This window comes from Phocoena phocoena, chromosome 3 (assembly GCF_963924675.1).
Source record: "Phocoena phocoena chromosome 3, mPhoPho1.1, whole genome shotgun sequence".
NCBI classification, from domain to species: Eukaryota; Metazoa; Chordata; class Mammalia; order Artiodactyla; family Phocoenidae; genus Phocoena; species Phocoena phocoena.
Genome location: NC_089221.1, coordinates 140,357,241 through 140,416,224, shown reverse-complemented (window position 1 = coordinate 140,416,224; position 58,984 = coordinate 140,357,241). Strand labels below are relative to the sequence as shown.

General features: G+C 36.8%; 3 protein-coding genes across 6 annotated transcripts in view; 1 reads left to right on the top strand and 2 right to left on the bottom strand.

Moving 5' to 3' along the window:
• Positions 1-13,321: 13,321 nt before the first annotated feature.
• Positions 13,322-42,154, bottom strand: HMMR (hyaluronan mediated motility receptor). Its single transcript, XM_065873416.1, has 18 exons — positions 42,109-42,154; positions 38,781-38,879; positions 38,260-38,339; positions 36,069-36,116; positions 32,887-33,075; positions 31,766-31,852; positions 31,575-31,675; positions 29,579-29,653; positions 29,266-29,444; positions 28,647-28,795; positions 26,940-27,154; positions 23,937-24,053; positions 19,101-19,247; positions 18,702-18,854; positions 18,516-18,615; positions 17,000-17,176; positions 14,121-14,283; positions 13,322-13,341 (listed from the first exon to the last, which is right to left on the bottom strand). The coding sequence occupies exons 1-18, from the start codon at positions 42,152-42,154 to the stop codon at positions 13,322-13,324; spliced, it is 2,145 nt and encodes a 714-aa protein (XP_065729488.1).
• A 453-nt stretch (positions 42,155-42,607) lies between these two features.
• On the top strand, positions 42,608-48,894 carry NUDCD2 (NudC domain containing 2). Its single transcript, XM_065875002.1, has 4 exons — positions 42,608-43,010; positions 45,789-45,837; positions 46,054-46,205; positions 48,398-48,894. Exons 1-4 carry the CDS (start codon positions 42,822-42,824, stop codon positions 48,479-48,481), a joined length of 474 nt encoding a protein of 157 aa, XP_065731074.1. The 5' UTR covers positions 42,608-42,821; the 3' UTR covers positions 48,482-48,894.
• Positions 48,895-54,479: 5,585 nt separating this feature from the next.
• The window catches only part of CCNG1 (cyclin G1), a 6,771-nt gene continuing 2,266 nt past the window's right edge, over positions 54,480-58,984 (bottom strand). Inside the window, exons 2-7 of one of the 4 annotated variants that reach the window (XM_065873266.1) lie at positions 57,828-58,081; positions 57,167-57,245; positions 56,988-57,086; positions 56,638-56,762; positions 56,568-56,588; positions 55,674-55,740 (exon numbers count right to left, since the gene is read on the bottom strand). In XM_065873266.1, coding sequence (XP_065729338.1) covers positions 55,674-55,740; positions 56,568-56,588; positions 56,638-56,762; positions 56,988-57,086; positions 57,167-57,245; positions 57,828-58,081 — 645 coding nt within the window. Of the gene's footprint in view, positions 55,741-56,567; positions 56,763-56,987; positions 57,087-57,166; positions 57,246-57,827; positions 58,082-58,984 lie in introns of those variants that run through there. The other 3 variants (XM_065873267.1, XM_065873268.1, XM_065873269.1) reach the window with 3 other exon arrangements.

Sequence of the window (58,984 nt, the reverse complement as noted above, 5' to 3'; positions counted from 1 at the left end):
GCCAACGTGCTCCACCTTCCTTGGTATTGTATACACATGCAGACCCCCTCCCCCAGATGAGGAGTGGATCGGGCCCATGCCACTTAAAGGTCAAAGGGTCTTTCCACATAACTTGTGCATATTGATTTTTAGTTTCTTGATGCCAAAGACGATCGGCGGCAGATCTACCATTAATATCTAATTGTAAAAAATTAATAACAAATAGGGCATGACTAAGAATATTTTTTGGGGAATTTTTTGTAGCAGTTAAATCATTATTTTTAAGTTTGGAAATGGTATTTTTAAGAGTTTGATGGGCTCTTTCTACTATGCCTTGACCCTGGGGGTTATAGGGAATTCCCGTAAGATGTTTTATTTGAAACCGGGTGCAAAAATCTTGGAAAGCCTGGGAAGTATACCCAGGCCCATTATCTGTTTTAATTATTTGAGGCTTGCCTAAAACTGTAAAACATTGGAGCACATGTGAAATAATGTTTCTTGTGGCTTCTCCTCCCTGGAGGGAGGCATATATAAAGCCGCTAAAAGTGTCAATGGACACATGAATAAATTTTAATTTTCCAAATTCAGCAAGATGGGTGACATCCATTTGCCAAATTTCATTAGGTAATAAACCTCTTGGGTTTACTCCAAGATGTGGAAGAGGTAAAAGTGTAACGCACTCTGGACAATTTTTTACAATTTGTCTTGCCTGCTCTCGAGTGAGCTTGAACAACAAGCGAAGAGTATGTGCATTAACATGATGTAGCTGATGAAATTGAGTAGCTTGAGAAATAGGATCAGAGGTTATGGTGCACATTAGGCGGGCATTTTTATCAGCTAAATCATTGCCCTGAGAAAGGGGTCCAGGGAGATCTGTATGAGCCCTAAGATGATCAATAAAAAAAGGCACTTGTCTCCGGAGTATAAGACCCTGAAGCTGTTGAAAAAGGGGAACAGCATTGGAAGAGGGTTTAATATATGGAACAGTTTCTAAAAGGGGGACGGACAAGGCTATATATGAGCTATCCGTATATAAATTAAAGGGGGTTTCTTGTAATATTTCAAAAACCTGAAGAATGGCAAAAAGCTCAACAAGCTGTGCTGACAAAAAGGGGGATTGTACCCTATAGGACTGATTGTTTATAACATATACAGCAACACCGGATGATGATCCATCAGTAAATACTAAGGCAGCATCTACCAAAGGAACAGCAGAAGTAATTTTGGGAAATATAAAGAGATGTTTTCTAGCAAACTGAAGGAGCTTATCAGGAGGATAATGATTATCAATATTACCCTGAAAGGAGGATAAGGAAACAAGCCATTTATCATCAGTTTGCAGTAACCAATTAAGTTCTTCTTTGGTATAGGGGAGAATCAAATGATCAGGATCTCTGCCAAAAAATTGACGGCTTTTTTCCCTGCCTAAAGTAAGAACCTTTGCTACTAAGGAAGGGTAGGTCTTAAGCACTTTGTTAGGAGAAACGGACAAATGTATCCTATATAGCAAGTTTTTTGTTGTTTGTCTAGGGCGGATGTGTCTTTAATAAAATCTTTTAGGGCGGCTCCTATTGCAAGACCAACAGAATGGGAGGGACCAATTCCGGAACACAATTTAATATAATCAGCAAGGCTACCACCACGATGAGCCCGAAGGGCAGCCTGGCAGGCTGGATTAGCATTTTCATAAGCTAAATGTTTAACAAAGGCGTTATCAGTTTCACTATCGCCCACCAGACGTTCGGTGGCGTCCGTGAGGCGGCTAATAAACTCACAATAAGGCTCTTTTGGTCCCTGGCGAATTTTCGCCAAAGAAGTTGTGGCCGAACCCTTAGGCGGAAGGCGGCGCCAGGCCTTAAGGCCAGCATTTTGTATTTGAGCCAACAGACCAGGGGGAAAAGCAGCCTGAGCCTCATTGGAATCATAGGGGCTGCTTTAAGAATTGTTTCTCCGGTCTCAACAACCTTTTGGATATCGGGGTCAAAAAAATGACCCATAAGAATCTCTCTAATTAAATTCCAATATGAAAATGCAGTCACAGGTACTTTAGAAGGCCCAAAAGCCTTATAATAATCATTTAAACAATCTCCTACACGATTCCAACATTTTTTATCTATCGTCCCTTCTTGTGGGAACCATGGGCAAACATCAGACAAAAATATAAAAAAAATCACGCAAATCTTTTTTTCTAGCCTTAATCTTTCGCATCTTGAGGGAATCCTCGATCCCCTGAAGAAAGAGTTCGTGGGAACTCAATTCCTGTCCCATTTTTAAGCTCCACTTACCTTACTCTCTACCGGTCACAACTGCCGAAGGGCGGCTAGTCCTCCGGGGACCTAATCGAGCCGCACTTTCGAGTTCACTCTCGCGGCGGCTCAGTGGGTGCCTGGCCAGGCCTTCGTAAGCGTGCTACCTCCGTTAGGATCCGTTCCTCGAGCCCCACGTTGGGCGCCAATTGTGCTCGGCCCCGGGCGTCCCCGGGAGTCCCGACCAGCAGGACAAATCCTTGTGAGTCCGAGGAGGAACCTGTAGGGGTTGAAAAGAGAAGAAGGGGCAGGAGACGCGAAAGAATGGAGGCAAGACAAAATCCTGATCAAGCCTCAAACTTTTATTGCTGCAGTAGCTGTATTTATACAGTACAGAGAAAGGGGGGCGGGATCCAGAATAAGGGAAGTACTTGGCAAATTATCATTGGTGCTGCGTGCGCGGGCTTTCGTTTTAGGCGCGGGCTTTTGTTTTTAGGCGCGGGCTTTTATCTCATTAAGCAGGAAGAGAAGCAGGATGTCGGCCATCTTCTAATGGCGAAAACTTCTTGGCTCCCAACAACAGTGGTTAAGAATCCACCTGCCAATGAAGGAGTCATGGGTTCGAGCCCTGGTCCGGGAAGATCCCACATGCCATGAAGCAACTAAGCCTGTGCACCACAACTACTGAGCCTGCGCTCTAGAGCCTGTGTGCCACAACTACTGAAGCCCTCAAGCCTAGAGCCCATGCTCCACAACAAGAGAAGCCACTGCAATGAGAAGCCCACGCACTGCAACGAAGAGTGGCCCCCACTCATCACAACTAGAGAAAGCCCACACGAAGCAACAAAGACCCAGTGCAGCCAAAAATAAATGAATAAATCAGTTAATTTTAAAAAACGATGATTTTTATGATTAAGTTGTATGCTATGCCATTTCCTCCTACCTTCACCTTAGTGTGTCATCAAAGTTTTGATCATTGTTAATCTGATATGGAAAGATTAACATTTCATCTTACTTTGCATAACTTGGATGATGAGTAAGATTATCTTCTCAAAAATAAAAAGCATTTCTTCTTTTAAGTTACATCTGTATGGATCTGGTTTACTTATTGATTTAAAAAAGCCTCTAATCAGAGGAAATTTGCATTGCATGACTTTGTGTTTGTCATTTTATTATGGAATTTTTCTACATCCAGATTCTTTTACTTTTTAAGAAATCACAGCTATCTTTTCTGGCTTCATAATCTTCTTTAGAAAGCCTCTCCATTTTGAAATTATAAAGACATTCTCCCACATTATCTTGTAATAGTTTTCTAGTTTTTTTTTTTTGTTTTTTTTTTTTTTTCTTTTTTTTTGTTTTTTTTTTAAAACATCTTTATTGGGGTACAATTGCTCCACAATGGTGTGTTAGCTTCTGCTCTACAACAAAGTGAATCAGCCACACACATACACATGCTCCCACATGTCTTCCCTCTTGCGCCTCCCTCCCTCCCACTCTCCCCATCCCACCCTTCCAGGCTGTCACAAAGCACCGAGCTAATATCCCTGTGCCTTGCGGCTGCTTCCCCCCAGCTATCTACCTTACTACGTTTGTTAGTGTGTATATGTCCATGACTCTCTCTCGCCCTGTCAAAACTCACCCTTCCCCCTCCCCATATCCTCAAGTCCGTTCTCCAGTAGGTCTGCGTCTTTATTCCTATCTTACCCCTAGGTTCTTCATGACATTTTTTTCCCTTAAATTCCATATATATGTGTTAGCATACGGTATTTGTCTTTTTCTTTCTGACTTACTTCACTCTGTATGACAGATTCTAGGTCTATCCATCTCATTACAAATAGCTCAATTTCATTTCTTTTTAAGGCTGAGTAATATTCCATTGTGTATATGTGCCACATCTTCTTTATCCATTCATCCGATGATGGGCGCTTAGGTTGTTTCCATGTCCTGGCTATTGTAAATAGAGCTGCAATGAACATTTTGGTACATGACTCTCTTTGAATTTTGGTTTTCTCAGGGTATATGCCAAGTAGTGGGATTGCTGGGTCATATGGTAATTCTATTTGTAGTTTTTTAAGGAACCTCCATACTGTTCTCCACAGTGGCTGAACCAATTCACATTCCCACCAGCAGTGCAAGAGTGTCCCCTTTTCTCCACACCCTCTCCAGCATTTATTGTTTCTAGATTTTTTGATGATGGCCATTCTGACTGGTGTGAGATGATATCTCATTGTAGTTTTGATTTGCATTTCTCTAATGATTAATGATGTTGAGCATTCTTTCATGTGTTTGTTGGCATTCTGTATATCTTCTTTGGAGAAATGTCTATTTAGGTCTTCTGCCCATTTTTGGATGGGGTTGTTTGTTTTTTTGTTATTGAGCTGCATGAGCTGCTTGTAAATTTTGGAGATTAATCCTTTGTCAGTTGCTTCATTTGCAAATGTTTTCTCCCATTCTGAGGGTTGTCTTTTGGTCTTGGTTATGGTTTCCTTTGCTGTGCAAAAGCTTTGAAGTTTCATTAGGTCCCATTTGTTTATTTTTGTTTTTATTTCCATTACTCTAGGAGGTGGGTCAGAAAGGATCTTGCTGTGATTTATGTCATAGAGTGTTTTATTAAAAAAATTTTTTATTAGAGTATAGTTGACTTACAATGTTTTGTTAGTTTCTGCTGTAGAGCAAAACAGAAATAGAGTCACAGATGTAGAAAACAAACTTATGGTTGTGGGGGGGTGGGGGGCGTGGGGGGTGGGGGTGGGGAAGCACAGCAGGGTGAGGAGGGATAAATTGGGAGACTGGGATTGACAAATACACACTACTATATATCAAATAGATAACTAACAAGGACCTACTGTATAGCACACGGAACTCTTCTCAATACACTGTGATGACCTATATGGGAAAAGAATCTAAAAGAGAGTGGATATATGTATATCATTTTGTTTTTATTTAATTTAAATCTGGAGTTTATTTTTGGTTTGAGAGTGAGGTAAAAGATGCAACTTCTTTCCAACATGCAGAAAGCCAGTTATCTCAAAATCATTTGTTGAATAATCTACATTTTTAGGAAATTCCACCATTGTTATTTTAATTTTCTTTGTGAAGTAATTTTCTTTGCTATCATCTGCTGAGGGGAGGTGTCTGAGGTTTGAGAAAAATGAAAAATGGGAAAGAAAAAGAAACAATAATGTTAGATGACATTAAGAGCCTAGTTAAGGTAGAAAGCAGACCTTGCCATGGCCACCAACTCTGAAATTAGATGATTTTCTTTAGTAGTGCTTGACGGCCTGGGTACAAAAGCAAAAGATACAGACATTTGAATCTGTGAAGTGTTGAGTTTAATAGGGAGGTGAGAGGAAAAAGAATGGAAAGATAGAGGGTAGAGTGATGGAACATTGAGTCTAAGATAAGTAGTAAAGGGAATTAAATAGAAGGTAGTCTGGTAACAACTCACTCTAAAACCTTGTGGCTTAAATGGCAGCATCTATTTTGTCCACAAATCTGTAATTTGGGTAGGGTTCAGCCCAGGCCATTCATTGTTGCTTCACACCTGGGGCAGCTAACTCCAAGGATGGGAATCAACTGAAGGTGAATGGCTTCCAAGAATGAGTATCCAAGAACACGAGGGAGACACTGTATCATCTTTGATGAATATAGTAGACAAGCTAATGACTCCACCACATATGCCCACATCCTAATCTCTGGAACCTGTTAATAGGTTACTTTACATGGCAAAAGGGACTTTGCAGATGTTACTAAATTAAAGACTTTGAGATTGGGGGATTATACTTGATTATCTATGTGGGTCCAGGGTAATCAAACGAGTCCCTATAAGAAGGAAACAGGAGGGTCAGAATCAGAAAAGATGTGACAGTGGAAGCAGAGATTTGAGTGATATGCTTTGAAGAGGGAGGAAGGGGCTATGGACCAAGGAATGCAGGTGACCACCAGAATCTGAGAAAGACAAGGAAACTGATTTGTCCCGGGAGCCTCCAGAAAGAATGCAGCCCTGCCAACACCTTGATTTCAGCCCCATAAGATGCATTTTAGACTTCTCACCTCCAGAATTTTTAGATAATAAATTTGTGATGTTTTAAACCACTAATTTTGGGGTCAATTTGTTACAGCAGCAATATGAAACTAATATAGATGACTTAGCGACTGAAGTTACATAGTGCCACTTCCACTATAGTTAATGGGCCTTCCCAATTCATGGGGTGGGGAGGAAACAGACCACTGTCTCACAATGGAAGAGAATGTCACTTCAAAGAAGAGCGTGTTGGTTAGGAGATATTATTGTGGCCATCTCTGGAAAATATTATCTGCAGTAGGAGGAAAATTGGGATCAACTTGATTAGTTAAGACCTATATGTTCAGAAGCCCAGTCTTCAGGAGCTGAGTACTTGTAAATCTTTATTAGGGCTTAACCATGAACACTTTCCAATATGTGGCTTTTCAAGATGGGGTGCTTCTCAGAAATTATAGGCACTCTGGAGTAGTGTTAGCCAAAATATGGGAATATATTTTGAAGCTGTTCCAAATATCTATTAAAACTGCTAATAAATGGAATTTAGTACTTTATATAATGAGATAAAGGGGCTGTCTACCATTTCATACTTGAAGGATTATATAATGCTGGGGATGAGAGGGGTTAGGTGGGGACAAGAAAATAAGGTTTGGGACTTGACATTCTCAATCTGAAACCATCATACATGTGGTACCAAAGATTCCTCCTAACAACTGTCCCATTTTCCTCATAATCTCAAAAGGGAAGAAATCATTAGCATCTACAAAAAAAGGGCATATTTTTTTCCCTTAAGGGATTTTCTTCTGTTAATAATTAAAAAACAAACACATTCTGAAACCCTCCCCCCAAAACAAAGCTCAAAATTTTCTAAGAATGAAAACTAATTTCCTTTGAACAAACCTTAACTAAAAATAATGCATGTAAAAATGAACAGGTCTTACTAGTCTGTCATACAGAGTGAAGTAAGTCAGAAAGAGAAAAACAAATACCTTATGCTAACACATATATATGGAATCTAAAAAGAAAAAAGGTTCTGATGGCAGGACATCAGACATAAAGATGCACACAGAGAATGGACTTGAGGACATGGGGAGGAGGAAAGGTAAGCTGGGACGAAGTGAGAGAGTAGCACTGACATATATACACTACCAAATGTAAATAGATAGCTAGTGGGAAGCAGCTGCATAGCACAGGGAGATCAGCTTAATGCTTTGTGACCACCTAGAGTGGTGGGATAGGGACGGTGGGAGGGAGACGCAAGAGGAAGGGGATATGGGTATACGTACAGCTGATTCACTTTGTTATTCAGCAGAAACTAACACAACATTGTAAAGCAATTATACTCCAATAAAGATGTTAAAAAAAAGAATTAAACACACACACACACACACACACACACACAAATGAACAGGTCTTAGGTCAATAAAAAATCTAAAAAAAAAAATCCCCAAAGACCCCAAAAAGCTCTTCAGAAATAAAGCCATTTAAAACCAGTAGCCCAAAAGACAAGAATAATCGCAATATGAAAACTTTAGTTTCAGAATGAACTACTCTTTAAGAGCTAGCTTTACTGAAGTATAACTGACATAATAAACTGTATGTATTTAAAGTGTACAATTTGAACAATTTGGTATGTTTGATATACATACCCATAAAGTTGTCACCATAATCAAGATAGTGAATATATCCATCACACACAAAATAATGTCACCTTTCTTATTCCTGATATTGCTAGTTTATGTATTTTTATATTCTCTATCAGTCTAGCTAGATGTTTATCAATTTTATTGGCTTTTCTCAATGAATTATTTTCATTGATTTTTCTCTATTGTTTTTTCATTTTCTTGTTTACTGATTTCTGCTCTGACCTTTATTATTCCTTTTCCTCTACTTACTTTGGATTTAAGTTGCTCTTTTCTTTCTTATTTCTAAGGTAAAAGCTGAGGTCATTGATTTGAAACCTTTCTTTTTTTTGAAATATAGGCCATCAGTGAAGTAATTTTGTGCTAAATCTGCTTTAGCAGCATTTCACGTTTTGATATGTTGTGTCTTCACTTTCATTCTGTTCAAAATAGTTTCTAATTTCTCTTTTGATTTATTCTTTGACCAGTGGCTCACTTAAAAGTGTGATAATTGATTTCCAACCATTTATGGGTTTTCCAGAGATTTTTGCAATTGATTTCTAATTCAATTCTATTGTGGACAGAGAACATACTTGGTTTGACTGGAATCCATTTAAATTTACTGAGACTGTTTTCATGGTCCAGTGTATAACCAATCTTGGTAAATTTTGTGTGCTCACTTAAAAAGTATTCTGCTGGTGTTAGGTGATGTCTATAAATGTCAATTTGATCAAGTTGGTTCACAGTATTTTTTAAATCTTCTATGTTCTTTCTCATTTTCTATTTATTTGTTCTACAATTTAATGAGGGAGGCTATTGATATCTCTGACTATAATTACAGATTCTTCTATTTCTCCTTGTAAATCTATCAATTAAAAAAAATATGTATTTATTTTTGGCTGTGTTGGATCTTTGTTGCTGCGTAAGGGCTTTCTCTAGTTGTGGCGAGCAGGGGCTGCTCTTCTCTGCGGTGCGCGGGCTTCTCATTGCGGTGGCTTCTCTTGTTGCGGAGCATGGGCTCTAGGCGTGCGGGCTCAGTAGTTGTGGCACACAGGCTTAGTTGCTCCGTGGCATGTGGGATCTTCGCAGACCAGGGCTCAAATCCATGTCCCCTGCATTGGCAGGCAGATTCTTAACCACCGTGCAATCAGGGAAGCCCAAATCTAGCAATTTTTGATTCATGTATTTTGAGACCATGACTGGGTACATAAATGTTTAGGTTTTGGCCTCCTGATGAACTGACTCATTTATCATTATGAAATGAACTTCTTTATATTCCCAGTAATATTCTTTGCTCTGAAATCTATTTTGTCTGATATTAATACAGCTACTCTAGTTTTTGTTTTCAATTGGTTAACATTATCATGGCATATCCTTTTTTTTTTTCTTGTGGTAAGAATATTTAACAGATCTACCCTCTAGGAAAATTTTAAGTGTAAAATACAGTATTTTAATTATAGGCATGATGTTGTAGAGCAGATCTCTAGAACTTACCTTGCATAACTGAGATTTTATGCCTGTTGATTAGCAACTCCCCATTTCCCCTGCCACCCAGGCCCTGGCAACCACCATTGTATTCTCTGCTTCTATGATTCTATTTTAGATACCTCATTTAAGTGGAATCATGCAGTTTTTGTCCTTTGGTGATTAATTTAGTTTACTTGGCATAATGTCCTCAAGATTCATCCATTTCTTGCACATGGCAGGATTTCCTTCTTTTTAAAGGATGAATAATATTCCATTGCAGGTATGTATCACATTCTCCTTATCCATTCCCACATCTTGGCTATTGTGAATAACAATGCAATGAATGTGGAAGTGTAAATAACTCTTTGAAATCCCGATTTCAATTATTTAGGATAAATACCCATAAGTGGGATTGCTGGATCATATGGTAGTTCTATTTTTAATTTTTTGAGAAAGCTCCATCTTATTTTCCATAGCATCACACCATATTAAATTTCCACCAACAGTGCATAAGAGTTCTATTTTTTCTACACCCTTGCCAACATTTACTTTGCTTCTTTTGTCATGCAGAAAGTTTTTAGTTGCATCTAGTCCCACTTGTCCATTTTTGCTTTGCTTGACTGACCTTTTGGTATCATAACCAAGAAATTGTTGCCAAGACCAATGTCATTAAGTCTTTTCCATGTTTTGTTACAGTAGTTTTAGTTTAAGGTCTTATGTTTAAGCCTTTAATCCTTTTTGAGTTGACTTTTGTGTAGTGTAAGATAAGGTTCCAATTTCCTTCTTTCGCATTTGGATATCCAGTTTTCCCAACACTATTTGTTGGAGAGACTATTCTTTCCCCATTTCCAAATGGAATTTGTCTGTATTGCTGTTGAATCAGTGTGTTTGTGGGAGGAAGGAGGGCCCAGGTCTTCCTCTCCCTTCAGCATGGTGTACCTTTTAACACCCTTGTACTTTTCACCTGTTTTTGTCATTATATTTGAAGTGTATTTTTGTTGGCAGCATATAGTCAAGTCTTGCTTTTTAATCTAATTTGATCATTTCTGCATTTTAATTGAGGTATACAGACCATTTACATTTAATGTGACTATTGATATGGTTAAGTTTAAATTCATCATACTGCTATTTGATTTCTTTTTGACCCCTCTGTTCTGTTTTCCTTTTCCTCTTTTTCTGCCTTTTTGTGAATTAATTGAACTTTTTTTTATGATTCCGTTTTATCTTCTTTGTTGGTTTATTGGCTACAAGTGTTTTATTTTAGTGATTGTGTTAGGGTTTACAGTACACATTGTTAAGTTACCAGTCTGTCTTCAAGTAACATTATACCACTTTACATATAGTATAAGGAACTTACAATCATATACTTGCATTCTCCCCTCCAGGGCCTTGAGCTATTGCTGTCATATTCTAATTTTAAGTATGTATAAACTACAGACCACATTGCTATTCTTTTTGTTTAAACAGTCAATTATATTTTAAAGACACTAATAAGAAAAAAGTTTTTTATGTCTGAAAGTAAGTTTTCATCTTTGCTTCTGAGAACTATTTTTGTTGAGATAGTTTTAGGTTGAGTTTTTCTTTATCATTGCTTTTCAGCAATTTGTGATGTTTCATATTTACTGTTCCTAGATTTCTAGTTTTCATCATATTTGGAAATGTTTCCACCAGTATTTCTTCAAATGATTTTTCTGTCCCCTCCTTCTATCTTCTGGGAACTCTGATTACATATATATTAGGCTGCTTGAAGTTGTCCCAGAGCACCTTGGTGTTCTGTTCATTTTTAGAATCTTGTTTTAATTAGATGTTACTTTAAAATTTACTTTTTTGAGTGCTTGATATTTTTATAAGCCTATAACTTTTCTTGAGCTTTGTTCTGGGATGTAATAATTAAGTTTCTTAGAGTCTGATCCTTTTGGTTCTTCCTTTTAAGATTTGTTAGGTGGGACTAGAGCAGTGCTCATTTTAGCACTAATTATTCCCCAGTACTGAACACTTCTGTATACCCTACTCAATGCCCTATTAATCATGAGGTTTTCCAGTTTGGCTTGTGGGAACAGGTAGTATTTTCTAGCCTGTGTGAACTTTGAGCACTGTTACTTTTAATTTTGGAGGGTGGCTATTCCCTAGGCTTCAGGTAGTTTCCTTATATATACGACTAGTCAGTATTCAGGTGATTACTTGAGGGACCCTTTGTGTATCTCCAGAATTCTCTCTCCCTGCAATTTTCTCCTTTCTAGTACTATGTCCTGCAATCTCTAGCCTCTTTCTCATCTCCCCAGGTCTCAGTTCTGTCTTTTCAACTCAGTTAGTTCGGTGGGCTCTGCCTGGGTTCCCCTTCCCTGCATCATAGTTTGGAAACTCTCTCAAGGCTATAAACAGCGAGCAACTGTAGGGTTCACCTTGATTTTCCTAAACTCTAAGGGATTGTTGTGTTTCTTATCTCATATCTAGCATCTTGAAAATCATTCTTTTGTATATTTTGGATAGTTTTAGGGGTGTGTGTGTGTGTGTGTGTGTGTGTGTGTGTGTGTGTGTGTAGGGTAGGAGGAGGAGCAATAAATCTGATCACTGTTACTCCATCTTGGCTAAAAGCAGAAGTCTTGAAATATTTCTTTTTTTTTTTTTTGCGGTACACGGGCCTCTCACTGTTGTGGCCTCTCCCGTTGCGGAGCACAGGATCCGGACGCACAGGCTCAGTGGTCATGGCTCACGGGCCCAGCCGCTCTGCGGCATGTGGAATCTTCCCGGACCGGGGCACGAACCCGTGTCCGCTGCATCGGCAGGTGGACTCTCAACCACTGCGCCACCAGGGAAGCCCCGAACTTTTTCATTTTATTAGACAATTTTTCTAATTTCTACATTTCCTCTGAACTTAATTATGTATTAATATCTAATAAAATAATTTATTATGAAGTTATTCTTACTGTAATAGTCTCTGTTGGTCCATCAATGGGGAAACATTACAAAAAAGATGGACTATAATATCATACCAACTGTGTTAATCAGATATTTTAGATGGAGAATGACCACTTTCTAAGTAGTATATTACCATTAGTGATTCTGGAGACAAGTTGGGGAGGGGAGGGCAGAGACAATAAACACAGCTTAAATAGAAGGATTAACGTAACTTCATATAATACAAGTTGTATAATTGGGTCAATGACTTAATGTGTGATTTTATTTCATATTACTTAAATATAAATCAAACACCCAGGAATCAGGCAGATGCCAAGTAGCATAAGACAAATTCTCTAAAGAGGTTATGAGCAGAGTTTCTAAGAATTAACCGCAGTTTGTTAAAAATGCAGATTTTCAGACCAAATCCCAGATTTTAATTTAGGAGGACTGGGGTGGGGTCTAGGAATCCATAAATTATTAATCAACTCAGTGACTTTGGTAAGAGATAAAGAGGTTGCTATAGAATTAAGCATACCTTTATTTCTTACTTGAACTGGATAAATGGATGATGGGTAGGACAGAACGAACACTATTAGGAGAATCAAAATAGAGGCAAGCCCAAGCCAAGGTATTTTAGCCCTTAAGGTTCAGATTAGACAAGACTTCCAATATCAAACTAAAAAACCTGGGGATTAGAGTCCTGAAACCACCTAAGGTTTCAGAATACAGAAATAATAGTATGAGAGTCAGCATTTTTAAAAGAATATTGACTTGATGGGATGAGCTGCAAAGCTGGAAAGCCTGTCAGAAGGTTTAGAATGAGGTAATAAGGGTAAGCATCAAGGAAGAAGTAATGACAATAGAAACTAAAATGTCAGAGACATTTAGTAAATGTAAAAGTTCTGAACTTCCTTTCACATATGTAAGGAGAGGAAGTTAATATTAAATAGGAGATTTAAAAATATTCATTACAAAAAATAATAACAAAAGTAGCAATAATAACAATAAAAATAATAAGAATGAAATAATCTTCAACAGGCTTTTCAGATGTTTACTTGCATGATTCTTGAAACTCCATTAAGATCTCAGGAGCAGTTTGTATTGCCTGAAAGGAGTATTAAACAGTAGTGTTAGTTTTCTAAATTAAAATGAATTCATCAGTCACTATGAACTAAAAACAGGCACCTTCTATCTTCTCTAAGGCAGATGAAGCAATGCGTGTGCTCTTTAGCATAATTTTATTTCTATTTCTTCATTCACTATTTCAGCCAATTTCAGTTTATTGTCAAAGATACAGAGATTTGTAGTCAAGAAAGAAGGAAAATCTACTTCTTCAAAATTACAAATTGGACATTTAGGTTAAAAATGCCAAGGGGGGCTTCCATGGTGGCGCAGTGGTTGGGAGTCCGCCTGCCAATGCAGGGGACACGGGTTCATGCCCCGGTCCGAGAGGATCCCACATGCCGTGGAGTGGTTGGGCTCGTGAGCCATGGCCGCTGAGCCTGCGCGTCCGGAGCCTGTGCTCCGCAGTGGGAGAGGCCACAACAGTGAGAGGCCCGCGGACCGCAAAAAAAAAAAAAAATGCCAAGGGTATGATAGAGGGATTAACTCTGGTAGGGGGTGGGTAGGAGCAAAAAAGTCAGAAGAGGTTTCAAGGAAGATATAACTTGAGCTGGGCTTGAAGGACAGATGGGATTTGAACAAATGGAGAATAGAGAGTATGGAAGCAGGAAAGAAAAGGCATTTTATACAAAAAATCTCAGTAAGAATTTCTTTTATATCAGAAACTGTTAACAAATTTTCACAAAGATGGACAACTTGCTCAATGCTGTGAAAGGAAATCCAAAGGAAGATGAGACTTATGGACATTTATTCATTTCCTACCTTCTTTTAGCGGGGTTTTGAGAACAAAATTTTCTTTACTTTCATGAAGAAAAGACTTTGAAGGATCAAAGTGTTTGATACCCAGAACTTTATTCAATTCCTCCTGAAGTTTTGTTTCATGTTGTTTTCTTTTAGCAAGTTGAGCGCGGAGTTTTGACACCTCCTATATAAGAAAAAATACAGTCAATAAATAATTATTGAAGATCATGTTGGTGAAATGCATTACCAATGTTACCGACAATTCCAAAGTTGTTCATTTTTCGAAACTTAATGGCAAAAGCCTACTAGATATAGGCTTTCAGACTATAAATTACAAAACGACTTTGAAGAGCTGCGACAAAGACGACAAGTCATTTAAATCTTCTTGTCCCTCTACAGGTACAAAGCTATGTTTCTGATAAAAGTTCAACACCAAATTAAATGCTGAGATGAGATCCACTACAAGCATGATAGCATGAGAAGCTCTGTCGACCTGTTCCCTAGTGATATAAAAAATTATAAAAAGGCAACCACTTAAAGCCTCTGAAAATGGTCTTAAGGTAAAACAGCAAGTGAAGAAATATTTATTCAAGCAGATCCACAAAAAGGTGGTTAAAAGAGGCAGCGGCCTATTGTGTTTGAACCAGTCCTGTTTCCTTTCTCTCCAATCCCTGCTTAGCGAAGCAAAGACTTTACATCAGACCCTTGCAGCCAAGTGCACAGGGCTCCCTCTTTCCCTAGCTCCCAGTCAGAGGCTTTTCCTGCCAGGAGGAGCAGGACATCAGCATCTCTCATCTTGCCCCCCAGCTACCTGTTACTCTGAACCACAGCAAATGTTGTTGAGAGGTGGAGGGTCTTTTCTTTCAAGGAATGGAGGCCTTATATCAGGTGCAGAGTGCTGAAAATACTGAGACCCTGATCACCCTTTCCCTGGCTCATGAGACAATGGTTTCAAACCAAGAGAGGCAAGGTGAGAGAACCTCAGGGTGCTCCCCATCTCTCTCTCCCCACAAGTCTACTGAGCATCTAGCTACTGGGACAGAGGTGTCATTCAGAGAAAAGCTTGCCATTGTCCGCAAATCCAGCTCTGAAGCCTGGGCTCAGAAATTTTGCCTGGTGGGAGAAGCAGGCTATAAAACACAGAGCTCCTAATTTATTCCCAAAGGAACTGACTTCACTTGCAACAGAGCTTAGAGAAGTTCAAGCTGAAGGGTGCTCTCAAGAACAGTAGAGGGACTTCCCTGGTGGCGCAGTGGTTAAGAATCCACCTGTCAATGCAGGGACACGGGTTCGAGTCCTGGTCCGGGAAGATCCCACGTGCCGCAGAGCAACTAAGCCTGTGTGCCACAACTACTGAGCCTGCGCTCTAGAGCCTGTGAGCCACAACTACTGAGCCCGTGTGCCACAACTACTGAAGTCCATGTGTCTAGAGCCTGTGCTCTGCAACAAGAGAAGCCACCACAATAAGAAGCCCATGAACTGCAACAACGAGTAGCCCCTGTTCGCCACAACTAGAGAAAGCCCGTGCACAGCAATGAAGACCCAATGCAGCCAAAAACAAACAACAACAACAACAACAAAAAAAAAATAGTAGAGTTTGTAGTGCAAGGGAATTGGAAAGTGATTCAAAATGTAGGCTAGGACTTCCCTAGTGGCGCAGTGGTTGAGAATCCACCTGCTGATGCAGGGGACACAGGTTCGTGCCCTGGTCCGGGAAGATTCCACATGCTGCAGAGCGGCTGGGCCCGTGAGCCATGGCTGCTGAGCCTGTGCGTCCGGAGCCTGTGCTCCGCAACAGGAGAGGCCACAACAGTGAGAGGCCCGCATACCGCAAAAAAAAAAAAAAAAAAAAAAAAAAATGTAGGCTAAATGGTAGGCTGTCTGCTTTGTAGAGGAGAACTGCTGAATGAGACAAGAGGGAGGAGCCCTCCTGGAGTACTGACCTAAGACACAATTCCAACAAAAGGGCCAGAATTAGATTGGATTAGTCTGTACAGCAACTTATTATGCCCCAGGGCATTGTTGAAAATAACAGAGGGATAAGCCAGCAGCTATGAGTGTTTGGGGAGAGAGGAAGACAGCCTTACCAAAACCAAAGTCATCTCAGGGTGACTGTGGGCACACCCCAAACTGAACCTTCCTCAGTAGCAACATCAGAGGCACAAACTACTGGGGCTGGGGAGGAGGAATAGACTTCACTAAATAAGAAATAACAACACACCTGGAAAGGGATAGCAGTACCCAGAGGTGCTACCGCATCTTATCTAAAACATCCATTTTCCAACAAAAAATTACGAAGTATGCAAACAGGAAAGCATGATCTATATACTGGGAAAAATCAGGCAACAAAAACTGTCCAAGAGAGTAATCAGATATTGAATTTATCCAAAAAAGATTTTAAAGCCATTATAAACATGTTCGCAGAAGTAAAGGAACTAAAAAAAGGGAGTATACTCAAATTGCTAGAATCAGAAATGAAAGAGGGGACATTACTACTGATATTACTAAAATAAAAAGGATTGTAAGGGAATATTATGAACAATTGTATACCAGCAAATCAAATAACTAAAATGAAATGAACAAGTTCCAAGAAATCCACAAACTCCTGAAACTGTCTCAAAAAGAAGTAGTCAATCTGATAGACCTCTAATAAGCAAATAGATTAAACTAGCAATCAAAAACCACCCACAAAGAAAAGCCCAGGTCCAGAGGACTTTACCACTGAATTCTACTACACATTCAATAAAGAATTAATACCAGTTATTCACAAACTATTCCAAAAAACCGGAAAGGATGAAACACTTCCCGGCTCATTTTATGAGGTCGGCACTACCTTAATAAAATAAAACCCACCCCACCCCAATATCAATATCAACAGAACTAAATGTGATTTTACAAACCGATTTGAGTTGGCTATTTTCATCTTTCAATTTCACAACATGCTTGATTTTTTGCTTTAGATTCTGATGACCCAATAATTTAGCATACGAATCTCTTAGTTTATTCAGCTGCTCCTCAACTGCACCATGTTCATTCAACAACGCCTGTTTCTCTGCTTCAAATGCATCCAGTTGTAGCTGAAAAATATATTTTTTTATAAAGTTAAGATTTAAAACTGCTAAATCTTACTTGACTCATATAAACTATAAGTACAACTAAAGTGAAAGAAAATAAAAAGGCAAAAGACAAAAAAAAAGATTATGCTGACTTACTCTTAAGGTTCTCCATAAATTGACCTTTTTTTTTTTTAAATTGATTCTTTTTAAAAAAAGTTGTTTTTCATTTCAAAGATCATTATTAAAACAGAGGGAAAGAAATGAGGAAAGAAGCCCTGCTAGCCAGCCTAATCTGTATCAGCCACATCACCCCATCATAACTCATACGGTCTTCTGACTCTATTTAACTACCAAAATTAGCATTTATCCTTTTACGATCAGCGTATTAGAGAAACACTGAGAAAAATCATAACAAAGTTAAGTGTCACAAATTTACATAGCTTAATGATCAAAAGTTCACATCAGCAGAGCCTTCTAAGCTATTAACTTTAAGAAGCTTATTAAAAGGTAATTTAAAAATTTTTAGTTTTAGTTTTGGCTGCCTTGGGTCTTCGTCGCTACACACGGGCTTTCTCTAGTTGCGGCGAGCAGGGGCTGCTCTTCTTTGTGGTGGTTTCTCTTGTTGAGAAGCATGGGCTGTAGGTGCGTGGGCTCAGTAGTTGTGGCACACGGGCTTAGTTGTTCCACAGCATGTGGGATCTTCCCGGACCAGGGCTCGAACCCACGTCCCCTGCATTGGCGGTGGATTCTTAGCCACTGCGCCACCAGGGAAGTCCTTAAAAGGTAATTTCTTAAGCCTATAAAGATTACATTAAAAAAATGTATGCATAGGGACTTCCCTGGTGGCGCAGTGGTTAAGAATCCACCGCCAATGCAGGGGACGTGGGTTCGAGCCCTGGTCCGGGAAGATCCCACATGCTGTGGAACAACTAAGCCCGTGTGCCACAACTACTGAGCCCACATGCCACAACTACTGAAGTCTGTGTGCTCTAGGGCCTGCATGCCACAACTACTGAGCTCGCATGCTGCAACTACTGAAGCCCACTCACCTAGAGCCTGTGGTCCGCAACAAGAGAAGCCACCACAATGAGAAGCATGCATACTGCAATGAAGAGTAGCCCCCGCTCACCATAACTAGAGAAAGCGCACACGCAGCAACGAAGACCCAAGGCAGCCAAAAAAAAAAAAAAGTATGCATAATAATGGAATAAAATTTATAGGCTTTTTAAAATAGGAAGTTAAATTGTTACTGTAAATGCACAGCAAAATGATCTTTCAGAAGAAATCATGTCACTTTCATGACTGACAGGGAACAACATGAATTCTTAAATACAAGTAAGCTAAGTCCTAATTGACAGACCTGAAATGGTTTTGTTTTATTATATAATTCTTCATAGAGGAGACGCCACTTATTCATTTCCTCAGTTAATTCTGCCGTTGATTTTTCTTTTCCAGCTTTTCTGTAAGGGAAAATTAAATTTTAAACCATAGTATACTAGAAAAAATAACTGAGACACATGGCATTTCGGTTCTAAACATAAATTACCTTGCTTCTCCCTTTTCCAGTTGTTTCTTAAAGTCTTCGCCTTGTTGCTTGAGTTGGTTCTGCAAATCAGTTATTTTTTTAAGAAAAGAAACTGTGATTTCTTTAACTTCTGCTTCTTTAAGTGCTGATTTGGTCTGCAGATCTAGAAGCATCCTTGGGTTTGAGAGAGAAGAGTCCACTAAACAATTTACAGCCATTTTAGTTTCTTTAACTCAAGCAACTATCAAGAATTGTACTTTTTTAACTGTGTAAATTCTTAATTTGCAATTGAAGATCACACAAAGCAAGCCATGGGACTACAGTTTCCTGCATCACTTAGTAGCTGGCTTTCAACAACATTAAATTGTCTTAATGGTTCTCAGGTCACAGGTGCCGCCAGATTTTATTTTTCCCCAATACCTTGCATATTCTTGATTTGCATTCTCAGTTGCCAATATCTCATGCTGAACATCCTCTGCACTTTTCTCAGCCTTGGCCACTTTTTCGTGAAGTGACACGTTCTCCACCTTAAGATCTTCTATCTCACTTGCGGCTGATGCTTTATAGCTTATAAAAAAGAAAAAAGGTTAAAGGATTTTTCTGACTGCTGTATGCACGACAAACCTATAGCTGATTAGCTTATATTTTATGCACTTCTAGGCAGGGGTCCCCAACCCCTGGCCCGTGGACCGGTAGCGGTCTGCAGCCTGTTAGGAACAGGGCCGCAGAGCAGGAGGTGAGCTGCGGGGCGAGCTAGTGAAGCTTCATCTGCCACTCCCCATCACTGGCATTACTGCCTGAACCACAGCCCCGCCCCTCCCAGTCCCAACCCCATGGAAAAACTGTCTTCCATGAAACCAGTCCCTGGTGCCAAAAAGGTTGGTGACTGCTGCTTTTAGGTAAAACAAATAAAATCTTATCTATTTTTGCATTTGCATAGGTAAGAATTCAATGTTTTGAAGTCAGTACTTATATGAACTTATATGACACATGCTGTTCATTTAAAGAGTCAAGTGCCTACTATGTGCGGAAACTAGGCCTAGAGATGCAAAGAAATCAACTACCAAACATCGAAATTATCCCCAAACAAAAAGCCCACACATCCTTCCACCTATTGTCACACACTTTATCATCCTGTGGGTAAGAGAGGGAAAAAAATGCCCCCACAGGTCTTTGCAAAAAAAAAAAAAAAAAAGGAAAAATAAATATATATAATTAAATTTGTAGTAAATGTTTTGAAGGAAAACTACAGAACACCTTAGCTGATTAGCTGATAGAAATGGAAGAGGCCTTTCTGAGGAATTTACAGTTAAGCTGAGACATGATGGATAGGAAGGATTTAGCTAGCCAGGTGGGGACAAGTATTTCAGAGGGAAAAGATGCATATGTGCTCAGAGACAGGTAGAACACAGTCCATAAAGAGCTGGGACTGGAGTCTAATGAACAAGAGAGGCAGGGGCAGAAGCAAGAGGCATGAGGCCAGTCATCACTGGTGGGGCACAGTGAGTGGGATTACCTGAGGGATAAAGGAGAGACTTCAAAGGTCTCTAAGTAAGTGTGTAGATTATTCTAGAGATACGTGGAGAACTGACTGGGGAAGGGGCAGGAATGCTAAACTGGAGGATTAACTAGAAGGCAATTATTTTTCAGCCCAGGTGAGTGGTAAAAGAATCTTGAACCAAGGAGTTGGCAATGGTAAGATATGAGCTCTCTTTTGGAGGCAGAATTGAAAAATTCAAGAAATAGATTGGATGTTGGGAGAAGGGGAGAGAAAATGATCAAGATGACTCTAAGATTTATGGAATGAGAAGCTCAGAAGATGGAGATATCACTGACTGGGCTCAACAAGAATGAGAAACTAGAGGGAGAAAGAGGTAGAAAGGAGATCAAGAGCTGTTTTGGTCAGGTTAATGTTAGACGATAGTGAGACACCTACTTGCAGAAGTCAAGTAGGAAGCTGGATACATGGGTAGGAAGCTGAAAGGATAGGTCTGGTTGGAAGAAATAAATTTTAATGTTACTAGCATACTGATGGTGAGTGACATCATAGAATAGTTGAAAACTTCTTAAGGCAGTACTTTTTAAAATAGCAAGAAGGGAAATCGCTTTTCAGGGTTGAGAATAGCACTAAAAATTATATATATATTTAATTTATATAATTCATATTCATGTTGACATGCGTAAATTATAATTAAAATATATATACTCACATACATTATGTGTGTGTGTGTGTATATATATATGTATGTCATAATATATCAGATGTAGGAACAGATCACAGGGGAAAGAAGGTACTAGTCAATGAATGGGTACTAGGCAATTGATTATCCATATGGGAAAACAAAAGTAAATTTTATCCCTTTATCACTACACATACAGAAGTCAGTTCTAGGTGGAAAAATGAAAAGTGATACTTTGGAACTTTTAGAAAAAAAATAGGTGAATATCTTTATGTTCTTGGGATAGAAAGAAGTTTTGGATGTGAAAGTGTTCAATAAAAATTTATAAACTTAAGCACATTAAAATCAAGAATTTCTATTCATCAGAAGAAACCATAGGCACTTCCCTGATGGTCCAGTGGTAAAGAATCCACCTTCCAATGCAGGGGCCTCGGGTTCGATCCCTGGTCAGGGAACTAAGATCCCACATGCCGCGGGGCAACTAAGCCCGAGTGCCACAACTATTGAGGTCGCATGCCTCAACAAGAGAGCCCATGTGCCGTAAACTACAGAGCCCACGCACTCTGGAGCCCGCGCGCCACAACTATAGAGCCCATCCACCCTGTAGCCCGGGCACCACAACTAGAGAGAGAAAACCTGCACACTAAACTAGAGAGAAGCCCAAGCGCTGCAAGAGACCGCATGCCGCAATGAAAGATCCCACATGCCCCAATGAAGATCCTGCGTGCTGCACCTAAGACCCGATGCAGCCAAAAAAATAAAGAAAAAAAATAGATAATCAGCAAGGACCGATGTATACCAAGGAGGTCTATCAACACTCTGTAATAACCTATGTGGGAAGAGAATCCAAAGATGAATATATATATGTATAACAGAAAAAGATACTGTACACCTACAACATATACAATATTGTATATAAATGTTACCCCCAAAAATAAAAATTAATAAAAAAAAGAGGTAGTGACACACAAGCTTTAAAGAAAAAAAAGAAGAAACCATAAAGAAAATGAAAAGACAAGCCACACTTTGCGAGAAGATATTTGCAACCCATATCACTGATAAAAACTACAAATCAACGAATAAAAGAAATGAAATGAGAGAGAAATGAAAAAAAGTCACATACAAGCCTGTTACAGAAAAGGAAAGATAAATCATCCATAAGAAAAAGCTCTTTTACACTTATTACACTGGCAAAATTTATGAAGTCTGACAAGTTTTGGAGGGGAGATAGATCATTGAGAACTCACACATCACTAGTGGGAGTGTAGATTTTCACACCCACTTTGTAAAGTGATTGGGCATTAAATTTTAAGGTTGAACATTCACTTAAATATTACTATAGATAAATTCTTACACGTGTATACTAGGAGACCACAAGAATATTCATAGAGAACTATTAAAAAAATGAAAGAAATGGGAAACAACCCAAAAGCCCAAACTGAGAATGGAAAAATAGTGGTAGATTGATAAAACCAAATATTCTATAACAGTGACCATGAATGAACACTGGCAACACTGTGATTCAATCCTAGAAACATACATAACGCAGAGTGAAAAGGCAAATCCCAGGATATGGCATACATTACATGACATTTTTGGTGAAGTTCAGGAAAAAACAAAATTAGATAATATATTATTCATATGGATATACATGCTATAAAATTATACACAGGAAAAAAAGCAAGGAAATAATCAATGTAGACTCTGAGATGGTGTTATCTGTCAGAGGAAAGCATGAAGGCATGAAGATGGGATAGTGGAAGAACTCATATATATATCAAGCGGTTGAAAATCTTTTAGCCTGTAGGTTGTCTTCTATGAGCTCATGCATGTTAATTTTACCTTTATGCTTTATAATTTATGTATACATTGTATATCTTTTCTATTTATTGAACTTACTAAAATAGATAAAAGAAGAACCCTTACCCCCAAATTATATAAAGTATATATAATAAGTAAAAATGTTAACATTAATATACTCTGGTGTGAGACTGTGTGATGTATCGGTATTTGTTGCAACTTGTAGTCCCCTCCAAAATAAACTTTAAAAAAAGGAAAATAACAAGTGAGAAAAATAGGAAGTGAAGAAGTGGATACAGTATATAATCTTCTATCAAGAAGATGGGCTATGAGATGCAAACTATTATATATAAGATGGATCAACAACAAGGTCCTACTGTATAGCACAGGGAACTATATTCAATATCCTGTGATAAGCCATAATGGAAAAGAATATGAAAAGGAATGTATATATATGTATAACTAAATCACTTTGCAATACAGCAGAAATTAGCACAACACTGTAAATCAACTATATTTCAATAAAATAAATTAAAAGAAAAAAAAAGACGATGGGGGGAATTCGCTGGTGGTCCAGTGGTTGGTTGGGACTCCACGCTTCCATTGCAGGGGGCACGGGTTCGATCCCTGGTCGGGCGAACTAAGATCTCACAAACTGCGCGGCCAAAAAAAAAAGGCTATGAAGAGGAGTAGAATTTTGGGGTAAGAAGGGTGCTGGGAGTGACAGGTGTTATTGGATAACTGCAGAAGGAAGTGGGGGGTAAAGAGAGACTTTTTAAAATGTATTTTAAAGATGAAGGCATATTAACATGATTTAATATTGACTGGAAAAATTCTAGAAGAAAGGCTGAAAATTATGAGACAAGGGATAAATGATAGCATGAAGTCACTGAAGGTTAAAGGAATTAGATACTTCATCTGTAATAAGTGGGAGGAAGACGGGATGAGCATAGATACAGGTGCGTTTACAGGTTTGATGAAGAGGAAATAAAAGCGTTTGGATTCTTCATGAGGAAAATGATGACATCAGGAGAGTCAGACAGAAGTGCCAAAGGTCTGAGAATGCATGAAATTTGAAGTGGGTAGTGGGAAAGGGAAATTACTATATATTCTAAGATACGAGGTAACATTAAATGCCCATGATGATTGGACACTATGGAATTTAAAGTAATACCAATTGTTTTATTTTTGTGATTATTTTGTTGACAGATGTTCCTACATAAACACCCCTCCTTGCTCATGTATGTTCGAGAGTGCAGTCTCCCCATACAAATACCTTTCAAATTGAGTGGTAACATCTCTCAGGCTCTGCACTGTACTGTTATACCTTTCCTGCAAAAGCAGTGTGGCCTGAGCATGAGCTGCGTTACTTTTCTCCAGTTCAGCTTCTTTCCTAAGAAAAAGGAACAGTTAAAAGATAAAATGCTAACCGCAAATCATTAGTCTCAGAAAGAGACTAGGATTACCTTTGACACTGTGAATCATATATCCCATATCTTCATGTTTATATCAGATACTGGCAGCTTAGACCCAAATTTATGACCTACATCTAATAGCCTGTTCATTTACATACAGCTTCATTTTATCTTTCCTGCTTTTATTTTACTTCTGTTTTCATCCTAATTTACTTACTTATCGTTTCATATCATACGTACTTAGGTAGGTAGTTTAAACACTTTTTTGGAAGAAAGTAGATTAAAAAGACTCTGAAACAAAATCTTGATAGCAGCTAAATCTAAAGAATGTGAAGGATTACCAGTTAAAAAGCACTAGGGTTGAATAAAATTTAATTCTCTGCATTTAGACATTTAAGGAACACTAGGTACAGTTAAGTTAACTTCATTTTAAGAGTTCTTTTGAAAAAAGAGTTACAGAACTATGTGGATTTATTTTGATTACACCAATTACCCACATAATAAATTGTTAATTATCCAAAGATTCAACAACTTATCTAGTAGACTATTTTGCATAGACAGAATGGCTTTTAAGACATCTTTATAAATATATACTACAAGACTATAGAGATTTTAAAAAATATTATTACATATTACCACAATGGTGATACAACATTTTTGGTAGGCATATGAGCTTATGAGAGATCTTGTAAAGAACTAATAAAAACTGTAAGTAAGAAGCATTATTCACTTACAGACTAAGTTGGACACTGAGACAAGATAGTTGATCAAATTCATTCTGTAATGAGTATAGGGTTTAAAAAATAAATACCACAGCTAAAAGCAATCAACTAGTACTAAAGGGTTTATAATAAAAATGTTCTCTTTCCTGCCCCCTAGAGGAATCGTTGTCAACTTCTAAGTTTTTCTCTTAAGCTTGAAATTTCCAGGCTGGAAAGAACCTTAGAAATGATCTCATAAAACTCCTTTATTTTATATCTAATAAAACAGAAAATAAAAGAAATTAAGATTGTCTTGCTCAGAATCACACAACTAGTTAACAGATCTAGGAATAAAATCCTTATCTCCTGACCTCTGGACTGAGTTCGTTGAGTTAGAATAAATGATTATCTCATCTTTCTTTCCTAAACTGACATCATCCACTCAAGTTTCTTAAAGTACCTGTTCCCTGAGGCTGGCTGCAATATAGAACAATCCCCCTAAGTACACTTTGGTAGTGTTCCCCAAAATGCAAGCATAGAGAAAACTTTGGTGTTTTTTTAATCAGTAACAAAAGAAAACAGAAAAGGGATTAATAACAAAAGTACCTAATAAGAGATAGATATACACTTGTGAAATAAGTGGCAATTCTGTAGCTTTATGTCTAGTCCATGGTTCCTTGCTAGAAAATGTTTTACTGCTGAAATCCCAAGGATTCAAATATTTATTCACAAATTGAACTCAAGAATCAACCCAGATATTTTTGTTTTATTTTGTTTTTATACTTTTTGTATTTATTAGCTCTCTCTCTCTTTTTTTTAACAACTTAAACTTTTTATTTTTATTTTATTTTATTTTATTTATTTTGGTTGTGCCAGGTCTTAGTTGCGGCAGGTGGGCTCCTTTGTTGTAGGTTGTTAGTTGTGTCATGCAGATCCTTAGTTGTGGCACATGAATTCTTAGTTGAAGCACGCATGTGGGATCTAATCCCCTGACCAGGGATCGAACCCCTGTCCCCTGCATTGGAAGGTGGGTTCTTAACCACTGCGCCACCAGGGAAGTCCCTCAACCCATTTAAATAAATGTAGTGGAGAAGGACCTATAATGTGATGAAAATAGTATGGAATAAGAGTTTAAAAAAAAAAAAAGCATGAGATCTCAGGCTTTCTACTTTTTTTTTTTTAAACCCACTAGCTTTGTCTACCTGAAATTGTCCTCTTCCTCTTTCTGGCTTTGGAGACTGAGGTTATTTATTTACTTATTTTTTTATAAATTTATTTTATTTTTGGCTGCATTGGGTCTTCGTTACTGCACGTGGGCTCTCTCTGGTTGCAACAAGTGGGGGCTGCTCTTTGCTGTGGTGTACAGGTTTCTCACTGTGGTGGCTTCTCTTGTTGCAGAGCACAGGCTCTACGTGCCCAGGCTTCAGTAGTTGTGGCACATGGGCTCAGTAGTTGTGGCTCACGGGCTCTAGAGCGCAGGCTCAGTAGTCGTGGTGCACGGGCTTAGGCTTAGTTGCTCCGTGGCATGTGGGATCTTCCCGGACCAGGGCTCGAACCCATGTCCCCTGCACTGGCAGGCGGATTCCTAACCACTGCGCCACCAGGGAAGCCCCAGGCTTTCTACTTTTAATGACAAATTTTTAATTTTTGAATGTTTCCCAGTTCTGGTTGTTTTTTTCCCATTGTGCTTTTTGATTGTTACTTCTGAAGTGTTTGTGCTCCCTCAAAAGAGGTAATTAAAAGTATAACTTACACTATGATGCATATATGGACAAAAAATGGAAATGTTTCTTATTAAAGGGTGGGAATCTTACTATTTTGGGTATTTTTCTAAATCTGTTATCATTGTAATGCTAATGTCCAATAATTTTTAGAAAATATAAGAGCAGTATAGGAATACAAAATTTTGGTTATTAAAACTCTCTTTAGTTAAACCTTGGGCCTTAAATAAAGAAAGGGCATGGCTTCTGACTTTGGCTGTCATACTTGTTTATATGCACATCCTATGCATGTACTTTACCTGTCTGTGTTTATCCCTTATTTGTAAAATAATTCCAACCTCACCACTCACACGATTGGTGTGAGAATCCTGAGAGAACGTACTAGAAAACACTTGTCAACATTTGAAGTCATATATAAAAATGAAGTCCTATTAATACAAACCCTTTCAGTCTTTCTTCTATGAGTTTTAGTTCTTCACCTCTAGATTCTGATTCTTCTTCCAATTGCTTGACCAGGCTTTCAACTTGTTCCTCCTTTTGCTGTAATTTATCTAGCTCATCCAGTGCTTGCTTTAATTCTCCCTCAAAGAGATTCCTCTCTTTAACCATTTCCTCTTGAAAAGAACATAGCTTCTGTTGAAGACTAGAAGATAATTCCTGCATCCAAATAGAAAACCATCAAAATAATTTGAAAGCTTTGGAAAATTTAATAAATAATTAAATTAAATTGAATGATTTGTGAGGTTTTACTAAGGGCAAAAAGGAAGTACAGATGATGAAGTATGGACACTAAATTCAAGAGCCTCCAGGAAACTTGAAAAATAGAGAGATATCATATTTATTTTATCATGGATTATATCCTACACTTTGTTAACATTATGGTAAATGCTATTTCAGTCTTTTTTCCTACGCAACACACACACACACACACACGCGCGCGCACACACACACACACACACACTTAGAAAACCAAAATCATATTCTACAACTGACTTTTATCATTTTTCTCATATGATTTATATAAAAAGAGTACTATGATTTCAATGTTATATAAAATATTTTAATGTTATATAAGATGAGTAAATATGAATAAATACAAATAAATCACTTGTGAAAAAATTCTGACATTACAAATAAAATGAAAATTGCCTACTCATATTCTAACCTTAGTTTTCCCATTCCAGAGATAACCACTAGTTTGGTATTCTATGCCTTATGGTCTTTTTCTCTCTATTTATATACTTAAAGTGTAAATGATATATACTGTGTATGTAAACCTCATTTAAAATATCATAAAAATAGTAGTTGAGATCTTTTCAAGTCAATATATACAGATCTACTTAATTCCTTTGTTGTTGCAGATTGCCCAACGATACAATATTTCATGTGCATGTGAATGCCTGCTTGCCCAACTCTCACCAATGTGTCATATTAGTAAATGTTTTAATATGTGTCAATCTTGTAAGTGACAAAAACAAATTATTTCTATTTCTTGGATTACTACTAAGGTAGAGCATCTTCTCGTGTTTACAGACTACCTGAATTTCTTTTTTTTTTTTAATTTTTAAAACTTTTTGGCTGCACCATGCAGCTTGTGTTATCCTAGTTCCCCAACCAGCGATGAAACCTGGGTCCCCTGCAGTGGAAGCATGGAGTCCTAATCACTGGACCGCAAGGGAAGTCCTGAAGCTATCTGAATTTCTGCTTCTAAGAATTATCTATTTCTATCCTATGCCTATTTTTTTTTTTTTTTAGTGAATTGTCTTTTTTTCCTCATTGATATGTAAAGTGTTCTTTATGTAATCTGCATTTTAAAAAACTGTCACTTTCCTTTCTTGTCTAATTAGACACTCTTTTACCATAGAACTGTAAATGCCTATGTAGTGATCTAACACAAGAATGTGCTGAAAAATTTTTAAAAACAATTTCCTTATTTTGCTTCAACTGTTGCTTGAATTTTCTCACATTATGAATAACCCTGTGGTGAACAGCAGTTAAATATGTGGCATAGGCACGATTATTTCCTCAGGATAAGATTCTAGAAGTAGAATTGCTGGATCAAAGGACGTATACAATTTAAAGGTTTTCTGATAGGGAAATGTATTACCTAAAAGAAGCACTAGCGTTTTAAAATATTGTAGTAAACTACCTTCTCTTGTTGCAGAAGTGAATCAATTTGCAATACTTTTTGTTGTAGCTCTTCATGTTCTTGTTGTTCAAGAACAGACCTCTCTTTTAAGTTTCGTATCTCAGAGTTTAGATTTTCATCCTGTTCTCTGTCCCTATTGATGAGGTCTTCTAGAAAAGGGAAAACATTAACAATGCTGTAATTAGATACTAATATTAACTTTGAGAAACCCAGATTCCCATAATATTCCACTATACTGCTTTGTAGCATGTTACAGAGATCAAGTATTTCCAAAGGGGGGAAAAATAACTCTGAAGTTGGTATGATTACTATATATAAAATAGTATGTATATTATATAATAAAACCCCCAAACCTAGTTCTATGTATCTACCAATTTTAAATGGCCACCCAATGGGGAAGTCAAGAACTGCACAACCATATATATTTCAATCAAGACAAGAAATATATTGAAATAAACAGATAACAAATATCGTAAAAGACAAAAATTCCCAAACATAGAACAAAATTTTTGTTGTTTATATAATTATTTTAGAAAGTTGTTATAACATAGCAGTACTTTTAAAAAATATCATCGGTAGTACTTATCTAAAGAAAGTAGTACTATAAACAGTGGAATACCTTTTTCTTTTTCAAGCAGCTGGCATTTAGCATTCATGTCTTCTACTTGTTTAGACAATATAGCAACATTTTCCTCCAGAGACTGCTTAAGGCTTAAAACTTCATGATTCTTCTCTTTCAGATTTTCTTCTAACTGGGCAATATCTAGCTTGTATTTTTCCACTTGATCTGATGCACAACTGCATTAAAACAAATTATGTTGAAGAGCACATCTATTTAAGCATAGGGAACATTAAATGAAAAGAGATGAAAATGATGTATTCATCACAGTTCAACAAAATAAAGTCCAATTTAAAACTACTCTTCATATTACCTTATTTCTTCGATGTATTCTAAAAGTTTTTCTGTTTCAGATTTTTCATCAATCTTTTCTTTCTCTATTGAAATACTAAAAAAAAATTGCACATATTAATATACACAATAATCACGCATAATGCTTACTCTGTACCAGATACTGTTATCTCAGGTAGGCTGACTCCGGAGTCCAAACTCCTCACCATTCACTTATGTGACCCCTCAAGTTGACAATTTAATATATGCAAATAGGAGGCTCAAGTTTTTTATTTTTAAGTAAGAAAGCTTTCAAAATATATTCTGACAAAAGGGTTATGATGATGAGAGTCATCCTCTGCAACACTCCAAGTGTAACAGAAATCATCTTTTCTGTAGCTTTCCTAGCTTCCCCACCCCCCACACATACAAAATAACATTTTGTGTGCCACAAAGCCTTTGTTCCAGGCTGCCTTATATTCAGTTACTTATGTGTTTACCTCCTCCAAACACCACAATTTGAGAAACGGGCAAGCGACAAACAGACACCTTACAAAAGGATATATACGAATGGTCAATAAGCACATAAAAAGATGCTCGACATTAATAACAACAAATTAAAATCACAAATGAGGGACTTCCCTGGTGGTGCAGTGGTTAAGAATCCACCTGCCAATGCAGGGGACATGGGTTCGAGCCCTGGTCTGGGAAGATCCCACATGCCACGGAGCAACTAAGCCCATGCGCCACAACTACTGAGCTCACGCGCCACAACTACTGAAGCCCGTGTGCCTAGAGCCTGTGCTCTGCAACAGAGAAGCCACCGCAATGAGAAGCCCGTGCACTGCTATGAAGAGTAGCCCCCGCTCACCACAACTAGAGAAAAGCCTACACACAGCAATGAAGACCCAATGCAGCTAAGAATAAATAAAATAAATAAATTAAAATAAATAAATAAAATCACAAATGAGATACTACTTCATATCCACTAGAAAGGCCGAAATCAAATAGATGACAACATCAAATATTGATGAAGATATGGAACAGATGAAACTATCACACATTGTTAGGTGGGAGTGTAAAACAGCAAAACCACTTTGAGTGTTTTAAAAATGTTATAGGTATACAACCCTATGACACAGAAATTCCACTCCTAGATATTTACTCAGAGAAGTAAAAGCCTGTGTCTACAAAAAGGCATATATAGTTGACTTACTGATAATAGTCAAAAACTGAAAACCCAAGTATTGATCAATAGGAGAATAATAAACAAATGGAGGTATATTCATATAATGGAATACTACTCAGAAATGAAAGGAGCAAATTATAATACACCCAACAGTACAGGTGAATCTCAAAAAATTATCTTAAACAAAAGAAGCCACATATACACACATATGCATGCATGTGGTAATAAATGTCCCCAAAAAGGGCAAACTAATTTATGATGATAGAAGTCAGAAAGTGGTTGCAGGGGTACGGGGGCAGGAACAGGGGAGCAGGAAGGAGCACGAAGGAACTTTCTGAGGGGATGGCCACACTGTCTACCTTATTTGGGTGGTGGTTATACAGGTGTATACAATTGTCAAAAGTCACTAAACTGAATACTTATGATCTGTGCATTTTACTGTATACGAATTACAGCTGAGTAATAAAAAGAAGGCTAGGATTGTGCATTCATCACAGCTCCCTATACCAATACTTCTCAGTTTTGGTCTCACTACAACCTCCGTAAGATTATGTTGTTAGAAAGACCATGAGTCTTTCCTCATTATTGATATAGAAGATGTACAAAAGTAATACATTCATACATCTTTCAGCATAAAATGTTTGGGAATGATTAGGGCTCAACTGTCACTTAGGAAGAGAAATAGGGCAAGTAGAGGCAGGCAATGAGGTAAGTATGAAGGGAAGGTTAAAGTCTCAGTAAACAATAACTAGCCGAGAAAGGTAAATCAAAAATTGGTTATACACACACACACACACACAGACACACACACTGGTTATACAAAGGAATCTCTTTCCTTTTAGTCACTCACATCTTCCCCTCAAGTTGTGCTATTTTCTCCTGAGACTCTTCGAGATTCTTCTGGGTAACCTGCAGCTTCACCTCCATGCCTTCTTGTTTAGCCATCATGCTCTACACAACAGAAATATCTGTTTTAGGAAATGAGAACTTGTTCAGATCCCCCACTCCAGACACAGCAAACTTACCAAAGGTATCACTCACCCTCATCTTTATTTCTCTTTTGTTTCTAAGTTTCATCAACTCAAGGCTTAGAATTCTTAAATTCTTCTGGTTACTATCATCAGAAAACTAAGTACAACGAACATAAAAAATCGAGAAATATTTTCTATTAAGTCCTGTAAAAAAAATCACTTAAATATTGATTATCTAGTATTGGGACTATTATTTGCCTACAACATACTCTGGTAGAGAAAAGAGCCAGGATTACTGGTTTTACACTACTACTGTTCTTGTCTCTCCTTTTCCTTCATGTGACTTTCTGGTCTACTTTTGAAATCAGCTTCAGTGGTCATTTATCTGTATATGCTAGAAAGTCCACTGTGTGGCTCTAAAACAAGCTTCTTGGAGAGAATTTCGTAAAGTGTGTTTGCTTAACAAAATGCATCTGCATTGTTTGGTCTACTTTGAAATATGCAGACTATAGGGTCCATTGCAGGCCTAAAAAATCAGAATCTCCCTGAGTGGGGCCTAGGAATCTGCTCCCTTCCCCGTGCTTAATTCTTATGCATTCTTACTCCCTTTGTAATCAAAGAGCCCAGCACATGACAGGCCCTGAATAAATGACTCTTATTAAGCTGAAGAGTGATTTACAGCTTCCTTCTACATCTGTAAAAAAGCAAGACGACCATGTTAAGTCCTTTAAGATCATTAGTATATTAATATTGATAAATACAATTTATCTATTCAACACATTTAGTCCACACAATTATTCATTTCGCACTATTATTTCCAAAAGGATTTGAGATGGAAGCTTGCTATTATGCTATTATTTATTTCAGAGAAAGATCTTTAAAGATACTTCTAGATGTAAATTCTGCAACATTTATTAGTGGCCTTATTTATTGGGGGTGACTTTGAAGAAGGTGAGAAAGTGTCAGACATTAAAACAAAAAGTAAACTTTTCTGTTTATAACCTCTTATGTGCCAGGCACCAAAATAAAAAAGATGCAATAATAATTCCTACTGGGAGCAGCTTAATATTTAAAGTACATTTAGTGAAGGAAAATGACTAAACTAGGCCTAAAATTCCCAAAAAGCTATATGAGAAAAAAAACATGTTTATTATTTATTCAATTGTAAATATTATCAAGAGGTTCAAATACCTTAGATTTTAGTAGCTCATTAGTCCTGGTTAATTCAATAAGCTGTTTTTCCAGTGAAGCATTACTTGCAGAGAGAGATGTTTTTTCCCTGACGGCAGCATTTAGCTTTGCTTCCATCTTCTCCAACTCAGCTTCTAGATCCTGGATCCGCTTGTCTTGAGCACCACGTTCCTGCACAAGAACACGAATCTGGACAGAAACAAGGTGATGAAAGAATAATTCACTGATTACTGCCAACATAATCACTAAATGCTACTGATAATCAAAATATTAAAGTTCTAGACAAACGTCTGATTGTGACATGATGCTCTTAGATATTCTTAGCTGCTTAAGCAATCATATTTATTTTATGACACATCTTGAAAAACTGTAAGCATTTTAAGAACAGAGGATTTGAACTGTCATAAACTTCTAGGTGTAATTAAACTGTTTATTCACTTTTAAGGTATTTCTACCTATAAAAGTCTTCTTTAGTTCTAATTATAGGAAGTCAAATTATAGCTTGAAATGCTAAATATCTTTTTCATTTCTGGGAAAGCAGAACTGGGCTTCTGAGTAGGATATGGTAGGCATCAGCAAGCCATCATTCCTGCTGCAATTACTAGGTAAAAACCAAAACCTAAATCAAAAACACATACTTGTCAACAAAAAATGTGGAAGCCAGAAGACAATGAAATGTTTAAAAATGTATGCAGAAAATCTGCCAATCAAAAATTCTATTCCCAATGAAAATATCCTTTAAAAATATGAAGGTGACATACAGATGTTTTCAGAGGGGAAAAAAAAAGGCTGAGAGTATTTGTCAACAGTAGAACTGCATAAGGAATTCTAAAGGAAGTTCTTCAGGCTGAAGGAAAGTGATCCCAGGTGTTTGTAAGATATGCACTTTAAGGACATAGATTGACAATAAAGGGATCGGAAAAGATTTACCATGTAAACATTAAACAAAAGAAAGCTGGTATGGCTATGTTAATATCATACAAAGTAGACTTTAAGGCAAAAAATATTACTAGGAATAAAGAATTTTACGGGTAAAAGATTATTTCAAGAGGAAGACATAATCTTAAATTTGTTGTGCACAACAAAGTAACATCATAACTTCAAGATATACAAAGCAAAAACTGACAGAATTAAAAAGATCAATAGACTAATCCCCAGAGCTACAAATTTAAAAATACCTTTCTCAGTAACTGATAGAGTAAGCAGACAAAAATATCAGTAGAGATAAAGATCTGAAGAAAACTGTTAAACAACTTGAACTAATTGTCATATATAGACCACTATAACCAACAAGTGCATGTACATTCTTTTCTAGTTCACATAAAACATTTACCCAAATAGACTGTTAGCTGGGTATAAAAGTATCAGGAAAGCACAGCTGCATTAAATCACATGAAAAGTATTTTCTACCCTCATTGGCTTTGTATTCATACTAATCTCAGTATTCTAAGCCAATTCCTTTAACTAAAAATATATCAAGCACCACTTATATATACAGCTGTGAACTAGATGCTAGGGACTGAACGAGCTTTAAGATTCCCTACTATAAGATTCTTTATGCCTACATTATTGGTTTAAAACCAATGTTGATAGCACATCATAAAACAGAAAAAAGGATGCTGAGATTATCTACATCACACTTTTTTCAGTTAAAGAAACTTAAGCTCCAAAAAAGGACTGTAAACTCAAAAGACCAAGCAGATAATATAAATAAGAGAGCCAGGCGAGGACTGACTGAGCAAATGTTGGGTCTAAAGAAGGCAACGGATGCGGAAACTGTGCTATCAGATCTTCTAATTTTGCAAGAGAAGTCAGAAATCTGAATTTGTTTTGCATGATATTTTACTTTTAAATATTGATAATTAATTCAAATTAATCAAACAAACAACAAATACTGTGAGGCTTAAATAAAATAGAGCTGTATTTGTCAAAAATTTCTATTCTAAAAGATTAAGTAACTGATACAAATGACCAGTTCTAATCCTGGCACTGCCACTCACTCACCAGCTATCTCATAAAGACTCGGAGACACTCAGTTATTATATATCTAAGTATTAACTCCTACATCATAGGCATGTATCCTCAATAAAATGATAGCCAATATTACTAAAATAAATACAGAAAGGATCAGAGCAACAAGGGCAGAGATTTGCAAAGTTATTTTGACATATTCTGGATCTTAAGCCAACATTTAACTGTAATCAATAGTAAGTTTTAATACGTCAAAAGAATATGTCTAGGGGACTTCCCTGGCGGTCCAGTGGTTAAGACTCCATGCTTCCAATGCAGGGGGCACAGGTTTGATCCCTGGTTGGGGAACTAAGATCCCACATGCTGTGTAGTGTGGCCAAAAAATATAAATAAATAAATAAGTAGAAAATGCTTATTAAAAAAAAGAATATGTCTACTAGAAAGAGTTGCTCAGTAATGGAAACACAGAAAAAAGACTGCCAGAAAAGCAAAGCTGGCAGTGACCAGCCTTGCCCTGCTTAGGGAAGTAGGCAGGTTTTTTAGGTCAGCTTTGCTCAATAGAGATTTCTGCTACGATGGAAATGCACTGTGCAGTATGGTAGCCACTTACCACAAGTGCCTACTGAGCAGGTGAAATGTGACTAGTGGAACTGAAGAACTGAATTCTTAATTTTATTTAAATAGAGATGTGGTAAATGGCTACTATATTGGATAGTACAGGCAGTAGGTCATTTTATCCTTGAGGAAGGCATATACCTATAGTGCAGAGATGCAGTAAGTTAGCACAACTTCATCACAATTCAAATAACCTGCTAGGATTTCATGCTCACCAAGTTTTCTAGCTAGTTACTGTCTTAACACATAGATTACTATATAGGAAGAGTGTATGCTATGAGTAAAGGTTAATATTTGATCCACGTATAGTTGTAATAAACTAACACATTTATTTTAGTTATCCGTTTTTCATGAAGTAGATTATCTTGAATCTGCCCCTTAGTATGCTAACAAATTGCATACCACATTGACAACCACGCTCTAAAATATGGTATCCAAGCCAAGGATTGGTTACCCTGTAGGTACTGGCCTGGATGGTACATATGCCTCACTATATGACTCCTCAAATAGCAACAGAATCCTTGTCTCTTAACTATGTGTAACTCTTTTTCCATTATATTGCACTTACTTTTCAGTAAGTTGAAAGTACTGCTTACCTCTTTTTCCAACATCTTCAAATCTTTTTCATTCTTTTGAGATTCTTTCTATTTGAAAATCAAAGAACAGAGACAATCAAATTTAAGTGCCACAAATACCATAGCCAAATTTGATTTTTAGGTATCAGAAAAGATTAAGGGTTCCAAACATTTCACTGACTCTATAAAATATTTTGTAGGTGACTTACCTAGCAAATGAATGAAAAGCTTCTTCAAATCTTAAAATATTTCAGGCTTGAACATTTTTTACCCCAATAGATGAGGCTTTTGCTAACAAGTCCACTGAAAAGAACAGGTCCTCTTTTCTAATGTTAAACAGCAATACATTTTAAATACTTAAGTATGCTATCTCAGAAAAAAAAAAGACTCTTAAAAAGAGAAATCAGGGCTTCCCTGGTGGCGCAGTGGTTGAGAGTCCGCCTGCTGATGCAGGGGACACAGGTTTGTGCCCCGGTCCGGGAAGATCCCACATGCCGCGGAGCGGCTGGGCCTGTGAGCCATGGCCGCTGAGCCTGCGTGTCCGGAGCCTGTGCCCCGCAACAGGAGAGGCCACAACAGTGAGAGGCCCGCATACCGCAAAAAAAAAAAAAAAAAAAAAAAAAAAGAGAAATCAACTTAAACTTAGATCCCAAATATGAAAAAAAACTACAAGTGCAAAAACATAAAGAAAAACTGAAATAATACAAACTGATTCTAATCTACTCATTGCCTTTATTCTCAATAAGATTTATTTTTATGTATCTTTTTATATCCAATAGCCTTTCTGAGATAATGGCCCAAAACAGAATATCTATCTTTTCCATCTAAAGATGGAAGAAAAGTCATAAACACCTTGAACAAAATGTGTTTCATATATTTCTAAGTTGGGGAAGGGCCACCAGTCTCATGTTTATTAATTTCACGCCTGATAGCATTTTCTATCAAGGAAGGCCTATTACGTAGGAGTTTTACACAAACTTGTTTGTAATTTAGTTTTAAATTTCAGAACTGTTTCTCCAAGAAATTCAAGTCAAGAAATTTACATCAACTTCCAAGAAAAGGGTATCTGTATCAGTGCTGCCCATAAAAATATAATGCAAGCTATGTACGTATTTTCAAATTTTCTAGGAGCCATATTTAAAAGGTAAAATTTTTAATAATACATTTTACTTTAACTAAGATATCAAAAATATTATTTCAACATGTCATTAGTATAAAATTATTAACAAGATATTTTATATTTTTGGTACTAGGTCTTCAAAATTTGCTGTATATTTTACACTTACAGCACGTCTCAATTCAGATGCTAAATTTTCATTAGAAATAGCTTTCTATATTTAGATTTCACAAAATATACAGATGAAAAAGTAGATTCACATACCCAAGTTATTCCAAAAACATTTAAGTTTTATAACAACAGAATTGAGTATCAGTTTTTAACTACCCATTAATTAAAATTAAATAATACTAAAAATTCAATTCTTCACTTTCAAGTGCTCAGTAGCCACACGTGGCTGATCACTTCCATATTGGACAACAGCTCTTTTTTTATAGAACAAAAGACTTAGGTAATCCCCAAATTAATGAACAAGAATAAGCTTAATTTATAGCTTTGATTTCCCAACTCTGAATCTTTTCACATTAAAATACCAAGTTGTGCAACTCCTTAAGGAAGAACAACTTGCTTTATGAACTAATGGAAACCGTAATAGTAGGCTATTGCACAAGCTATAACATGAAGTTATTAAGAATTTAATCTCCTACCACTCCTTGGCAGTTTCTGAGTACTAGATCTCTTTTAGGCATTAGAATGTTTTTTCCTTTTTGTTCGCCAATATTTACTCTTCTGCCAAAACAAATAAACAAACAAAACCAGAACAACTCAAATTATGGTAACTAACAAATCAAAGCATTGCATAATTTTTAAAGACTTACTAAGTATTATAAAATTTACCCAGCTATAGAAATGACTGAGAAGTGGAGACCATTTTGTAACTTTGAACTAAGGGCACATTTAAACACAATATATTTAGTAATGACACAGGCAGGTATGTAAAGCTTGCTGGAGTTCCAATGATAATGTTTTACTAATTTACAGATTTACCAATAACCTTAATTTATACACTTAACCCATTCTAGTCAAATACAGTACCTTTCAGAAATATTTTCATATTACAGTTTATAAACCAGCTAGAATATAAGAGCTCCTTACCTTTAATCCCGAAGTCTTCACTTTTCTTGCTGAAGCAGGCAAGGTAGTATCTTTGTCAACATTAAGATTTTGTTGAGATTCTGCTATAAAACAAATTGTACAGATCATGGTTTGTGCTTACATATTTGAACCACAGACAAAACACAATTCCCAAATTTCTTATAGCAATATAAAGTTATTCTTTTCTTGATTGTACATTTTCAAATAATTAGTTGCACAATATTTTTTACACATCTCTTTCCTAATTTTCCTAATATTCTTTCTAATATTCTCCAACAGAGAAAAGGAAAACTACATATCTATGGCATCTTGCTTAATTTTCCTGGTTATACAACAGTGTAATGATGAAAGTGTTATTCTGAAGTTGACCCTTTTGTAAATCTATCAATTAAGAAAAATTAAATATAGGTGTAGCTTCACATTTTTAGAAATACTACAGCATCTTTACATTTAAATACTGTTTTCTTAACTTAAAAATTTACAAGATCATATAACCATTATTTTATTTTGGGATCAATTACCTTTTTGATTTTTAAACCTTTGTGACTTCCGAAAGGATACTGGTCCTTTTAATACTTCTGAAGTTTTAACATCATAAGCACCTGGAGATGGTGCACATCCTAGAGGAAACATAAAATATTAAAATCTCATCTAATGTGACTTATGATCTTAAGTTAAAAACATGTCTTACAAATATTATATGATATTTATATGTGGAATCTAAAAATTAATACAAATGAATCTATATGCAAAGCAGACACAGACTCACAGACATGGGAAACAAACTTATGGATACCAAAGGGGAGCAAGGGGGGAGGGACAAATTAAGTGTATGGGATTAACACATACAAACTACTACACATAAAACAGATAAGCAACAAGGATCTCCTGTGTAGCACAGGGAATTATATTCAATGTCTTATAATAACCTATAATAGAAAATAATCTGAAAAAAATATAATTGAATCACTTTGCTGTACACCTGAAACTAACACAATATTTTAAATCAATTATACTTCAGTTAAAAAAAAGTCATAGTAAAGTAATATAAATGTAAAAATACTATTAATAAATTGCTTCTTTTTCTAATTAAAAAAAATGATATAAATGAACTTATTTACAAAACAGAAACAGACTCACAGATTTCGAAAACAAAGTTATGGTTACCAAAAGGGAAACATGGGGAGGAGGGATAAATTAGGAGCTTGGGATTAACATATACACACATACATATCTATATAAAATAGATAACCAACAAGACCTACTGTATAGCACATGGAACTCTGCTCAATATTCTGTAATAACCTATATGGGAAAAGAATCTAAAAAAGAATGAATATATGTGTATGTATAACTGAATCACTATGCTGTACACCTGAAACTAACACAACACTGTAAATCAACTATACTCCAATAAAATTTTTTTAAAAGTTTCCTTTATTTTCAAATGTAAAAATAGCACCCATTTGATATTAGGCTTCTCTGTGAAGAATAATAAGTATCATTATCTTCCCAAATGACCTTTACTTCAATTGGGTCAAAGGAACACAGACAACCATGCAAAACAACAGACAGTTTTGGGATGAAAATTGTGTCAGAACAAGCAATACAGCTTTGTTATTAAGGATTGAATATAAGAAATAAAATATTTGGAATCAACTCTACTCAGAGAGATTCACTGAGGTAACCATCAGCAGATTTTAGAAATGAAGCTACTAAAAATGTCTAGCCCTCAAGATTTAGCTTGGAATAAAAATTTAGTGACGATCCATCTCTGTCTAGTATCAATACACCAGAAAATTTATAAAGCCATGTTATGCAAAGTACAAACTACTACGCTAGACTATATTTCTATGTTTCAGCAATTTATACTGTATAACCTCATGTAACTGGAGTCCCAAATGGAAGGCATTTCAGAGGGCTTATGCAAAGCTGACTTGAGATCCGGCTCTTACTTACTTTAGATCTCAGCCTGGAGGTCGCCTCTTCCAGTTTTCTCCAAATCCCCAAATCAAGCTAGAAACCATTCCACAGCAGCCTACGCATTGTTACTATCACAGAACTTCTTGCAGTTTTGTAATGGGTTATAATAATGTACTTATCCATCTCCCACCTTAGACAAAACTGCTTGAAGTTAGGGACAGTCTCAATCATGTCCCTTTCCTCAGTATTTAGCTCAGGGTTGAGTTTGGCAGTGTGGCAAAGAAAACAGAAAGTTACTTGGGATGTAGGATTGGGAATAGAGTTTTGTATAGTAATCAGCTAGATCGATGTTCAAATCCAGCTTTGCCTGCCAATCAATAGATAATACTATATGCCAGGTACTTTGCAGTCATAGGGAGAAGATGATAAATAAGAACATTATACTCTCTCCTTTTCCAGTCTAGCTTTAAGACCCCTGGAAAGTTATTTGTATTTGAGACTGATTCTTCATTCACAAAACAGTATCTACCTCATACTTTTGTTGTTAGGATTTCTGGAGTAATACGAGAAATCACTACAGTGACACACACACATACACACACACACACACACACACACACACACACACAGCATCAAATAGATGGTAACTTATTACTCTTGAAACTGTGAGCCTGAAATTTTGTGTAATTGGCAAAAGCAGTTTAATCTATTATAAAGCAAGCAAACAAACAAATCTCCTTAAAAGACACACTGCTGACAGAACTTAGAGTAGGTTCTTTGAATGTCTGGAAAATTATATGGTTCTTGAGTCTTCTAATTAAAAAATACGCTTGTGCTGATCCATTTGCTCCCTTGGCCTTCCTCTGTGAGCAGAGGTCTTTTCCATTTGCATTTTAGCTAATAGAAATTAAAGTGTAATGAGTGACTGTTAAAAGTGTACATTATAAAGGATAAATCATGAGCTTTGATATTAAGCTCTGTCACTTACAGGCTGCTCAGTACACTTACAAACCCCCTTAGTGTCCTTAGCTGTAAAATGAGGACAATATCAGTACCTGCCTCACCTGGCCGTTGGCAAGAATAAACCAGATCTAGTAGGGAAGACCTTAGCATAGTCCCTGCATCCAGTTAGTAGCCACTAAATGATGGATGCCTTACCAACCACATGGAAGGCTTCATGGTTATTGTGCTTTTGCATCGCAGTGGTTAGGAGCACAGGATGGGTTCGTGGAGGCCTGGTTTCAAGCCCCAGTTCTGACAGTTTGGATTGTGTAACATTTAGCAAATAGTCTCCATCTCTTTATCAATAAAATAATGAACAATAGGGATTTGGGGGAATTAAAATAGAATAATCTAGGTAAAGACTTAGTGTGGTGCCTGGGGTACTGTCAAAATTAGCTCCCATTACTTCATCTATAGTGTGTTCACTAAGTGCTACTGCCATAATTTTACACCCATAAACTGCCTTTACCAATCTTCCTTCTTTTACGCCTGAATGGGATATCCAAAAGAAATCCACAAGTTCAAGCCAAAAGCAATAGTAAATAAATAAATAAATATATATATATATTTTTAACAGTGAGGCCTTCGGACTTGACCAACAAACAGCTATCAATGCTTCCTAATTCCTATTCCCTTCCCTCTGCTTTAGTTTCTCCACAGCACTGTTTATTGGCTGCATTCTCCAATTGAATGTAAGCTTCATGGAGCAGGGATTTTGCTTCGCTCGCTGTTGTAACCTTATCATTCTGAATAGTGCTTGGCATGTAGTAAAACCTTAGCATGTGTTTCAGGAAAATGAATCAATTAAGTGAGCCCCATCCCAGCCCTAAAAATCGCCTTCTATTTGCCTCTGATGAAGGGAATCAAGAGGGGCAAGGGGCGTGAGAGCATCTCCTGTCCCCCAGATCCTTTCCCCGTACGCACCAGAAGGGTCATTGAATCGTTTCAGGGGCGCCTTAGAAAAGGACATGCTGACGACCCGCTGCACAAAACCGAAGGTTTCTAGGGTGCTCCTCGGCAACTTCCTGCGGCTTGTTAGGCCCTATTCGCTTCAAATTCAAATCTCCCCGCTTATTCCCCGCCCACCCAACTTTAACCAATCGGAAAGCCAAGGCCTTGGACACACCAATCCAGGACGGGAACATCCTTAGAGCATGCGTACTCGGTTCTAGCAGCGTCCAATTAGGTGATCTGTTTAGGCTACCAAGCAATAGGAGACTATTACTGTCTCCTCTCGCCCCGCCCCCTCCCCACGGGTCCAACCCCTACTGGCGTTACTCAATTTTAACTAAGCACCGGCAGCATTTGCGCAAGCGCAGTTCACATCAAAGAATTTTCAGTCGCTTTTGACGTCATGTTGGTGGCAGTGTAATGAATTCTGACTTTGCTGGTTCCAGGTGTCTCCCGTCGTTCCTTGGATGTAAACTTTTCCGGATTTCAGTTCGTTAAACCTGGGTCCTGCCAACGTCCTAAATGGCCCCTGAAAGGGAAAAACGAACACGAGCGGAGACTTCAGGTTACATTCCTGCGCATGTGTAGTGACCCGAGCGGAGAAGCCGGGGCGTGGCCCGAACGCGGATATTCCGTGCGTGCGCTCAGCTCTCTCGGTGTCACCGCGGCCGAGAGGCGACTGGAGTATGTCAGCCCCGTTTGAGGAGCGCAGTGGGGTGGTTCCGTGCGCAACACCGTGGGGCCAGTGGTACCAGACCTTGGAGGAGGTGTTCATTGAAGTTCAGGTGCCGCCAGGCACTCGCGCTCAGGATATTCAGTGCGGCCTGCAGAGCCGGCATGTGGCGCTGGCCGTGGGGGGCCGCGAGATACTCAAGGTAGTGGCAGGTTGGGGCTTGTGCTCAGTTTCTTCCCGGCCCCCTCAAATCTCTGAGTGCTAGAGTTCATAGTTTCCTTGGAAAGACTAGTCTGCGGAGACCCCACCCTCAGGGCCAGTCCTGAGTTGAGGTGGGAATTTGAGTACGCCACTTTTCCTGGCTTTGTTTCTAAGACAAATGAAGCTGTTTTGTTCCTCTGCGGGTCTTCAGCTGAGAACCGCTTAACTAGATCGTTGAAGGAACAAATACTTATGGTACCTATACTTTCTTCTAGGCACTGATCTCGGTGCTAGTAGGACAGCGGTGAACGAACCAGATTATGTTCCCGCACTCAAGAGAGGTTATGCTCTTGTAGGGAGTCATAATTAAACTAATAAATATTTAGGCAGTTAGAGGAAAATAAAGATGAAAATAAAGGATAAAGACGTCAGGACGAGGATTCGAAGGTGATGTCAGGTGATTTATTTTCTCATCTGAAATTAGAAAAATTCTCGTTTGTGGAGTGGTTAAGCAGTGTCAAGAGGTTGTGAAGAAAATAATATCCCTTTTATTCTCATCAGTACCCTTTGGATCTGGTACCCATTTTTTCCTTGTTAAAATTTATAGTTAAATTCAGTTAAGTTGAAGTTAGATTTCTTTCGCAGATTAGATGCCCAAGATATTTGATGGCAGTGTTGTGTAATGGTCAAGGGATACTTGGTAAGATACCTGGCTTTGTCATTTTTCCAGTTTTGTAACCTTGGGCAAGAGATTATTCATTGTTTAAGCCTTCATCCACAAAGTGGGGTAATTATAGTACCTTTCTCAGGATTGTTTTCAGCATAGCATGGTGAGTGAAGAGCTTGGAGTAAGTAGTGACTGGTATGTAATAAGCTCACACTACGTGTTAGTTATTATTATTTTATAGGAAAGTGTTTTGAGTGCCTCAGAGAAAAGGAAGATTCATGTGAAAGACATTGATTTATGTCAGCTTGGATCTTGATGACCTTTCTGAATAGTTGTGCAATTTTGTGGGGTTTACTGAACGGTGATTTAATAGTACACTTCAAATTTACTTTAGTAAATTTAGTTAATTTGCAGTAGCTTAGGGAATTTAGCAATAACTCTTAACTCTAGGATTTTAGACAAGTAGGATTTTTTTCCACTGGTATTGACATGAAAAGAATGTGTTTTCTTTTTTTAATGTGACATTTTAATTTCATTTCCTACAACAAATCAAAATGGATTTTAGCAGATGCATTCTCTTTTAAACTTATATTTTGCTTAGTTCTTTCTTAAAACGAGTTTCTGAAAAATCAGTGACAACTCATCTGACGTCAGATGTACAGTATGTGCTTTAAAATTTTTTTAATGCTACATTGCCCTACAAAGAGATTGAACCAGTTTTATTTTTTTTTATTTTATTTTATTTTTCTTAACATCTTTATTGCAGTATAATTGCTTTACAATGGTGTGTTAGTTTCTGCTTTATAACAAAGTGAGTCAGCTACACATATACATATATCCCCATATCTCCTCCCTCTTGCGGCCCCGCCCCACCCTCCTTATCCCACCCCTCTAGGTGGTCACAAAGCTCTGAGCTGATCTCCCTGTGCTGTGCGGCTGCTTCCCGCTAGCTGTCCATTTTACATTTGGTAGTTTATATATGTCCATGCCACTCTCTCATTTCGTCCCAGCTTACCCTTCCCCCTCCCTGTGTCCTCAGGTCCATTCTCTATGTCTGTACCTTTATTCCTGTCCTGCCCCTAGGTTCCTCGGAACCATTTTTTTTTTTTTTTTTTAAGATTCCATATATATGTGTTAGCATACGGTATTTGTTTTTCTTTTTCTGCCTTACTTCACTCTGTATGACAGACTCTAGGTCCATCCACTTCACTACAAGTAACTCAATTTTGTTTCTTTTTATGGCTGAGTAATATTCCATTGTATATATGTGCCACACCTTCTTTATCCATTCGTCACTGGACACTTAGGTTGCTTCCATATCCTGGCTATTGTAAATAGAGCTGCAGTGGACACTGTGGTACATGACTCTTTTTGTCTTTTTTTTTTTTTTTTTTTTTTTTTGCAGTATGCGGGCCCCTCACTGCTGTGGCCTCTCCCATTGCGGAGCACAGGCTCCGGACGCGCAGGCCCAGCGGCCATGGCCCACGGGCCCAGCCGCCCCGCGGCACGCGGGATCCTCCCAGACCGGGGCACGAACCCGCGTCCCTCGCATCAGCAGGCGGACTCTCAACCACTGCGCCACCAGGGAAGCCCCATGACTCTTTTTGAATTACAGTTTTCTCAGGGTATATGCCCAGTAGTGGGACTGCTGGGTTGTATGGTAGTTCTGTTTTTAGTTTTTTAAAAGTTTGTTTTAAAAGACATCATTTCTTCTTAATATCCACAGGAGAGCTCTTCTTGTAGTTTATTATAGTTGGTAAAGTTAAAGCATTTCAGATATTAACTTCACATTTGGCCAATCAGTGATCAATAGTATTTCTTCATCTTCTAAAAATTAAGGAGCCCTCATGTTTCTGTAGAGAGCCCTGTGTTCTTTGTCGTAGTATATATTCCATAGTGTAAACTAGGTTCTGCTTCACTTGCTAGGAGGGAACTTAGGGTTGAGCACCTATCAGTGTGTTGAAATGGTATAAAATTTGATCTCCCTACTCTAAACAAATTGAGTAATTATATGTGGATTAGATGGGAAGTAAGGTAAGTCTTAAATCATGAAAACTTTATGAAAATTAATGGAATTTCTTTATTTTTAGTACTCATATGTTTATTTTTCAGGGCAAACTCTTTGATTCTACAATAGCTGATGAGGGAACGTGGACTCTGGGTAAGGGTAATCTATTATATTTCTTAGAATCTGTTTAAAAATTAATTTTGTCTTGGAAATTAGTATGTTTCTCCCTGCTGTAGATTTGCAGCTTTGGAAGATATAGTAAAAGAAATGTATTGAAAACAATTGTATGTCAGGATTCCCTAATGATTTTTGAAAATACAAATTAATGATTAACTCTGATTTCTTTGTGATTTTTGTTTGTTTGTTTAGAGGATAGAAAAATGGTCCGTATTGTTCTTACAAAGACAAAGAGAGATGCGGCAAATTGTTGGACTTCTCTTCTAGAATCTGGATATGCAGCTGATCCTTGGGTGCAAGACCAAATGCAAAGAAAACTTACATTAGAGAGATTCCAGAAAGAAGTAAGTCAGTTGAATGTATGAATATGTATAGTTAAACATCTTAAACTCATAGAATAATTATTATTTGAAATTAAAACTCAAATGTGGTTTTAAAAAATTACTAAAATTCTTCAAAGAAATTTTTTAAGTTAAATGGTTAGAAAAATGACTGGCCTTTCTATATATGGATTTGCTGCCTCAACTAAGAAGTCCTCGTGCCACAACTAAGAGCCTGCATGCCGCAACAAAGATGCTGAGTGCTGCAACTAAGACCCAGTGCAGCCAAAAAAAAAAAAAAAACCCAATGTCTTCAGTCTCTTTCCCTACTAGTACATACAGATAAAATTCATTACTTTTAACTGCTTTAGAGTGTTCCCTAGTTTGAGTGTATCGTTATTATTTAGCTGTTTCCTCTTTGATGAGATTTAGATTTCTCTGTATGTGTCTATTTCAAACAGTTTGTATTTTCATCTTTGAAAATATTCAAATTTTCCTTTAAGATAGATATATGGGAGAATTATTACTGGATCAAACAACTGTTAAAGTTTTGATGGATAATTTCATCTATATGATAGTGATTCCCAAACGTATGTCTATGGCCTGGACTTTTCTCCTGAATGTTGGACTTGCATATCCAGCTGCCTATTTAACATCTTCACTTTTCTGTCTAATAGACATGTCAAACTCAACATGTCCAATGTGAACTCCCTAATTTCCCTCCCGCATTTGTCCTACCTATGGCCTTCTCATCTCACATGATGGAAACTGGTTCAGATCAAAAAAAATCTGGGGAATCATCCTCCATTCCTCTCTCTCTCACACTCTCTCCAATTGTCAGGAAACCTTACTGGCATGGCCTTCTAGATATATTCAGGATTTGACCACTCATCACCACCAACTCTACTACCACTCTCACCTGGACCACCTCTAACGTCTTGCCTGGGTTACTCTAATGACCTCTTAATTGTTCTCTTTACCTCTACCCTTGCCAAGCTACCATCTTCTGAAAATAGTTAGAGCAGTCCTTTTAAAATGCATGTCAGATTATATGACTTCTCAGAACTCTTTCACTCAAGTAGAAGACAAAGTCTTTTATAAGGCCCTAATTGGTCTGGTCCTCCATGGTGTCTCTGACCTCCTCTCCTACTACTGCCCCCCTCATTTATTCTGCTCTAGCCATACTGGCCTTTTTGCTTTTCATTAAACATGCCTGGCCTTTTGACTGCAGTGGTCTTCTCCCAAAGCTTAGCTAATTTCTTTACTGTTTTCAAGTCATTTCTCAATGAAGCATACTTTGATCATTCTATTTAAATACTCTAATCTCCTCATTTTCCTTACTTGCCCTACTTTTCTTCTTTTTTTTTTATCCTATACTATAGCACTTAGGAACTTTTAACACTAGATCATGGAGTTGGCGGACTATGGCCACTGGTCAAATCCAGCCCACTGTTTGTTTTTGAAGCAAAGTTTTACTGGAACACAGCTATGCTTATTTGTTTGTGTATTGTCTTTCATATAGTCACAGCAGAATTAAGTAGTATGACAGAGACTATATGACCTTCAAAGCCTAAAGTATTTACTACCTGGCTCCTTACAGAAAAGCTTGCTGACCCCTGCTCTAGGTAATTTAGGGTTTATTATTTGTCTCCTCCTGTTAGAATGTAATCTCCACCAGAACATGGATCTTTGTCCATTTTGTTCATTCTTAAATTCCACATGCCTCTCATGGTGTCTTCTAAACAGTAGGAACTCAATAGATGTTTGTTGAATAAATGAAATGCCTCTAAAAATACTGAAGGCTGAGGTAGTACTTACTTACTCCATAAGATTGTCATGAGGACTGAGTATTTTAAAATATATATAGCTCTTAGAACCCTGCCTGGCATGTAATAAGCTCTCAAAAAATGCTAGTTATTAAAAATCTGTTTATATACTGATGGTAAAGTATATGTTTGCCCATACACTTGTCAACATTGTAATATGCATATTGATCTTCTAAATATTTGTAAATATGAAAGTTGAGAAAGTACCTCATAGTTTTAGGTTCCACTTTGGTGATTACAGTGAGGTTTGATATCTTTTCACACGTTTATTGTCCATTTAGATTTCCTTTTTTGTCAATTGCTGGTTTATATCTTTTTACCATTTTCCTTTTGGGTTACTTATATTTTTCCTTATAAGTTTTATAATGTTTTTTTTTTCGTAATTTTCAGAATCCTGGTTTTGACTTCAGTGGAGCAGAAATCTCAGGAAACTACACTAAAGGTGGACCAGATTTCTCAAATCTTGAGAAATAACTGCCATCTTCTTGCTGCATTTTGTGGATCCTAGCAGATTTGCCAACTTAATGAAACGAACAGATTATGTGGTGGAAGAAAAATGGGAATGTCTGTAGTTAACAAATTGCAAAATATATTTAAATATGGTTCTAAAAATTGCATTCAAATATGAGTTACATAGGAAACATCTTAAATACTGTAGGAACTATTCTGTTGATATACGGTAACTTTTTTTTTTGGACTTGTTTTTGCTCAGCATGAAGTTTTATATGCTGCATTTTACTAATTTCATATTTAACCTGTATTTTTAATACAAAAATCTTTAGGGTATAGATCATGTGAAATGACAGGGTACCATCAGGGAAAATTAAGTTTTTCTTTCAATAAGTGTGATGCAGGAATAATGTTCAATAAACTTTTCTAAATAGGAATTGTGTACCCCTTTGTCTAAGTGTACCAGTTCATACAAGGAAAATGTATTACTGGAAAAAAATTTTCAGAAAGGAGAAAACAATCCACAGATATATTCTAAGTTAATTTTAAGAGTTACTGAAAATTTCTGAATTCCTTGAGAGATGCCTTTAAGTCAAGAAATTGAAAAATAGTTAAAAACCTATCAATAAGAATAGATTAGTGCAAAAGAGAATTGGTGAAGTGAATATGGTTATTGGGTGAATCCTTTTAGTGACAAAAACAAATTATAGTCAATGGTTATAAGTCAGTGACATTTTGATCTCCAGTGATCCAGACATATAGGTAAGAATTGTCTTGGAAGTTTTACTTCATCCTTTTTATGTCCTTTCTAATTTTAAATATTTTAAAGAGTCTTAAATGTATTGAAAAGTTAAAGTAAAGAACACAGAATTGTTTTCTTCCTGACTCTTCAGGTTTGTGTGTAAGTTGATAACTTGATTCCCCATCACCTCTGAGTACCTAAGTGTGTATTTCCTTCGAAGGACATGCTGTTACATAGCTACAATACAATCATTAAAATCAGGAAAGTAGCATTGACAAATTATGGCCACCTAATCCTTGGACCTTCATTCCATTCAAGTTTACTTATTATCCCAGTAATGTTCTTTATAGCAAAGGGGTCCAGTCACAATCATGCCTTGCCTTTATTTTATTTTTTTTGCCGTGCCACATGGCTTGTGGGATCTTAGTTCCCTGACCAGGGATTGAACTTGGGCTGCCGTCAGTGAAAATGTGCTAGGTCCTAACCACTGGACTGCTAGGGAATTCCCCATGCCTTGCCTTTAATATCAGTGTCTTTAGTCTGCTTCAAACTGGAACAAGTCTTCATTTTAACCTTGACTCGTACAGCCTTGGCTCTTTTGAAGATTACAGGCTAGTTTTGTACACCTCTGTCATTGTGAATTTTGTTTGATATTTCTTCATGATTAGAATCAGGTTATGAATCTTTGACAGGACTGTTGCAGGAGTGATGCTGTGTTCTTTCTGTATCCTAAGTTATTGGTTTCAATTTGTCCTTTTTCTGATAGTGTTTACTGTTGGCCTGCCATATGTGTGGGTTTCAGATTCTCAGATTCAACCAACCAAGGATAGAAAATAGTAAAAAAAAAAAAAATCCAGAAACTTCCAGAAAGCAAAACTTGAATTTGCCTTGCAACAGGCAACTAGTTACATGGCACTTATGTTGTTTACAACTATTTACATAGCATGTACATTGTATTAGGTATTATAAGTAATCTAGAGATGATTTAAAGTATTGTGGGATGGATGTGGGTAGGTTATATGCAAATACTATGTCATATTATTGAGCATCTGGATTTTGGTGTCCGAGGGGGATGCTGGAACCAATACCCTGTGAATACTGAGGGATGACTGTACTTAGATCACTGATTAAGTGGTGTCTGTCAGTCTTCTCCACTATAAAGCTATTCTTTTCATGTTTATGGTTAGGTATTTTGTGTGATGTAGTTTCAAAAGTAACACCTTGTTTCTCATCAAACTTTAAATTTATCTATATATACTCATGATTTCCACTTTATTCATTGGGTTAAAATCTATTATTCCCATTACTTTGATCCTCAAATTTTTTTCTGGATTCGGCCAGTGAAAGGTCATTGTAGGTGGCTTCTATGCCCTTTTGACATGTCCCCATCATTATTTGAGCAACTTCTTATTCTCTGGCATAAGATATACCAGACTTATTGCTTTCCCTACGCTAGCACAAGAATCAGCCATTTTTCCCAGGAGCCCTGGTTCTCTAGTGAAGAATGGTGTTTAGAAGCCAGGTTCTATGTGTTAGTGAGTAGTTGCTGTTGGTGTGTGTTTATTATGCATACATTTACATCTATATTTTTATATTTATGTATATATTGAAAACCATGAGTTCACACTTAAACTTTCATTTCTGATCCCATGGGGTTCATTTTTGCTCTCTCCCTTTGTATAGAACTCCTTTCAACAGTGAGATACCTGATCCCTATTATCCTTAATATAGTTGGTTCATTATTCTAGGTCATCTTCCCATGCGAATACCTTTCTCACTGCTCAGGCTCCAAAACCCTATGCCAAGCAGAGATAACCCGCCTCACCTACTTGGATCCTAATGCTCCACTCTGGGCCGCTGCAGCCCAACCACACCCTTCGGCAAGATACCTATGATGTTCATTTTACCCAATAACTTTAGGAATGAGTTGTTGGGGAAGAGGCGTTTTTCCTTTAATTGGCTTATCTATGTGACATTAAAATTTTTTAATATTTTGAATAAACATAAAGTCAACTTTTTTTGTTTGTAGTTTTGTGAATTTTAACTTATGTAAAGATATGTGTAAACACCTCAAAAATCAGGAAATTGACCAGTTCAGTCAGCCCAAAAACTCCTTCATGCTTTCTCTTTATAGTTACACCCTACTCCTAGCCTCAAACCCTGGAGTCCACTGATTTAGTCTCTGCCTCAATATTTTTTTTTTCAAGATTTTCATTTAAATAGAATCATATATAATCTTTTAAAAACAGCGTTGAGATAATTCACATACCATACATTTTACTCATTTAAAGTGTATAATTCAGTGGTTTTTAGGATAGTCACATTAAGTTCAACCATCACCATCATCAACTTTAATTTTCATCACCTCAGAAAAAACCCCCCACCAAATCCATACTTTTTAACTATCACCCCACCCAACCGCGCACAGACACCCGACCCCCTGAAGCAACCAATAATTTATGTTCCATCACGTAGATTTCTCTGTTCTGGATATTTCACGTACCTGGAATCATAGTGTGGTCTTTTGTTTCTGGTTTCTTTGACTTAGCATAATGTTTTAGAAGTTCATCCACGTTCTAGTATGTGTCAGTGCTTCATTCTTTTTGGCTGGCTAAATAATGCTCCATTTATGACTACCACATATTTATCCATTTGCCAGTTGATGGACATCTGGGAAGTTTCCACCTTTTGGCTACTGTGAATAATTCTGCTATAAACATTCAAGTACAAATTTTTGTGTGCATCTGTATTTTCATTTCTTACCTAGGAGTGGAATTTCAAGTTTTTTGGAAACTGTTTAATTATTTGAGGAACTGCTAGATTGTTTTGCAAAGTGGCTACACCATTTTACATTCCCATCAGCAGTATATGAGAGTTCCAGTTTCTCCACATCTTTGCTAACATGTGTTATGTGACTTTTGGATCCTAGCTATCCTGGTGAATATGGAATTGTATCACATTGTGGTTTTGATTTACATTTCTCTGATCGCTAATTACGTTGAGCATCTTTTCTTGTACTTATTGACCATTTGTGTATCTTCCTTGGAGAAATGTCTATTCAGATCCTTTGCCCATTTTTTAATGGGTTATCTGCCTTTTTATTATTGAGACGTGAGAGTTCTTTATATATTCTGCACAAAAGTCCTTTATCAGATATGTGATTTGCATATATTTTCTCCTTTTATATATGTTTTTTCACTTTCTTGATGGTGACTTTTGAAGCATGAATGTTAATTTTGATGAAGTTTAATTCATCATGCTTTTGGTGTCACATCTAAGAATTTTGTAAGCCCAGGTTATGAGGACTTTTTTCCAATGTTTTCTTCTAAAAGTTTTATAATTTTATCTTTTACATTTAGATCTGTGACCTATTTTATTTTTTGTAAGAGCTGTGAAATATAGGTTATTTTTTTGCATATGGATGTCTAGTTTTAAAATCATTTGTTGGAAAGGGTATTCATTCTCCATTAAATTGTTTTTGCACTTTTCTCAAAAATCAATTGCTATTTATATGGGTCTGTTTTTGGTCTCAGTACTGTTCCATTGATCTGTGCGTCTTTCCCTTCACCAATACCACACTGCCTTGACAATTGTAGCTTTAAAGCAAATCTTAAAATTGGGTAGCGTGATACCTTCAACTTAATTCTTCAGAATTGTTTTGGCTGTATTTTCTTTGCCTTTCCGTGTGAAGTTTAGAATCAGCTAGTCTGTATAACAAAAAATCCTGTTGGAGTTTCCACTGGAATAGCATGTCTTCTGATCCATGAACATGGGGCATCTTCATTTAGCACCTCTTTGATATAGATCATCAGCATTTATGGTTTTCAGCTTATAGAACCTGTACATCTGTTGTTAGATTTATTCCTAAGTGTTCATTTTCTGGAGCTGTTGTAAATGATTTTTTATTTGGTTGTTGGTATTTTTCAGTCCTTCTATGTCCTTGCTGATTTTCTAGTAGTTCTATACATTACTGAGTGGAGTGTTTAAGTCTCCAACTGTAATTGAAGGTTTGTTCATTTCTCCTTTCACTGCTGTTTTTACTTCTTGTATTTTTAAGGTCTGATGTTAGGTGCATACATATTTAAGATTGTCATGTCTTGGTGAATTGATTCTTTTATCATTTTTTAATATCCCTCTTTATTCCTGATAATTTTGATACAATTTCACGAGTCCATTTAATCTATATTGGGAAGTAATGTGCAGAGAGGTTAAGAGAATAGCCTCCGAGTCAGAATTGCCTGGATTTGAATCACACATTCAAGTACAGGTGTATGACCTTGGGCTCATCACTTACCTGTTCCTTCGTTCTGGTTCATTTGTAAATTGGGATAATCTCATTCAATTTGTAGGATTAAGGATTACATGAGATGATTCATCTAAAACATGACTATAGTACCTGACAGTAAAAACTATCATTGTTAACCACAAATGTTAGATCAGAAATGTCTAGTTTTTAGAAAGTATGTCACATAATTAGAAATACATAGAAGGTTCAGGTCCCTTTTTAAAAACAGCACTTGTGAAAAGAGGGATTATTAAATATATCTAACCTGAGTCAAATACCAGGTTTTTTTTGTGGTGCACAGGCTCTGGACGCGCAGGCTCAGTGGCCATGGCTCACAGGCCCAGCCGCCCTGCGGCATGTGGGATCTTCCCGGACTGGGGCACGAACTCGTGTCCCCTGCATCGGCAGGTGGACTCTCAACCACTGCGCCACCAGGGAAGCCCAGGAACCTTCTTTTATAAGTTTTTCTTTCACCAGTAATTCCATACAATGTCTACTTTGTATCTTGTTAGTTTAAACATGAACAGTTCAAAGTCATCTATTGTTTCAGTTCCAATAATAATAATTAACAAGTGATGTAAGCAGATTAACAACGACCTGCTGGAATACTGTTTAATTAGATAATAGGGTTGCAGAGAACTTCAGGTGGGCTGAATCTGAGGGTGAATTTGTATTATGGATAGCCATAGTAGTGATGAATCTAAATAATAAGTGACCAATAGTGTATAAACACTGACTTTTTAATGCATATTAAGCATATTTAATTGTCATCATCTTGTGTCTATCTTTAAAAAACCATTAGAAAGGAAAGTGTCAATTAGGTAATAGCCATACTCTTATACGAAATTTTGTTTCTCCTACCATGCATCTTACTTTAGTGCTAAATTTAAATATAGTGAGTGAAGACAGCTTTTTATTGTGGTTCTATTATCACAGTGCCAAAATAGTTAATTAAATTAGAAGAGAAACAAATAGAAAACCACCCAGCAAAGGAATGCATTTCAGTAACTTTATTGAAAGGTATATCCCTTAGTACCAAAACATAATGGTAGTTGGTTAGGTTACCTCTGCCAACTCAAAATTAACACTGATGTATTCAAAATATTGAAATTTATCAGTCTTTTGGGAAAACTGGAAAGTTATCCGTAAAACATGGTTTACAAAAGTATAGGATACACTGTGGTTCTTTGGTTTATTTTTCAATGCATATCTCCCCATAACATGATGTCAAACTTGGGTACAGCCATCCTGGATGGATTCAGGCTACACATTACATTAACTGACACTTTAACACAGTAGATCTCCTTAGGTTCACTGAAATCCTGAACACTACCTCAGCAACCTTATAATTATGAAGATGCCTACTTACCTTTCTTAATACTTTCCTTTGGCACAGTAGGGACAATTAATGAAAGTATATTCTCTCCCTTTTAAGCAAAACTCTAAATTAGAAGCAATGACAGTTTCATAAAAACAGTGCTTAGTAAAAACTTCTGGAGTGTTAAATCAGAAAGTTTTCAGAGTGACGTTAATTTGAGTTACTACTACAGTAAAAACTAATTTTCTTGATGGGACTAGACTGAGGCAGTGAATTTTGTATAAAACTTTTTAAATCATGGATATGAACATCACCTGTTTTCTAGAAAAATATTAAAGATAACTTAATATGCTGAAATTAATAGGTCTGTAGTTTTGCTTTATATAAAATGCCCTCAAATTTAAATGTGACTCCCATGTAGCAATAAAGTCCACATCTCTGGATTATATATTACTTGTATTATGGGTGCCAAGAAACCATTTTCACTGCCTAGAATACTGACCCTTATTATGCCTTAAAAGTGCATTTGTGAAGTGGTGGTTTTGATGTAAACCTCATATTTAAATTTAAAGTTTAAATTTAAATTAAGTAGGTTACCGTTTTTAACACCACCTAAATACAATATATTGACCCAATACAGAAAGTTGGATCAGTGTTAGAAATGAAGATTCACAGTTTACCTTCCCAGGCTTGTCATTAGCATTTCACATTTATGCTGTTAGCTTTGATTTGTATGCTTCACAGGTGAATTCAAATGTGAGTAATTCCACTAAAGGGTAATGTTAATTAGGCAGTTTTCCCAAATCTGAGAACACCAATGTTAATCTACTTGTGATGTTTTGAGGCTTCACAGCTTAAATCCGTTATAACATTATGGAATCCACAGCTCAGGATTGTGGAGAAAGGCTTCAGAAGAGTTATTTGTTGCTGTAAGAATCCTAATAAACAAAAAAATCAAGTTATCAGAAGTTTGCCAAACACAAATATTACTACCTGTTAAAATATCTGACTCAATCACATCTTATGTAGATGTGTTCTATGTTAATATTTAGTTTTGAGTAGGAAGAAGGAAATCACCAACATGAATTAAACTTAGATGGCAAGAATGTGTATCATATATTTGTGAGGAGGCTTACATTTTTTATGCATGTAAATACTTTCCAGTGTTCAACTACTATAGCAATGATCACATAAGTTGAGATGTATAATGATACACTATACAGTTGAGACATCCTGGCAGTTTCTAGACATTCAATGTAGAGACCACCTGCCACAACTTACTTTTTAAGTACAATACCCAAGTTCATACTGATTTTGCTAATAAGCTAACAGTCTCAAATTAGTTCAATGTATGGTTCAAACTTTTGGTCCTGCTCCCTCACTCAGGCTTGTGTAACTTTAAATGAGCCAAAGCCTAAGTCTACATACAGCAAAATGATGTGAAATTGAAAAAAAAATACTGTTTTAGTGCTACTTTTAAAGTTCAGGTTATTAAGGATGCTGCTTTTTAAGCTGAAAATTTAATGAAATGGCTAACATATATATGAAAGGTTAAGAGAATTCCTTACTCTTAGGCTGTTGTACCTTGAATGTAGTAAATGTCTTCAAATACTAGCTGACTAGATCAGAGAAGTCATTTTCCCCTCTGCTAGTCCAATTCCATTTTTTTTTTAAATAATGCAGATTTAAATTCTTGAATTGCAGAAGAAAATTATAGCATTAGAAAAGTCTCTCTACATGGAGAAAAACTATGAACCAAATTTACCAATTAAGGGACCATTTCAGGAATTGTTGGAAGGTGGGTTATTCTGTAGTAACTATGCTTCAGTTGCCGTGCAGTACGCCCAGAAACAATCCATTTCAACTTCTGAACATTTGGTTTGGAACACTTGTTTGATGAATATTCAGTTAAACACTTGGATACGAGCTCTTGCCAGAAAGTCAAATCTCTGCCATTGATCTGTGAATAAATTTAAAAAAAAATTCTTTAAAATAAAAGTCCTACAGTATTTAATTATAGTAATAATGGCAATCTTATTAACACGTGTGTTTCCTTGTCAAAAAAATTTGAGGATAAGCTACTTAAGTTTCAAATAAACACAGGACATCTCATTTTACTTTAGGAACAAGTGGTTTAGTTGCTTTTACAGCTGTCAACAGGATTTAGGCTATGACCTGGACATACCTTGGAATGTTTCTGAAGACATTCTACTCCTTCTGTTAACTCTACACACCTCTGTGCCTGGATCTCCAAGGCAATGATAGACAATGCCAACACAGATGGCTAAAAGAGATAAATTTTAAAGTAAATGTTGAATATAAAAGTAGGTATATAAATAGGTTTAATCTTTATAAAATAGTTACCTTTGCTTTAGAAAATATGATCCTGCAGTAGCATGCCTTAAGTTGAGCTTCTAGTCTTTCAAAATTAAGGCTATTCCTCCTTTAAAAAGAAAATGAAATTAATTTTATATAGATAATTTTATATCAAGTCAAAAAGAAATTTTTAGAAAAATAAGTCAATTTTAAAGTGAAGTTTATGCACACTTATCATAGAAAGTGAATTATTCGAAGTAAAGAATTTCCCTTCCTTCAGAAACATTAACTTCTTGAGGATACCATATATGAATTTTAACTGATCTGGGCCAAAAAAAAAGTATCATGCTACAACTCCCAAGGTTTCTTTTCATTTTAATAAATCTATTTTTGAATCTGAAGTTCCTTTTTCCATACATCTGTGTTAGATGCTTACCTACTAGGTTCTATAAGTTAACTTGTCTATAAATGGAAAACGTAATTTTAAAAAAAGTTGAAATGTCCATCTTTAGAATTCACAGACTTCAAGAAGCTACTTTTGACTGAAAGTCTTCTCACTTCTGCTGGAGAGTGAAGTGAAACTCAAGGAGCTTAGCTGTCACTTTACTTATTTTGATTGGAATTCTCCCAGGATATCGATTTTATTTAACATCCGGACAACATCATTCTGATTTCCAAATCTGCTTTGTTAAAAACAAAGATCACATACCTTTCATATGGCAGGTTCTCTTGAAGGAGTGCATAATAGAGTTGTAGAAACTGAAAGGCAGTAGTAGCTTTGACTTTCCAACACACCTTCTCCAACACAATCTTTTCCATTCTCATCAAGTCTGAAACTGTGAACCTATACTGGCTTATTCGGATCAAGTCAGTTGCCAATGGGACATTCCTTTCCTCTTCTATTGATTTTACAGCCAAATAGAAGCAGCTCAGTCCAACACACCCAAGGTGCTTGGGCTGTACCTAAAAAGACAGTAAGTCTATGTCTTTACCTTATTTCAGTTAAAAAAACATAAAGGATAATCTAGAACTCAACCTATCACTTCGAAAATGTATCTTTGAGGTATATTTCTCAGCTCTGAAGGACTTAACAAGATCCACTGATACCTCAACTGTAGCCTCTTAACCATATGTACCCACTTGGAACCAATTCCAGAACCAAACAGACTAAGTTTCAGTGTAATGTGTGGCTTCAGCACAAAACAATTCGTACTTCTTTTGGTTTGTTTAAATCAGTGCAGAACGATAAGCAATAAGCTACTAGGTCAAAGGCTTATATGAGGACTGAAATACCTTACAGCTTATGCACAAAATTTCTTTCCAGAATGTTGTGTTTTTCCAGGCTGTTTTCTTTGTAGTAACACATGTAAAATGTTTTTAAATACTACAGCATACTGTTTACTCTGCCTGTAAAGCTCTATTCACTACCAGTATTTTAAATTTATTCATCATTTTCTGAATGTCTACAAAATTTGTCACAGTCAAAATTCTGTCCACTTTAAGTTCCGCTCAACGGAAACTTTATGAAGCCTTTACCAGTATTTGTGCTCTCCTCTTCTTAGAACCCCTTCAGCAATACATTTATGTCTCTTTTGAGGTATAATGTGATTATTTTTCTTATTATTCCTTGTACTATATAATAGTTATCAGTGCAAACATTATTGCCACTAAGATTATAATACACTTAAATGATAGATGTACTTCATCTATGTAACATTTATAGTCAAAGGTAGTGCCTGCACATGGTGTCTAAAGAGTTGTTTAATTAGGGTATTGAAAAAGTTTCTTGAACCATTCAATACACATTGAGTTCCTCCCATATATGATGCATTCTGTTAGGTACTGAGGACTAAAAGATGAGCTGCA

Bases quoted from the DNA above. Each gene is read 5' to 3' on its own strand.
- HMMR (XM_065873416.1), bottom strand. From the start codon at position 42,154: ATGTCCTTTTCTAAGGCGCCCCTGAAACGATTCAATGACCCTTCTG. The intron at 19,248-23,936 runs GTATTTGTATGG...CTTTTTTATAAG, and splicing joins GTTACCACTCAATTTGAAAG to CTATAAAGCATCAGCCGCAA. The intron at 18,855-19,100 runs GTATTGGGGAAA...CTCAAACCCAAG, and splicing joins GCAAATCAAGAATATGCAAG to GATGCTTCTAGATCTGCAGA.
- NUDCD2 (XM_065875002.1), top strand. From the start codon at position 42,822: ATGTCAGCCCCGTTTGAGGAGCGCAGTGGGGTGGTTCCGTGCGCAACA. The intron at 45,838-46,053 runs GTAAGGGTAATC...TTGTTTGTTTAG, and splicing joins TGAGGGAACGTGGACTCTGG to AGGATAGAAAAATGGTCCGT. The intron at 46,206-48,397 runs GTAAGTCAGTTG...CGTAATTTTCAG, and splicing joins TAGAGAGATTCCAGAAAGAA to AATCCTGGTTTTGACTTCAG.